At 40.2% G+C, this 72089-nt stretch overlaps 1 protein-coding gene and 1 long non-coding RNA gene across 4 annotated transcripts; one reads left to right on the top strand and one right to left on the bottom strand.

The window, feature by feature from the left end:
• Positions 1 to 27411: 27411 nt before the first annotated feature.
• On the bottom strand, positions 27412 to 58024 carry dag1 (dystroglycan 1). Of its 3 annotated transcripts, none has more exons than XM_083534437.1 (3): positions 57514 to 58024; positions 39317 to 39906; positions 27412 to 30995 (listed from the first exon to the last, which is right to left on the bottom strand). In XM_083534437.1, the coding sequence occupies exons 2-3, from the start codon at positions 39644 to 39646 to the stop codon at positions 28722 to 28724; spliced, it is 2604 nt and encodes an 867-aa protein (XP_083390563.1). In that variant the 5' UTR covers positions 39647 to 39906; positions 57514 to 58024; the 3' UTR covers positions 27412 to 28721. The 3 variants fall into 3 exon arrangements, with proteins under 3 accessions (XP_083390563.1, XP_083390564.1, XP_083390565.1); XM_083534438.1 differs by lacking the exon at positions 57514 to 58024 and adding an exon at positions 56270 to 56396; XM_083534439.1 differs by lacking the exon at positions 57514 to 58024 and adding an exon at positions 49282 to 49403.
• Positions 53136 to 54103, top strand: LOC310722241. Its single transcript, XR_014532326.1, has 2 exons — positions 53136 to 53446; positions 53483 to 54103. It is a non-coding gene; the product is annotated as an uncharacterized lncRNA (long non-coding RNA).
• Positions 58025 to 72089: the final 14065 nt, after the last annotated feature.

Here is a 72089-nt window from a genome sequence, read left to right as displayed (position 1 = left end):
GTTCAGTAGGGATGAGATCAGAGCTCTATAGCAGGCCACTCAAGATCTTCCTCTCCATGTAAATCATATCTTCAAAGAGCTCACTTTGTTCACAGGGGCATCATCATGCTGGAACAGGTTTTGGGTTTCCAAGTTCAAGTGAATACACAATTTTATTATAGCGCATCTAATGACGTCCTGTACGATTGAGCGGCTCCAGCTTTGTGGTGACAGTTTGGTAAAGAACCACATATGGCAGGAAAGGTCAGGTGACCCAATACTTTTAGCAATACAGTGTATCTAAAGTTGATTTCCAAATAAATTTTAGACTAGGCAGGACACAAATTTTCATGGGGATGGGGTGCATTTTCAAGACTTAGATATCTATGTAATTCCTGAACAGGGCTTTCCGCATTAAAAAAAATCTCAGTGGTGTTTTCTGAACAAACCTAGAAAGAAAAAACAGTGAAAAAAGAAAAAAAAGATATCCCATTCATCCTGTGGAAAACATATTGCCCACTTGAGGACTATAAACACCAAAGATGACAAGTGAAAGGGAATGAATCTGGATTGGACCGAATTCTATATGCCATCTGTTTCAATCAAACCAATTTGTGTGCTCGCCGGAGTGATTGTAAATGGCTCCAGGCAGATGGATACTCAGAAATCTGCGTGGAAAAGAGGTTGAGCGGGTTTAATGCAAACGTTCAGTGCAACCCAAAAGCTTAGCTTCATAGCCAGTATTCAAAACGGACTAAATAGTAATGATTGACAGGTTTCCTTATTAAAATAAACGTTTAGCCGTTAGTATTTAGAAGTATCATACCAGGTTTAACCACTTTACAGTATGATTTTCCAAAGTTTCCTTTTCGCTTACAGCCTTAAATAAAACTTATCTGCCATGTCAATTTGCATGTCATACCAGACCTAAAATGCACGTATTATGCCCTGCCTAAACCTTAAAAAATGGGACAAATGAAAGGACCAGGGTGCTACTGATGAGCATTAACACAGACACATGCCAGCTAGGGTTGACTAGACGCTACCATTTTTTTAACACAGCGACCGCTGACATTTCTCAGGGCAAAGGTAGAAGGAAGACCGAGGCAAACCCTGAAACATCCAGCAAGCTGGTACTGAGCAAATTATGGCTAATTAGTCTCTCCCACTGCCTGCACTCATTAAACAAGATGAAGGACATATCCTCCTGACAGTCAAATTACCTCAGGCATAGCTGACATTGCCTTTTAAAACCGAATAGTCAGGGACACTCGAGGCCACATTTTTAACACGGTATACACGTGCGCTTTCTTGATTAGCCTCACGAGTGATTACTAGCAGGAGGATGTTAGTGCAGAAAGCATGGCAATTACCTGTTCAGAAATGAGTCCTGAGGGACATGTTAAGCTGGGTAGTGCTATAAATAATTAGGCATCCAAATAAATTGATGTGTGTGGCAGTTGGAGAGGGGGATTTTTGCTTACTAGTGCATGACATTATGCTTTTAGCAAACACAAAATGTTTGCATGGGATCTGAAGTGAACATAACGGATCCCATGAAATGGTTGCTATGGTGGCTGTTGTTCTCAATTCTGGGCAGAACCTGAGTTTTTTTTTAAAGGCATTCTTGTATATTTCTAAATTATTATTAACCAGAGAATCTATAGAATTTTTTTTGTATGCAAAACCTGTAGTAAAGGATATGGGATTTGAATTTTTCCAACAGAGAGACTTTTAAATGATGCAAAGACTGGTAATAATATTACAAAGCTGGTTATTATTTTTTTATATGCTGCAGTCTGATTAAAATTCTAATGGTTTTCCACTACACGTTTTCCAAAATACAAACAAACAACAACAACAAAAAAAAGCATAAAAAAGGTTGATGTTTTTTTTCTTTTAAATATCTGCAATGAATGTTTGTGTTGTTAAGTTGGGGGTTTTGTCATCTTTACAAGGATTTCTCTGGTATATATTATGCTTATTGTTTTTTTAAGGTTAATGTTGGATATGATTTCCTCGCTTACTATGGCTGTAAACTAACTCTCTCTCTCTCTCTCTCTCTCTCTCTCTTTCTCTCTCTCACACACAGTCTGAACATTCTCCTCTGACCACCCTCATCAACAAGGCATTTCTGCTTGAAGACCTACCACCCACTGGATTTTTTCCCCCTGCAGAACATTCTTTAAAAATGCAACAAAAACTGTTGTGTAGAAAAATCCCAAGATATATTTTCCACTGGTTTTCAATAGTCAAAATCACTGAAATCACATTGCACCCACCCTCACTTTCACTCCATCCACCCATTCTAATATGAATATTTGATTTCGACATTAATTTAAACTCTTGGCCTGTATTTGTGTTCTTTAGCACACAATGTTCATACTTTTGGGGTTGTTTTGTACATAAGTTGATTTATTTTAGTAATTCAATACAAAAAGTGAACCTGGTATATCATAGAGATTCATCACACACAGACTGATATATTTCAAGTATTTATTTCTTTTAATTTTGATGATTATGGCTTACAGCTAATGAAAACTAAAAATTCACAGAAATCTCAGAAAATTGTAATATTGTGAAAATGTTCAATATTGGAGACTCGCGGTGTCGCACTCTAATCAGCTCATTAACTCAAAACACCTGCAAATGTTTTCTGAGCCTTTAAATGGTGTCTCAGTCTGGTTCAGGCTACACAATCATGGGGGAAAACTGCTGACTTGACAGTTGTCCAGAAGACGATTATTGACACCTTGCACATGGAGGGTAAGACACAAAAGATCATCGCTAAAGAAGCTGCTGTTCACAGAGTGCTGTATCCAAGCACATTAATGGAAAGTTGAATGGAAGGAAAAAATGTGGTAGAAAAAGAAAGTTTTAGAGCATTTCATGCTTCCCTTTGCTGAGCAGATTCATTGAGATGCTGATTTCATTTTCCAGCAGGATTTGGCACGTGCCCACACTGCCAAAAGCACCACAAATTGGTTAAATGACCATGGTGTTGGTGTGCTCGACTGGCCAGCAAACATACCAGACCTGAACTCCATAGAATCTATGGCGTATTGTCAAGAGGAAAATGAGAAACAAGAGACCAAAAAATGCAAATAAGCTGAAGGCCACTGTGAAAGAAACCTGGGCTTCCACACCACCTCAGCAGTGCCACAGACTGATCACCTCCATGCCACACTGAATTGAGGCAGTAATTAAAGCAAAAGGAGCCCCTACAAAGTATTAAGTACATATACAGTAAATTATTTTTTTTCTTTTAAATATCTGCAATGAATCTTTGTGTTGTTAAGTTGGGGGTTTTGTCATCTTTACAAGGATTTCTCTGGTATATATTATGCGTATTGTTTTTTTAAGGTTATTGTTTGATATGATTTCCTCGCTCACTATGGCTGTAAAGTCTGTCTGTCTGTCTGTCTGTCTGTCTCTCTCTCTCTCTCTCTCTCTCTCTCTCTCTCTCTCTCTCTGCACAACATTCTTTAAAAATGCAACAAAAACTGTTGTGTAGAAAAATCCCAAGATATATTTTCCACTGGTTTTTAATAGTCAAAATCACTGAAATCACATTGCACCCACTTTCACTTTATATACTATATATACCCTGATTAGGCATAACATAATGACATTATAACATTATATCCAGTAAAGTGAATCCCACTGATGACTCTTCATCATGGCACCTGTTAGTGGGTGGGATATATTAAGCAGCAAGTGAACATTTTGTCCAAAGTTGATGTGTTGGAAACAGGAAAAATTAGTGTAAGAATTTGCGGAAGGGTTATTGTTGGCCAAGGCTCATTGATGCACGTGGGGAGTGAAGGCTGGTTTGTTTATTCTAAAACAACACAATGCCTGATTGGTGGCCATAAAGTTGTGCCTGACTGGTGTGTGTATCTCAGTGGCGGGCGGTCAGGGCCAGCAATCCCTTCGCTGCTGGCCTAAACTCTATCAAAAGCACTGACCTACATTTACAACCTAAATTCTAATATTTGTTCCATGAAATTGTATTAATTTATTCCCAACAGTTTATTTATTTATCTCTTAGTGTTTCTCTTGGCTGCACTGCTTCGAGTACGTGTACGTGGATGTTAGATTTTTCGTCCAATCAGACTTCAGCTGCCATGCCAATCTAATCTGCCCAGGGCCTTCAAAGTCTGTCTTGCAGGCCCTTTTACCATAGGGAATATTATGAATGGGTCTGTTTCTTTTACCAATTAGATTTCATATTCCCCTCACAGGGCAGCTAGCTGGACCAGAATAATGTCAGCATTTTTCTGTCCTCAGAGTTTGACTGGCAAAACACATCTGTAGCTCTGCACACATTAATACGTCTGAGTTAGACTTTTTTATGCCTACGGAGGAGGAGAAATTGATTTGGTCTCGGACATACGTAAAATCCATTTTGAAGAAAAGCTAGACATCGTGAGTAGGTCGGCCAACCCTGAAGCTAGCTAGCTTGTCTCATCCTGGGTAAGGGTTTGTTCTCCACTTCCAGACCAGTGAACACGAGCGGTACCACTGGCTTACAGCCTCTGAGGAGCGGTGCAAAATATGAGTCTGCATCTCTGGTGAGTAGGTTGTATTTTATTAACATTTTTATGTTTTTGTCATGTTATTAGACAAATATTGATTCTGAACTGCTCCAGATGATGTAGGTGGCACAGTTGTGGTTGTAGCGGTTTGGAGTCTTAACTGGGTTTCTTGCTTTAGCAAAATGGTATTTACCCTCCATATGTGAAATGCCTCTGTCTCTGTAATGCCACGTGTTGTATATTGCATTTTTGTAATGTATCGATGGGCTGTCTACAATTCTATTCTCTGCTGATTGACTTGTCATTGCATTGGTCATATAAAAGTTATCAGTAAAAGTATGAAAGATTTAGTGATTTTATTCTATTACAATAATCCACCATCACATTTATCATTCATCACTTAAATGTATTTATAGCATTCCTGCTGGCACAAGAACATTCTGACAGTGATGCAGAAAAGGCTTTTATACTTCAATACAATCATCTTTTAAAAGCCAAAAATTTGCCCTCCATTACGTTTCCTTTAATGTTGCTTTTGCTCTCGTGCTTGCATTTGTGTTTGTGTTTGTTTTATTTGTTTTTGTATTTCAACAGGAATTGTGTTTAGATCCCTGCGTGCCCTTGAGACTAGTCTGGGTGAGGCTAGGAAGGAGTTATGCTACAAACTCTACCGCTCAGAAATGTGACCTCTGAAGCTGAAGCAGGGTACACCATTTAGTTGTAGCTAGAACTGCTGGATCTGAGAGAAACCCATCTGGCAAAGAAAATGAACTGTAGAAACATTTACAGATTAGATCAACTCATGAGTCTGAGCTTGTGTATAATACAGCCATACAGCTGCTGTCTCCGTTATCTTTAGAGTTCTCTTAGTAGTGTAGGTCACAGCTTATCAGTTTGGAACATTCTTAAGATTATTGGCTAATATATATATATATATATATATATATATATATATATATATATATATATATATATATATATTAACAGTAATGGGCAGAATAAATATTTAATAAATAAAAAAATAAATACATCTATTTCTCTGTAATTTGCTTTAGTTTTATTTTCAATGTCCTAGGAATCAAAGATTTTTCCAAATGCTATTTGCCCCCACCTTTTTTTTCTTTTCTCATATACAACATGGTCCATGTGAATCTCTTAACTATATGAATTAAATCTAGCATTGTGCTGTATGAATTAAATCTAGCATTGGGGCGTAAAAATGAAATTCAGCATTGGGCCGTATGAAAAGAATCCAGCACTGAGCTCCATCAATGACATTCACCATTGGCAGAATGAATGAAATTCATCACTTCGCTATATAAACAAAATCTATTGATCTGTCTCTATAAAACACATCCTTGGGCTATATGAACAAAATCCAGCACTGAGCTATATCAACGAAATTCAGCTTTTATGCTATAGGAACAAACTCCATCTTTGGGCTATTTAAACTAAATCCAGCATTAAGCTATAGAAATATAATCCATAAAATACATTGCGTTTTATGAATGAAACTCAGCATTAAACTGTTTGTATGAATTCAAGCATTCGGCTTTAGCAATGAAATCCAGAATTGTGCTGTATAAACAAAATCCAACATGGGGTTTTCATATAAAATCACACCCACTAATGCTTTTTGTTTAATTACACCTTCATAAGATAAAAAAAAAAAAAAAACATACATAATTAAAATAAAGTCAGTTTTATGCCAGCTTGTGTCTCTTAAAATACCATTAATTCTTTATATAGCCACAAAAAGTTAACAAGAAGGGATTGTATAGGTGCCATAAATAACTCATACAGAAGTGCTGCCTATATAAAAGTTTTTCAGGCAAAGACAAAAGAAAGACCCACAGAATTCACCTATCAATAGGGTTCCCTCTGCCTGTATGTCCCAAACATCAGTCCACTGGCAGACTGAAACAAATAGGATTCAGATAAATCGATGCCTTTCTGCTTCATGGTATGGCCTGCCAACACTTTTCTCCAACCAGTGACAGTGACCAATTGAATGTTAAAATGCCCAATCGTCCTTAAGCAAGATTGGATCTTTAAGCTATTGATAGACTTCCCTTCACTGTCTGGAGACATCTTCCACTAGCCTGGCATCACATAGTCCTTAATTGTGAATTTGTGCTCTTTAAATTGCTCTGGTCCTCTCTCTAAAAGACACTAATCAATTAAACTTCAGCCAAATAGCAAGAACAACAATGTCTGATGTCTTAATTAGTCGAATTCTTGCAAGGCATGTCTATGTAGAGGTTCATGTGATGCAGTAAATCAACTCGAGTTTATTTTAAGGTACATACAAGGCTCAGCATTAGATTGTTCACAACATTGATGTAGCTCTGATGCAAAACATCCTGTTTCTCTGGAAACTGTGTGTACGCCTAATATTCATCACATCCACTATTGTTACTAATACACACTACATTGGATGTATGTTTTCTTCACTGATTTTAGTAAATTCACAGGAGATCTGTGAGAAATCACAGTGTCATACATTTATATAGCTTTCAAGTCAAAGTCAAGTCAAGTTTATTTGTATAGCGCTTTTCACAACAGACATTGTCTCAAAGCAGCTTTACAGAATTTAACAGTGAAGGTGAACGATGTGTATTTATCCCTGATGAGTAGCCATGGCGACTGTGACCAGGAAAAACTCCCTTAGATGTAATGAGGATGAAATCTTGAGAGAAACCAGACTCAAAAGGGAAACCCAGCCTCATTTGGGTGACATCAAGAGTGTGAATATAGTCTTTAAGCAATACAGAACACTGGAAAGTAAAAACTAACATGAACACTGGAGTGTAAAATTATGAGTAATGTCCTTTCTACAGTCTTATACAGTCATAAATGTGTAAACATTTTGGTCCTAATGCTAGCCAATTCGCTAACATGTACAAATATGTACTAAACTTACTTTTATTTCTAACAAGATTCTAATCAATATTTATAATAGTAACCATACCCCTAACTGCTGACTCTAACCAACTATCACAATCTTCAGGGTTTTTAAGCAACAGTCAAAACATGTTTATAATCTACACTGATTAAGACAGTTTATACAGTAGATACAAACTTGACAGGATTTCGAATAGGATTCTAGTAACGTTCATAACAGTTTATATTCCATACCACTAAAAATAGCCCACAAGATATCGTGCCAACTTGACATGATTTTCACGTTTCACTGATGAAGTCAGCCTACCAGAAAACATGCATTAACCTGTCAGAGTCATATTTGTAATAATTTATAATCCTTACCTGCTAACTGTATGCAAAGACATTTTATTAACTATCCTGCCAGAAACAAAACCATCTTACTATCTTACATGAATAAGGATTAGGATTTTGAAGCAATATAAGTAATAGCAGTTAATCATCTTTACTAAACTACTATAGTAACAAAGATCTCATGTGCTAACCTGACAGGATTTGTGAGAAGATGATTGTAAGAATATTGTATATTATATATATATATATATATATATATATATATATATATATATATATATATATATATATATATATATATATATATATATATATATTTTTAGACAAGCTCACATTAACCTGACACACGAACCTGACAGGATTTTTAAAATATATTTATAACAGCTAATAATCTTTATGCTAGTTTATGCTAGCCTAGTTATGTAGATGACTAGGCATCATGTACTATCTGATCAAATCTTTTGTAAGAATTTGTAAATCAGATTCAAAAATCCGCACTGCTAAAGTCAGCCTACAGTTACCATGAACTAACATGACATGATTTCTGACAAGTCATATTCATAACAATCCTCATTGCTATTTAAAGTTGTAAAAATTAAAGTAAAAATTGTTTTTAAAGCTGGTTAACATGAGCTAATCTGAAATTATTTACAATTAATATTAATAATCCTTACCATTATCATTAGTCAATTGAACGTCATCCGCTAAACTGACAGAGGTTTTTTTAAGCCCCTGTGAAACATTTTAAAAATCTTCCCAGCTAAAGCTGGCCGATTAGCAAACATTAGCTAAAATGACAGGATTTCTGACAGGGATTTTATAATATTCATAACAATTCAGAATCCTCACTAGTAATAGTTTGCAATTTGCATTAAATTTTACTTGAGATTACTTGACATGAGATTACTTGGTTTGTTGAATGCATTTCTCACCTTGCTTGCTATAAAGTATTGTTATGTTCCCCTAAGTAATCCTGATACTTGTCCTCAATTGTCCTCAATAGCCGTTGACCACACTTTTGACAGATTTATTGGTTTTGGCATGGCTCAGAGACTTTTGTGATGGACAAATTGGGTCTGGGCATGGCATTGTTCTTCAAGCAGTAATTGCCTGTTCTGGAGCGATCAAGCGATAACACTCCTTTTTATGATATATTTGCTTGATTCAGTTCCCATTTCCCTTGAAGGTAAAAAGCCAGAATTTGCTGGCAGCAACATCACATCAGATGCAATGCAAAACTTTTTCTCTTCTCTTTTCAAAGCTCACAAGTTAATCACTTTGCCTTTGGACTATGTAATTCGATTGTTCATTATACCTCAGTCATCCTTATCCTTGCAGAATGGTATATCATCATTCACACATAATTGGCTTCCAAGATATTAAATCCACATTTTAACCTTGCAATCTGAAAAGGGTACAATTTTACACAGCAGATATCATTTTTTATTTTATTCCTTGATGCTAGCCTGTGAAACTCATCAGCGCTAATTAGTTTAGCACTGACAGTATAGTGACAAATAGCAATTATGCTGAAGTCCTTTACCCAGACTGACAATCAAGATGAAATGACTTTTTGAAAAAAAACGAATAAACTGTTCCTCCACATTCTAAAGGAAATGTGTAAATTTCTCTAAGCTACACGATCAACACGTGAAACTGACACGTGCATAGTTTGCTTTCTCCAGGTGTCAAACTGTCCCAGAATTATTTATGACAATGTAAACATAATCAATAACCACTCAATAACCACAATTAACCTTTTAATTCAATCAAATATCTGTAATCTTTTTATCAAGAAACATTGAACGTTGATTTTTTTCAGATCTCACAAATGTAATTGGACAAACTAACAGAATTGTTACAGTTATTTTTAATGCTCGGATGCAAATCCGGTAAATCTAGAACCTATGAATATCATCAAATACTGATTTTCTTCCCCGGAGATGTTTTGTCAGGCAATATTCAGTTGCTGCTTGTTTTTGTGTCTTTCTGCATTAGTTTTTGTGTTTTGTTTTAATTTTACAAAGTGAAAGGCATGTTAGCCTATGCTAGTTTTGGACACCGAAGATCCTGTTGCTGGTTCACCTGTTGTCCTTTCTTGAGCCACTTTGATATGTACAAACCGTTTCATATCAGGAACACCCTACAGGAGCCATCCTAAATTGCCCTTGTCAAAGTCACTCAGTTTCTCACGCTTGCCCATTTTTCCTTATTCCAACACGTCAACTTTGAGTACTAACTCTTCCCTTGCTTTTTTAATATACTCCACGCCCTGACCAAATGCCAATAACACTATTGTAGATAAAACACAAACGGAAGTCTCATACCAGGCTGTGTATTTAACTCCCATGTTAAGGTGTGAACAAACAAGCGCATCCCCAAGGCCAGCCGAAGCCAAGCACGTACAAGTTCAACGCAGATAAATTGTTCCCTGCCATTCGCAAAATGTCAAAAGGACAGCATTTACAAATACGGTCAGGTACCACGAGACAACATTTTATCAACACGCAATGAACAGCATGCGATATTATTGCACGCGTCGTGCAATATCAGCTCTGAATACTAATCAAGGCAGACATGTGCAGAGGACTTTTCATTCAATCAAGCTTTGATGCTGTGGCAGGGCCACGGATAGAGAGAAAGAAGGATCGAATCAGAAAGAAAAACAAGGATCAAAGCAAAATAGCAGTCGAGTCAAATGTAATCTGTAAGTACACCACTGTCTCAATCAAGAATAGACTCTGCTTTCTTTCAGAATAATTTAGGTTTGTTAGGACGTTCCTGATTGAAATCAGATGCTCAGCGTTTCGCATGGCTGCCTCTTGTAAAATTTGGGGATATTATAAATTTGAAAGGAAAATTAGTTCCTCATCAGTTTTTTTCTTTTTTAATAAAGTTGAACATATGAAGGCAAGACTGAACTGCTGCACATTCAACCATAGTTCATCTAAAATTCTTTATAATACGAGTTATTGAACAGTTTGACACAAAAACTCCCAGTTTTTTTTTTACATAAGTCTCATTTTCCACTTTAGTCACTGAAGATTATCAACTTTTAGGGTCACAGTCTAGCCAAAAGTAATTCTGAGGCAATTAATCACATTTACAGTATTTGTCAGGATTATTGCCCTGAACTACGTTGTCCTTCAGCTACTGCACCCTCATGTCATGTCACATGATACCCCAGTGGTTAAAGTTTTGTGTTGCTAATCAGAAGGTTTGACTTTCAAGCCCCAGTATGGCCAAGCTACCAGTCTTGGGACCCTTGAGCAAGACCCTTAACCCTCTGTGCTCCAGGGGCACTGTAACACGACGGACCCTGCTCTCTTATTTGCGAAGAAAAAAATTCCCTGTGGGATTAATGAAGTATAAAAAAAAGAAATAAATAAAAAGAATTGTTTCTGCAACTATTTTGCAATCTCTGCAGTGATTTTCTTCCAGTGATTGAGCTTCTGCAGTGTAAATCCTCACCTTTCATTACATTCGTCTCACGATTGTTGTTTGAATTCCAGGTCTTCATGCTCAGGTTTCTGTTTCTGGTGGAAAATACAAGGAATACAATAGAAATAAACTCATTAGCAAAATTTTTTAATTTGTGTATTATGTCATGTGAATGTCAGGATTCTTCTTATAGTCACTCCAATATTTCTCCCATCAGCCCCTGCATGTCACATGACCTGGTCCCATCGTATTTGCCTTACACTCATCATCGTTGTTGTCGCCTTCACCGTCGCTATCATTATCATCCACATTCCTTGTCCACACTACAGGTTATGGTTCTTATTTCCTTGTCAGGCTGATTTGTGTTTGTATTTGTCTACACTTTAAATAAAAGATTGTCCAGTCTTGCATCCACTCATTTATCATACATGACATTTCACCAGAAGAATGATTCTTTAAAACCGTTGATTCATATAAGGTGAGAAACTTCAGTGAACTTTCCAATAGCCACAAACAAACACCTGACCTCCTGAAGTAAAATATAATCCTGCACGGTTCACAAGCATCCTGATAACGTAATAAAATGTGTTCTATCCTTTATCACACCAATCACCTGTGCTCGTCCTTACAAGATAGAACTGACAAATTCCGTCTCAACCTTAATCGAACTCACTCCACATCATCAGTCTGCTTGATTAGCCGGATCAGCTTGGCAGGATACGTCGGCTAGAACTGAGATCTCCAGGAACCGGCTTTGGTGATCACTACTTTATCAGTTCTTACCATACGGCAGCATTAATTGCACTGAGCGTGGCGAATATTGAGAGGCTGCCTCGGTGGTATATGAATCTTTATGCGCCTTTAGATCTACCAACAACTTTTCGTTCCGTATGAAAAAGTGTTTGGTGAAAAAGAGCAATTTTCGACCTTGTTTTACCTTGAAAGTGCCTGTTTCAGAAAAAAAAAAACCCACACATAATTTCACTTTTAAATCACCGTGATATATGTACAAGACTTTTTGTGTATGAGTGTAAACGGAATTTCCCTTTAAACTGATCATCTCTGTGAGTGGGATGCCCAGGAGCAATATTATACTGCTGTGTCTTCTGATTACCACCCCAGATGTGCCTCATAAACAAAGCAAAATGCCTAATTGCGCCTTCCTAGGTGCACGCTAGCATAAAAATAAAGAGTGCTCACAAGAGTGCGAGGAGAAGCGTTTATTACACATAAACCAGCCAGCTGTGAGCTGCGAATAGTTTCAGGTGCTGCGGTATTCCAAGGTAGACATATATATCAGGGAAAATACTGTATTTCCAAGTCTAGACTGCTTAGACTGATTTAGTGTGCTGTACTGTGTGTACATCTGGTTATAAAAGTGGAAAATAAATCCAGAATTGTAATCATTATTTAATTATATACAATTACAATGGAAATTTGACTGCAAATAATTATTAGATGGTCAATATTAATGTTTTAATGGCATTTGGTATCTCTGGTGAGCAAGCTTCGGCAACACAATGTTTCTTTGTGGGTAGGAAAGCATCCCAGAAATAATATAAATACGTCCAAATCCCTGTACACCTCATTCACACATTTATCACATTGGTCAATCACATGGCAGCAGCACAATGCATAAGACCAAGCAGAAAAGTGGAGGTGGAAGTTTAGTGATTAGGATGTTGGGCTCCTAATCCGAAGGTCGTGAGTTCAACACCGAGCTGACACTGTTTGGCCCTTGAGAAATTCTCTTAAGCCTTAACTGGTCACTGGTATAAATGAGATAATTGGAAGTCTCTGGATAATGGCATTACCAAATGCTTTAAATGGAAATGTCAAGAGCTTCAGTTCTTCAATTCAAACCTTAGAGCAGAATGTTCGAGCTGCCCGGAGGATACAGTAACTCAAATAGGCTTCCTTGACAACTCTGTTGAGCAGAAAAGCATCTCAGTACACACAATATATCAAACCTTGAGGAAGACCACATTGCTTTCTGCTTCTGTCAGAATAGAGGGCTTAATCTGATAGGACGAGGACATTTGAAGACTGGAAAACCAGTTATGATAGTTGGACTTAAAATTTTTCGATCTTATGATGACGATAGCGAGAAGCCAAAATTGTACGAATATTAGAATTCTCATGCAGCAGGCGTATGCAGTACCTCATGCAGTATGCAAATTTTACCTTTTGTCTCTCTCCTTTCTATCGTTGAAACAGAGCATGTCCGGCTCCGCCCTCCACTTGCGAACCATCGCTGGTCCAAATGCCCACTGCCGCATATACACACACACATATATATACTCAACAAAATTATAAACTCAACGCTTGTTTTTGTCTACATTTTTCACGAGCTGAACTCAAAGATCTAAGACTTTTTCTATGTACACAAAAGGCCTATTTCTTTCAAATATTGTTTACAAATCTGTCTAAATCTGTGTTAGTGAGCACTTCTCCTTTGCTGAGAGAATCATCCACCTCACAGGTGTGGCAGATCAAGATGCTGATTAGATAGCATGATTATTGCACAGGTGTATCTCAGGCTGGCCACAATGAAAGGCTTTTGCTAAATTATGTACTGTAATTTATTAAATTATTAACAAATTATGGGGGAGTGGTGGCTCCAGCGGTTAAGGCGCTGGGTTACCAATCGGAAGGTCGGGGGTTCAAGCCCCGGTATCGCCAAACTGCCACTCTTGGGCCCTTGAGCAAGGCCCTTAACCCTCTATGCTCCAGGGGACCCTTACGAGAAAATCAAGGACCGTGACGTCGGAGCGACGTGGGGCTGCCTTCCCGTGGGCTCACCACCTGCAGGAGGGACCGTAAGGGACCGGTGCTGAGAGGATTGGGCAGCAGTCGAAGGCGGCTTGCTTGACAGCCCGATCCCTGGACACGGAGAAGTGTCTGGGGAATCTGCTTAGACTGCTGCCCCCGCGATCCGAATTACGGATAAGCGGGAGAAGATGAAAATGATGAAATTAACAAATTACACTATACTAACCCAGACTGGTCTCCACTTTTAAGACTCCTGGGTAGGTTAGGCCATGACTTGACTTACGATATTTTCAAGTCACAATGGGGTCATTATAATGCATCTCCATCATAAGTCAGGGTCTACCTGTATTCAGAAAAGAAATTATTACATCAAGCTCGTTTGGAAGAGCATGTCCTCTCTAGATCGTGACTACTGATAATGTACCCAGAGTGTCAAAATGTCCTCACTGGACAATCTGAAATGGAGAACACATGATCACACAGTCTGTTATCGAATCCAGCCAAAAGTTTATTAGAACCATCTCGTAGAGTATACCAATAATAAATATGATCCAGAATACGACACAGGTTTCTGTAACAAACTATATTTAAACGATCATGAGCACATATTTTATTGCGGTAATGCAGAGAAGTCATAATAATGAGTCACATAATAATCATAACAGTCTCACAACACAAATCTGTACCAGAGAGCCGAGGGAATGATATAAAAAAAAGAATTATAATAATCTTTTATTATTCATATATAAATCACGCAGTTGTGCTGGCAGGGCTGTAGAGTCAGTCATCTGGAGTGTAATACAACAGAATATGTCAATATATAACAGCTGAGTGTTGATGCAGATGGCAGCCACATGACAACACCAAGACACGGCAACACTGTCTTAAACCCGAGCTGAGTAAAATTCTTTCTTCCAGTCTTTTTCAGCCTTTCTAACCCCCCTGTTTCTCATCTGCTAAAAAAGAGAGAGAAGAGCTCATATTTCCCTCGCTAGATAGAGCAGTGGTGAACTCCTCCTTCCAAATGACCTGCTCGAAAGAGAGAAAAGCGACAGAATGATGACTGACTAAGGAGCCACATGCGTGTCCTTGGTGAATTCCAAGGTGAAGTACTGGCAGTAAGAGAGGTGTCAGACAGAGCGATAGAAAGTGGAAGGCATATATGACAGTGTTGAGGAAGCTCGCCAATTCTGAAGTGTTGTGCGCCACGTCAAGCTGAGACACATATGTGTCTCCTTAACATCAGCCATGAGGATAATGCATGATATTCCCAAGTGGTCATCTGTGACATTTGGCCACATTGTATAGTGGAAGACAATTCACAACTTCATTTCCTAGCACCAAGGCCAAGTGATAGCTTTATTGTGCTTTTAGAGAAGAAGCTACAAAGCATTATTTTAAAAAGACAAGCTAATTGTGCATTAATGCAGACTACACCAAATAAGTGAGTATTTATATGCCTGAGAGGAACGCTGGGTCTACGGTGTTTATCCAATCTGATTTTGACAATGGCTCTGCTGATAAAACATAATGTTTGTGCCCTTGGCAAAAAAGAAATGCTCGAATTTTTGGGCTTAGAGCTGCAGATGGTTTTGCATAACAAGCTTCTTTTAACAAGTTTTTCAAATACCTGTTTGTGCTAGCTTTACATACAAGGCATTCGAGTTATAATGTTTCAAAAATATAAAGTTTTTAATGTCCTTACAACAGAATTATTGGTCAGAACATCATCAAATGCACTTTTGAGACTCTTCTCTGGCACAATTTGCTCATTTCATGTTAAACTGTTTGTATGTGCTTTCTGAACATCCTATTCCACATTTAGACCCTATTTTATTTATAAAAGCCTCCACTCTTCTGGGCAGGTGTTCCACTAGATTGTGGAGTGTGCTTGTGGAAATTTCTGATCATTCAGCCACAAGGGCGTTTGTAAAATCAGGTACTGATGTAGCGTGAGGAGACCTCGTTGTCCTGCACAGTCCTGAGACCTCAACTCCATTGAACACCTTTGGGATGAACTGGAATGTTGACTGCTAATTTATGTCATTTGGCAGACACCCTTAATCAACTTACATCTGAGCAGTTAAGCGTTAAGGGCCTGCTCAAGGTCACAGCAGCAGCTTGGTGGTCCCTAAATGAACAGAAATCCTAACAACCCTGCTCTAAAATCTAAAGTCTTTCTATAGTAGTGAAGGATATTTGGGAAGCAAAGCAGGGACTTAATCTTGAATGGGTTCAACATGTAGAGGTGTCTACAAACTACTGGCTTTGTAGTGTATGAGGTGGTATAGCTCTCTTTAAAGCTCTGTTTACAAGAAAGTACTTTATTTATCTCTATTTTCACACTATCACCTTCAAAATAGTTCCCTTACACAGCGATACAGCGCTCCCAGCGTTCCTGCTACTTCTGGAATATGTCCCAGAAGTTCTTTGTTCAAAGCTTTTCAAGCACCTTCATCCTGAAGCTCCGCAATGGTGTCAAAATGGTGACCTTTCAGCCGCATCTTCGGAAAGAGAGCAAAATCCGCAGGAGCCAAACCTGGCGAGTAGGGTGTGTGTGCAGAAGTAAAATCACGTTGCTTGTTCTCTGACGATCATCATGCATGAACGGTTTCAACATTTTTAGGCGTTGAGCTCGTTGAAGGTCTTCCTGATCTCTCATCGTCTTCCAGTGATGTTCTTTCGCTCTTAAAACCTGCGTGCCAGTCAGAACACCTCAAACAACTCATTGCAGCATCGCTGTATGTCAAACGCATGTCATGTCGGACGTCTCTGCGGCAGATCTTCCCAGTTTCACGCACAATTTCACGTTTGCTTTGTCCTACCTCGCTGTTCATGATGAAATCGCAGACTTAGTAACGTAAGTGGTCAGAATAGCACCAGTTAGAACTGTTAGTCTCGAACTTTTTGATACCACCTCGGGTGTATTGGGATTCGAGCAGACTTGTGTAACCCTTTCAGTGACACGTCTATCCCTCACAGCTTCACTGCAGATCCTAAAATACGGTCCATTTCAACTCGAAGATTCCTCTGACGTTTTGAAAGATGACGAGAACAGGTACACAGAGCAGGGCTAGTAAGTTAGCATTAATAACGCATTGTTTAATGATTCGAATGACACTCTGCATTCAATAATTTGTTTAGATAATTAGAAACATTAGGCCCTGTGACGTAGCGAATCCGTTACTATGACTGATACACGCTCCATCCAGGCAGACCCTCGTATGATTTAGGAGGCTTTTCCATCGGTTTGCATTTTCCCTTCAATCAGCCCGATGCAGTTGGCACAAACCAAACAAACTGTCCAAGTATTTACATAAAAGGCTTCATTAGAAGAGAATAACATTTGGAGGACTTTTGTAGTGTCTGTCAAGAGGCGTGTGAGGATTTATGAGGCCGGGTAATGAAAAAGATAGCACGAGTGTCATCCAGCTCGCGATGAGCCAATAACGCAGTATGAGTTAAGCAGCCCTGCGAAAAGCTGCTTCTAATAGCCATGATCGTGCTGAAGGGCCATTACGGGGTTATCGACACTGCATTAATTCCCCACATGGCCCATGAGATTTACGCTCCTCCACAAGAGGAGCGTCTGCTTCTTCTCGCTAGTCGAAACATTCGGGTGAAGCGGAATTAGCCAGCTCTTCATGCTTTGGATCAGTCTGAAATGGACTTGACGTTTTGTGGCTGTTTTTCTAAGATGTTGATAGCAGCCTTTCTTATTCTCATCTGCTCATTTCCAAAGGGACGGATAAGAATCGTCCGTACTACTGGGAAAATGGCAGCAGGAAGCAAAGGGATGGTCACAGAAAAATCCCATATGCTTAACTAATGGGCTGGAAATAACAGCCTGCACTCAACAAGTGCAATAATAATGAGATCCAAAAGAGAACATGGACCAAACAAGAGAAGGAGAGAAAGAAAGATCAAGGCAGAGACAATGAAATGAAAGGCAACAATAGACGCAATGATATGGAAAAAGAAAGGCAGATAAAGACATAGGGAGAGGGGAAGAGACAGAGAGACAGGAAGAGACAGAGGATGGTGATAAACAAAGAGGAAGTGAATGAAAAGTAGTAAGACGTAAGCAAACAAAGAACAAGACTGATAAGTATAAAAAAGACAGAAAAAGTGAGAGAGAGAGCGAGAGAGAGCGAGAGAGAGAGAGAGAGAGAGAGAGAGAGAGATTGAGAAAGAGGTGGATATATAAATTAACAAAGCTAGAGACAAGAAGATTAAAACGCAAGAAGGCAGCGAGATAGTGAGGCAAAGAAATAAAAGAGAAAGTTAAAGATAAAGCTAGTACAGAGACGGCGAGACACGTCAAACAGCAGAGTGGAGGACAAAGCAAGAAAGCGGGGCCAAGAGAGACAAGAACCAGAGGGACCGATACAATAGCAAGAAAAAAAACTAAACAGGTAGAGCCAGAGAAAAAAGCAAGAAAATGGAGTGAGGCAGATAATGCAAATAAGAGAAGGAGGGAGGGTAGAGAGAGAGAGAGAGAGAGAGAGAGAGAGACAGACAGACAGACAGACAGACAGACAGACAGACAGACAGACAGACAGACAGACAGAGCAGTAAACACAGACAGACAGACAGACAGACAGACAGACAGACAGACAGACAGACAGACAGGCAAATACATAGAGACAGACAGTCAGACAGAGAGCACAATGGACAGATGGAGAGACAGAGCAATTAACAGAGACAGACAGACAGACAGACAGACAGAGCAATACATAGACAGACAGAGAGGCATACAGAGAGCGCAATGGATAAACAGACAGAGAGACAGAGAGAGCAATAAACAGAGAGACAGGCAGAGAGAGCAATACGTACACAGACAGACATTATGACAAAAAAGCAAAGAAAGAGAGCCAAAGTGAAAGCCTGTGCATGAGATAGAAAGATATTACAAAAAAAAAAAAAAACAGTGATAGACAGAAGCAGAAACACGGAGAGAAAGGGACAAAGTAGGAGAAACAGACAAAGCAAGAAACAAACAGAGAGATAGACAGATAAATCAAGACAGAGGAACAGACACAGCATGAAGCAGAAAGAGAGGCACAGCAAGCAGCAAAAGTACGGAAGAAGAGACAGACAAGCAAAGAAAAACAGTACCAGAGAAAAACTTAAGGGACAGAAAAGAATCAAAACAAAGAAAATTGGAATCTCCATAACAATATAGTGTTTTATTTTTTTATTATTTTATTTTTTGTCATTTGGCACGTGAAGTAGAACCTTTTACCTGTGTAGTCATCTGTCCATCAGTCCAAAGTTACACTGAGGGACAGTCACATGTTATGAACATGTGAGTGGAAGCTGCTAGCTCAGTGCTAACCTGCTAGCGCTAATCCAAATAAGCCAACATGAAGCAGTTCTCTTTTTTTTTATTTATCTTTTAACAACATGTTAATACACAAACCTCCTGGGAAAATGAAAAGAATATGGGCCAAGGCCAAAATAGTAGTAGCATGTGAAGAAATGTTCAAAACAAGAAATCATTGGTCAAATAATTAGCAAGAATGAAACAGTTGCACTTCTGAGACCTCATGTGCCGCCATGTGCTTGTTTTGGGGGGAAACGCTAGAAAGTAGAAAATTCACTTATAGTTGTCTTGTACGGGATTAAAATCATGATGAGTAGTCATTATTCTGCTACACCTGATATGACGCAGCCCATCAAACTCCATAAATAGAACCAGGATTGATGGAGCATTGAGAGATCTAGTATATCTAGTATATCTAGTATCATAGTATGTTCGGCTCTTGCTAATTTCCTGAACAATACAAAATAAAAATAGAAATATGGCCATTTTATTTAGCAAAAATTTAATCTCCTATGTTCAGTTTATAAACAAAAGTATTTGGACAACTGACTTTTCCAGCCATATGTGGTTCTTCCACAAATTGTTACCACAAAGTTGGAGACACACAATTGTAAAAGTTCTTGGATGCAGTAGCGTTAAATGTTCCGTGCAATTGAACTAGGAGACCCAAACCTGTTCCAGCATGACAATGCTTCTGCATACAATTCCAGCTCTACAGTATGAAGATATGATGTACATGGGTTGGAATCGAAGATCCTGAGTGGTCCAATATAGAGCTCTGACCTGAACCCTACTGAAAACCTTTGGGATGAAATGGAACACTGGCTGCATTCCAGACTTCCTCACCTTCCCTCCATCAATACCTGACTTTACTAATACCATTGTAGCTGAATGAGCAAAATCTCTACACTCCAAAATCTAGTGGAACATCAGAAGAATGACAGCAAATGGGGAACAAATGTGGAACAGGATGTTCAAAAAGATTACACGAATATACTCTATACTTACTTTATCTACAGCACCTTTCATACAAACCTTGTCTAATTCTGCCAGAATGGAAAGTGTTGCAAGCATTTACAGAACATCTGGAAAGTAGTCACTATTCCAAAATGGATTAAATCCATTTTTCTTTTTTAATTCTACAAGCAATACGCCATAATGACAACATGAAAGAAGTTTGTTTGAAATCTTTACAAAAGTATTAAAAAAATGAACAAAATCAAACTTTCGATTTGGGATTTGGTTGCTTGGATATAAACCTCTGACCTTCCAATCAGGAATCAAACATCTTAAGCACTAAGCTACCACTAAAATGCTATACATCTTCCCCAAATCCTTCATCCTAATGAAGCACCCTCAGTTTGAACTTTGAAAAAGAGACACGCTGAGAAACCTCGTCTTGCCCTCTTTAGAGTTCGTGTAGAAACCAAGCAGACTCTTCTGGTCCAGCATGACATGAGTTTTAAAGAAATGTCGCTGACATCAAATCCAGCAAAACTAGAAGAGTGGATTCCCTGTTCTTATGTCTTTCAACTCAGAACTGTAGGCTTAAAAAACATGCTTGTTGTCTCCGGACGTTGTTATCACAGACATAAGACGGACAGGCTCGGCTTTCTTCAAAATGTCAAACCCCGAATCGGGAAAAATGCAGGTCGTCTTTTTTTGTCTTGTGGAGAAAGAAAAATAAAAAGAACTCTTTCACAAGGAGCTGCAATTTGAAAAGGGGAGATGAAAGCAATTTATGGGCATTAAAAAAAAAAATATACAGCCATGCGCATTTTGAATCCGCATTATCAAAAAGAAAACGATGGGAAGCTGACAACAGGAGAGCAAGACTTCATTTGTTTTTAAATCAGCGCATTACTTTCGTCTTGACGCGCTAAGGGCCTTTAAAAGAGAGAGAGAGAAAGAGAAAGAGAGAGAGAGAGAGAGAGAGAGAGAGAGAAAGAGAGAAAGAGAGCGAGAGAGAGCGAGAGAGAGCGAGAGAAAGAGAGAGAGAGCGAGAGAGAGAGAGAGCGAGAGAGAGAGAGAGCGAGAGAAAGAGAGAGAGAGAGAGAGCATGCTCTTAAATCTAACAGCTTCGCCATAAACTTTTACGACACTCTACATTAGATTTATACGTAAGATTCTATACTATAACCTTGTTTTTATTTATTTATTTATTTATTTATTTATTTATTTTTATATATATATATAGATTTTTCTCTGATTTCAGCATACATTTATTAAGGGCCCACTGGACACAAATACATTATTTCAAAGCTTGTGTTATGATTTACAATAGATGTTAATTATATTTAAAACCTCCTAATATTGGAAGACTAACAAGAAAGAAAGAAAACAAAAAAACAAAAAAAACATGAAATCACTGAACATTTACGTTCTTTTTTTTCGAAAATCATAAAATGTTATATATGAATGTATAGATGCAACTATATATATTCATATTTTTATGATCAGATTCGAAGTTGTTTTATTAAGAATCATTTATACATTTTGTTTTCTATAGAATTTGCACAAAAACACAATTTGCCTTCATTTGAAATACACAGAAAAACCATAATGCACAGGGTTCCTCACATTTGCACAGAAAACCTGGACCATGGACTGTATTTTTTGTCATTTTATGAGGTTAATATTGATTTTTCTGCTCGAGATGATGTATGCGGGTGGTGCAGCTGTGGCTGCAGTGAAACGAGACGAGTTGAAAATGTGTTTATTGGGTTTCTTGCTTCAGTAATGGCATCCATTGTCACTGTATGTGATTCCTGTCTGTGATGCAGCGCTCTGTTTTACTGTATTCCTCTATAATATTGATGGTTTCTGTAGCCGTGGCATCATAACAATGGTATTAAGAGGTGGAGTGATTCAGGTAGGACACCAAAACCTGAACCTAAATTCCAAATTCAAATGGAAAAAAAAACAGTTGAGAGTAATTGTTCATTGAAAGAAAATCTTTTTTTAGCCAACTCTTATAAAAGATTAAGACCAGTTTAGGTGAATTATTGTGTGTTTTTTGCCTGGGTTCGATTCCCGGTCAGGAAACCAAACCCCAGCCATTAGGGTTGCACAAGCCAGCCACTCTTTGTGCTGGTCCCAAGCCTGGATAAAACATGCCAAATCGAACATGCGGATCACGAATACGGTTGATCCGCTGTGGCGACCCCTAATGGGAGAAGCCGAAAGAAAGTTTTTTGTGTGTTTTTTTGTGTGAATTCTAACCCTTTAAAACAGAAAGAAACATTACATAATGGTTCTCTCAAATTATATATAACAGATTAGACTGTAAAACCAATTTAGAGTTTACTTTCATCTCTAAATTGTCTTAATCTAAAGACAGACAATTGAGAGGAGGCGTGGTAGGGGAGTGGTTGCTCAGTAGTTAAGGCACTGGGTTACTGATAGGAAGGTCGAGGGTTCAAGCCCCTGGAATCGCCAAGCTGCCACTCTTGGGCCCTTAAGCAAGGCCCTTAACCCTCTGTGCTCCAGGGGGGCCGTATTATGCTTTCTGAGCAAGCTGGGATTTACGAAGAACGATTTTCTCTGTGCTGTAATGTATATGTGACAAATGAAGGCTAGAGTTCGTCCAAATAAGCATTTAATTGAATTTTAATATATATATATTTTAAAGGAATTTAAAAAATAGTTAAAAAATCATACATTGTGATTTCTGGATTTTTTTTTTTTTTAGATTATGTCTCTCACAGTGGACATGCACCTACGATGACAATTTCAGACCCCTCCATGATTTCTAAGTGGGAGAACTTGCAAACAAGCAGGGTGTTCAAATACTTATTTTCCTCACTGTATATATATATATATATACGATTTTTTTTTGTTTGTTTAGATTTTTTAATTGGCAAGATATTTTTTTGCGCTAAAGAAAGTTGTTTGGTTTTGAATCTGACTCTGTACACTTTACGCTGTTAGGCTTCATTTCAAACTTATTTTAATGAAACAAAACAACGACAACAACAACAAAGAAAAAAAAACATCGGGAAATAGACTTACTCAAATCTGTTAATGAGAAAAACATTGAAAAAAGTTCTAAAACTTATGAGAGTTGTTCACAGAAACTCAGCCGTCTGCGGAGAACGTTACATAAATAACCGCATCATTACAGAAAAATCGCTCTCCACCAGTGAAATACACACATTATGTGTTGATATATTTTAGAATCCAAAAGCTCGGTTGGGTTTGTTTGGAACCAGCCTGAGTATATATATATAAATATGTGTACACTTGACTATCACAGCCATATGTGAGTCTCCCTATACTGTTGCCACAAATATGGAAGCACAGAATTGCCTAGAATACCTCTCAAATTTCCCCTTACTATAACTAACCTGTTTCAGGCTCTGTGCACAAACTGGTCTCTGGATCCCAAGGTTGTGAGTTCAAATGAATGAGATAAGAACATGTGCCAAATAACATAAATGTAAATGCAGATTGAGCTCAATAAAGAAAAAGTTTGAGTCAAACTTGTCTTAACTCCCAATCCAACTGAACACCATCAGGATGAACTGGAATGCTGGCTGAACCACATAAGCTCTTGTGGCTGAAAGATGCATGTCTAACGGAAAGCCTTGACAGAAGGGTGTTGGATATGTATGTCAGTGATCAGGTGTCCACAAACTTTGTCAAATACTGTATAGAATGTTGAACATTCACACTGATCCGGCATAACATTATGACCACTGACAGGTGACGTGATTAACACTGGTTATGACTTCATCATGGCACCTGTTAATGGGTGGGATATTTAAGGCAGCAAATGAAAATTTTGTCCTCAAAATTGATGTGTTAGAAGCAGGAAAAATGGGTGAGCGTAAGGATTTGAGTGAGTTTGACAAATGCCAAATTGTGATGTCTAGACGACTGGGTCAGAACATCTCCAAAACTGCAGCTCATGTGGGATGTTTTTGGTCTGCATTGCTCAGTATCTATCAAAAGTGCTCCAAGGAAAAACAGCGGTGAACCGACGACAGGGTCATGGTTTGCCAAAGATCACTGATGAACATGGAGAGAGAAGACTGGCCCGTGTGGTCCGATCCAACAGACGAGCTCCTGTAGCTCAAACTGCTGAAGAACTTCATGCTGGTTCTGATACAAAGGTTACCTGCGTAACTTCGGACCAGTCAGGGTGCCTGTAATGTCATGGCTGGTTGGTGAATAGGCACAGAGCACATCTGGAAAGTGTAAGATCTGCTTATTCAAAAACATTATCACAGCCATTTGCAGCCACGTATTCATCATAAATTTCCATGGAAAGGAAGTCAGCACAGATGGTCTACAGATCCTTCAGTCGAAGCTGCGGCAGATGTGAAAACGTGTCTCGTCCGATATCGCATGCACGTCCTCAGCAAAATCAGATCAGGCTCAGACCACGACCCTGAGGAACCCCTGATGAAATCCTGTCTCATCACTGATGTCGATGTTGACGGCAGGGCACTCAACATCTGCACGCAGCACACGTTCAAAGCCGACATTCCTTCAGCCTTGATCTTTAAAGAAACAAAATGCTTGCCATCAATGCAGTTTCGGAAATAACTACCCATCAGGGAGGTACAACACATAAAAAAGTATTAAAAACAGAATGATAAACTTGAATGATGTAGGTGAGGTGGAGGGACTGTCAAACGTAGGAATTGCAGTCGAGTCAGCATAGTGTGTGAATTCTGTCCTTGGATAGAAAACATTGTTTTTGTTTAGTGTTCAAATTTAAATACAATAAAATGCCTAGTTTAGGCCACACCTACTTCAGGGTTACATCCAGATACAGATATAGACCACAGTGCATTAAATTACACCACCGATGGCATTATATTGCAAGGATCTAACCCTAGACTGTAAAGTTCTACTCAAAGCTCAGATTTAGTTTTTCTTCTCAAAAGACAGTACAATAGAATCTTGCCCAAACTGATACCACAACGCTGTAGGCACACAATTGTACAAGATGTCTTTGGATGCGGTATAATAAACTTAAGACTCGGAAACCCAAACCTGTTCCAGCATGGCAGTGCCCCGGTGCACAAAGTGAGCTCCATTAAGATCTGGTTCAGATGCTTTGGAGAGGAAAATCTTTAGCGGCCTGCTATAGAGCTCTGATCTCATCCCTACTGAATTGGAACACTGACTGCACATCAGGACGACCACACATTTCAAAAATCTAGTGGAACATCTTCCCAGAAGAGTGGAGGGAATTATAAGAGCAAATTGGGACTAAATGTGGACTGCAATGCTCAAAAATACATACCATACTCATACAGTATATTGCCAAAAGTTTGTGGACACCTTCTCAAATGCAATAGCACCAACAATAAAATCCAGTGGAAGATTTTGTCTTTCATGCCCTAACGTCCAAGCTTGGATTAAATTCCTTCACGTCTTGCTGATGATTAAATGCTGCAATTTTTAGATGAGAGCCAGTTTTAATACAAGACTGACATACAGTGTCCAGAACAATTAAATCATTGCTATTAAATACAAATAAAACAATCTCTGTGCTCAGGCATTTATTTGTCTTGATTATAAGATGTTGTAATCAAGCAGAAAGCTACACGTCTGAGACGTCTCCCTGTTTCCGACTCAAATCAATTATTGAACTGAGAATTAAGCCTTAATTCCAGATTCTCTCACACACCTCTCGCTCTCACGCTCTCTCTCAGGTGTTCCAATCAAACAGAGAGTTAAAATGGAGCAAAATGAAATCATACTCAGGACAAGCTAAAAATGAGTGTTACAGCAGAGAACTCCAGCTTATGCAACACACTTGGGGGAAGGGAAAAAAATATAAAAAGCAGCAGGAAAAAATAAATACACAGCTCGAATTTTCCCCCCCAGATACACTGCTATGCATACAGATTAAAAAGGCGATCGTGTTTTAGAAGGCTCGTCATCAGCGACGGCTCTGAAATCTCATTCGACAGAGGCTTGTTTCAAAATAAAACAATTACAATTAAAAAAGAAGAAACAAGACCATTTTGTGTACACTCAAAAGTTTTGATGGAAAAAACGCTGACAAAGACAAAAATGGCAGATTATTAGGATTGATGTTTGAACATTGTTTAAAAGCAAACAGCTTTATAGTCTTTAGAATTATAGTTAAGGAAAATTACAACCGGACATTTTTTTTTTTTCCGCCGTATGTGATTTTTTTCTTCCTGAAATTGTTGCCACAATGTGGGAGGTACACAATTGTATAGGATGTCTATGGATGCGCTGAAGTAGATCTTGAGTGACCTGCTATAGAGCTCTGATCTCAACCCTATTAAACACCTATGGGATGAATTGGAACAGTGACTGCAACCCAGGTCTTCTCACCTCACCTACATCAGTATCTGACTTTACTAACATCCCTTGTTGCTGAATAAGCATAAATCTCCATAAGCTCACTCCAACAATTTGTGAAACATCTTCCCAGGAGTATATTATAACATGCACATGGGGAATACATACAGAATGGAACGTTCCAAAAAATCTTATAAGCAGGTGTCCACCAACTTTGCATCACTGGTTTCTCATCTTTATGTTATTGTGGATGGTAGACATAGAAAACATACACAATAATGATGTGTTGTGACATCGCAAAAACCTCCCAGTCCGCTTTGCTATTTAGTGTTAGATTTTTTCCTCCTAGTAAATTATGTAGTTTTTTGGTTTGCTGTTTTTTTTTTTTTTTTTTTTTTAAATGTGCAAAAAAAACAAAAGAAAAATATTTACGCAGATGCAAAGTAAATCATATGTATGCTAACTTATAAAAGTAAGCAATAAAAATCTAAAATGGCACTGCAATCTAAACAACTAAAATCACATCGTTACAAAATTCGATAAATTCAACAGCTATAGTGTGTTAGTGTTAAAAAAGGAAACGTGTTTTCCCGGATTGTGAGCACCACTACAGAGTATTTTTGTAATTTCATGACATACTTACCTCTGCAGACATGTTTCTCGTGATGCACCCGTTATACACGAATCCGGACTCTAAACGCAGTTTTACCCACAGGCAGTGAATTGAGTAAAATAATAATATTAATAATAAAAATTGCTGCATTACTGCAAAGGCTGGTATTTAACATCAAATAAAGTGTAAATTATATTTAATAAATGATGCCATTGTTTAGAGAATGATTCTTTATTAAAATATTCAGTCTTTATTTTTAGTTATTGAGTCAAGGCATACACTCGATAATCATTATTGAAAAGTAAAAAAAAAAAAAAAAAAAAAAAAAAAGAAGTAACAAACCATAAAACAGGATCAAATCATTTGAAAAAATTTAAGCTAGACTGCGTCTTCCAAATCATTTCATCAAAACCATGTCAATGAGTACTAAAAAAAAAAAAAGGGGGAAATGAGTAGTGAATGCCTGCTGGGAAACGCAGGTATTTATCACCATTTGTTTCCTTGAAAGGGCAGCAGCTACATCATTCCATATATCCTTACTATAATTGGTGACGAACATAAAGAACCGAATAACGCCAGAGTTTCGAGCACACACACACAAAAAATAAATCTCAAAATCAGAATGGCACAATATCATCTCCATGTCTAGATCTGGCATGAATCTCTATAGGGACAGAAACACACATTCTCAAACACTTATCCAGAACATATCCACAGCATGATTAAACCATTTCTGTTAGGTAGGGATACAAAAAGATCTTCAGTGTTGCTTCGAAACCCAAAAAAATTATAATAATAAAGAAATCTAGCAACCCTCAAATATACAGTGGATTAAACAAAACAACAACAACAACAAAAAAAAAGACTATCCCTCTCAAGGTTTTTGGCTACCTCATTATGCTCAATTTTTACTAGACATGTGAATAAGGGTAAAAACAGTACAATTAATGTTAAAAGGCAAACCGTATTGAATCAAACAAGCCCATAATTGTCTGCACATTTGCCCCCCCTAGTCTTTTTTTTTCTCCTTATTTGTAGAATGTCACTATGAAACACTTGCGCCCGCAGTCACTTTACTTATTGTCTGTATGTATTATTCAAATAGTTCAGATAAAAAGAGTGCTGTTAGGCAAGTAGTTTGATTTTGAAATAAGTCAAAAAGAAATACAAAATGATGAAACAAACAAAAAAAGCCCATCCAGACACAAAAGCGCTAGGATTGGAGGGTGCATCTTCCAACGGATCAGCAGTAGCCAGACAGCCAGAGGCTGAGGTTGTTGTCGCTGTCTTTGAGGATTATATAATTACACCCCCCACCACTCCGAGAAAAAGTCCAGTAATACCAAAAAAAAAAAAAAAAAAAAAAAAGTAAGAAAAAGAAACAAATTAAAATTCATCCCGACCCTCCCAATCCATTGTCCCAAATTGTAATGCCCCTCCGATTTCTGAAAAAATGCAAAGAGACAACACTGGTGTTGGAACTGCACAAGTTCCCTGTCCTCCACAATGGAGGGCTCTATAAACATTAGGGTGGCACATATGGGGGTGGTGATCTGTATGGGGTCATGTTCTTGGGGCGGGAGCCTTTACCCTCTAAGGGAGCAGAGAAGGGGGGTGGAGGCTGGTAAGGAGGGGCATTGGGGTCCTCGTCTTGTAGGCCTGAATATTCTCCCAAAATGTCTTGGTTCAGAGGTGTGGTCTCTGGACTTGCCATGTTTGGATACTCAGGTGGTGGGAGAGGAGGTTTTTCCTCTTGTAGAATAAGAGGCATGCTAGATGATGGAGGCGGCTTAGAGTCGTCGAGTTCGTCAGCAAAAATGATGGGGACTCCTTTTTTAATAAAAGTCGCTTGGTCTTCAATGGTAAGCTTTCCCTTGCGCTTCTTGCGATAGCAAATCATAGCAATGATGCCTGCGATCAACAGGATGGCAGCAACCACCACGGCTGGTATGACTGTGTGAAGATATACATCGTCGTTGCTCTGTCGACCGGTTCCCATGACTGGCGTGACGGCGGGTGGACTAGGGTCTGGGATCTCGCCTGGTGGAACAAACATGTAGTTGCGGCAGCTACCCGTTCCTTTGATCGTGATGTTTATGGGTTTAAAGTCCGGTTCCATGGCGTTGTTGAATATTTGTGAAGGTTTGCCTTCAGCATCGGAGATCCTTCTACTCATGGCCTGAATTTGCTCCTTGGGACACGGGTGCTGTTGGAGGCTGCTGTTGGTCCATTCGATTACAATGGATCCCTTAGTGATATTTTTCAGTGTAATTGAACTAGAATTGCGGTCACCGAATGAATAAGCCAGTTTCTTCATAAGAAGGATTTTCTTGTGGATATCATTCGTAACTGAACGAGGCTCCCCTTGGAACCGAGCAGCAAACAGGACTGGAGGCTTGACGTTGTTACCAAAGCGACTGACACGGACCTCGAAGGCATCGGTTGTGTAAAGACCACCTTTGTCAGTCGCCTGCATAAAGTATTCATGCTTTCCCTCGTGATGCCAGTCTGGTAATCCATACAGCAACTGGCTTGTGCTGTTGAACTGAATCCAAGAGTCTTCTCCAACAACTTCGTTGGTCTTTCTCAAAGTAAGTCTTAACTTGTCGGTTGTGCCGTCTTCTCGATCGAAGAATGTGTCGGATGGGATTTTCACCTCAAAGTATGTCCCGATGAACGACTTAACTTGATCAATCGGGTTACGCAGCTCTGGTTTCGTATTGCCATCATGTAAGACAACTGAAGGAGTGGTACGTCTGGGAGGCTTGATCGTGGTGGTCTTGGGTTCCTTTGGTACTGGGGTCGTCTTGGGTTTCTTAGGCCTTTTTGTTGGTTTCTTGGTGGTTGGTGTTGGTGGTGTAACAGTAGGCCCAACATACCCAGTCCAGGTCATGGTGGGTTGTATTGTAATAGTGCTGGTAGTGTCAGCCATTTTTGTAGGCTGAGGTGGTCCAATTGCAGGAGTTGTATAAGTTGGACCCCTGGTGTGAATAGTGGGTTTCGGGGGCAGTGGTACTGGGTCTCGTACAGGTGGTGAAGAACTGTCTGACGATGGTCCGATCGACGGAGATGTAGGTGTGGGCACAATGCGGGTTGACGGCTCAGGATATGTTGTTGGCGGAGGCAAGGAGGACACAGGGGTAGACATAGTAACCTGCCGCCGTACCCGTTTAGGTACGTGTGGCTTTTTGTTAGCAATGTACCATCCCACGACTGGATATCCCAATTGCGCTGACATTGTCCCTTCCTTAGCCGGAACTTGAACACTACTGATATTTGGAATGTTGCTCTGATCCAGGGCACAGCCAAGTTTCCAGGATAATAAAGCACCGTTTTCAACCACCTTTTTAGCATTTCCTGGCCCGGCCATGAACGCAGACATATCAAACAAGCGATTGTTGACAACAGGCAATACCTTCATATGCCGAAGCCCCACTCCCGAGAATTTTTTCATGCTGGCCAAAAGCTCCACTCTCTGTTTGGAGCTCATTTTAGTGAGGTCTGCATCCAAAATGATTGTAAGCACAGTAACGGGCTCTTCGTTGCCACAGACAAAATGTTGAGGATCATTTTCGGTTAACTGGATCGCTAACTGAACAGGATCTGTGTCAGCATGTTCATCTGGATGAACCTCGATGGAAAATACTTCAGGACTCTGCGACACATGGCTTGCATTAGAAACAGAGACAGATATGTAGTGGACTCCCTTGTCTGCCTCCAGAGGAAGTCCTTGAAGGATGCTGCTCATTGGGTCCCAGTGCAACCATGACGGCAGCGTATCTTTAGAAGTCTCTGCAATCTGGATGGGGGGAAAAAATAAATAAAAAAAGATTACCAAATCTAGCCATTATTTATTGTGTTGCTGCTCCAGCTATCATACCTAAACACACAAACAAATAATGGAAATAATCAAAAAATGTGATAGTAGGGTAGAAATGTATCAGTGTAACAAAAAAAGTGGAACAAAACCACAAACAAAACAAAAGAAAGAATTCATCAGAAATATGGAAACATATATTGAACATATATTGAGTGGCACTTCCCATCAGTCAAGCAATGTGGGTTCTTTTGCGTTTTATGTCGAGCTTTAGGGTTTCTCCTAAAAGGAGAAAATCCTGGCAATTTCACATATCGAGGGAGTAAATGGATGAAGGATGGAAGGAATTTGTTAAAAGTATGTTAAAATAAGTAGAACATATCTTTTGAAAATTAAATAGTAAATGTAAAACATCTGTATTACACAAATGGGCTTTAACGAATTTTAACTACCTTTTATTTTCTATTTATGTAATTTCATTTAATTAATATAATTTCATTGATTATTCAATTTAATCAAAAGTATAAAAAAAAGTGTATTACATTAATTTGATTTATTCTATTATATATATATATATATATATATTTATAATTATTTATATAATTATAATTTTTTTTTTTTTTTTTTTTAATCAAACCAAGCAGGCGTTTTATTTTTTTTTAATGGTTTTAAAAATGTAAACAGTTGATGTTCACAAATGTAAAAAATAAGCTGCATTTAAAAAAAAAAAAAAAAAAAAAGGCAAGCAATTTTATGTTTCAAATTTCTTCCCCCTAACATACCCCAACTAAACCAAACTGTGACTTTCGTGATATGCATCTGCGGTGCCGTGTGGTGCAGATCGTAGACTAAACTTCACGCAACTAAAGTTGTTTAATGAGTCAGAAACATACGATAATAAACGTGGAAAATGGTGCCGTTTAAACAAACATAAAAAGTTTATCTCTGCTTCCTACAACGTAAACGGACGTATAAATCGAAGTTGATAAATAATGTAACGACGATGCTCCCGAGACACATCATTAGTGCTTTAACCAGTAGAATGTGGCTACTATGGGAGCAATGCCTGGAACAGCTGGGTTTTTTTTTTTTGTCCCTAAGCTTTTATAGCTGCAAATTGTCCTCGGCCACACCTTTTTTTTTTTTACTGCACTTTCTTTTTGTCGCACTTCTCAATGGTGCCGTTGCATCGATGCAGAAGAGCGAACACCTCTCGGTTTATATACATTGATGTCGGTGATTCAGGAAGAAGTCTAATAACAACTGATCTATAACTCGGCTGATGAATTGTGGGCTTAAACAGTCAAACTCGAAAAGGTCAAGGCCCTTTTACAGAACTGTGCCATTATTCATATCCACAGAGGAGAACACGCATAGCTAAATAATCATTACATTTTAATAAGGTTGCAAAATCTCAGGAATTTTCACGCCCGGAAACTTTCCATAGAAATTAACTGGAAAATAAAGAAATTAATTGGAAAACACCATCTCCCAAAAAATAGTACACCCCTCACATTTCTGCAACCATTTTAATAATTCTTCTCAGTGGAGGAGGATCCCAGCAACAACCTGTGCAGCTCATTTGAATTCCATGCCCAGGAGGACTGAGGCAGTGCTACATAAAAATGGTGTTTACACAAAATAACACTTTGGACACAGTTTTGCCAGCTTTTTTTTTTTTTGACAATAATGGCTGTATGTCGAGTTGTTTTCGGAGAACAGAATCTATGCTAAAATATGCAAAAATTTGAGGGGTGTATTCACTTTTGCGAAATTGCACCTTTAATAATCACATGCACACTTTCTGCGGGGCTACTGAGGCCACACCCCCTTCATTACACAAATATTAAAAACTACACAAATATTACACGCATTTGCGTTTAAAACGTGTGCTGTGTGGAAGAGATCGTGCCACAAAACTATGCTAACAATTAAATCAAAGTCAAATCAAAGTTCAAACTGGATTCCCCAAATTCATTCATTCCAACAAATTCCCGGTAAGCTTCCCACTTGGAATATTTCCCCGAAATTCCCTGTAGAAAGCTTCCGGAAGTTTACCGATATTTTTCCGCCCCTTTGCATCCCTGCATTTTACACCGCTGTGACGTTGAATTTTTAAGTGAACAGGTCACAGGTTAATACTAAAAGGACTCGGCTACATCAAATCAGCCTAAAAATAAGCACTGAAACAAATGTGATGAATACAAATATAATAAGGTAATATAAAACCTGGAGACTTTTTATAGTTTTGCAAGTCTCTAGTGTCAACAGTTACAAGTGTAGCTTTCAGGATGGAGAGCGATTAACACTCATCTCTTCCTTGTTTTTTTTTCCCCTCTCTCGTTGGAATTCATGGAAAAAGACTATAGTCTTAAAGGGAATAAAAAACACACCAGGACATGTAGTTACTGGAAAATAATCAGTGGTTATAGTAACCGTTGTTGTACATAGGACTATCTTCCCCGGGTCATGCTTCATTCCTAATATAATAAATAAGATAAGATAAGATAAGGTAAGATATACCTTTATTCGTCCCACAGTGGGGAAATTTCTTTGTGGAAAAGAATTAATGTTAAAAAAAAGGTACATGTTTTTGTTTATGGTCTATTAATAAAGAGGATGTTTAATTGTCGGAGATATTTGGTGAGTATTGATGTATGATCTGTTTCTGTAGTATGAAACTTTACAAGCTGCGTATGTTTTCTGCTACTGTGCTGCTTAATTCTAAAATATCGGGCAACAAAACCAGCGCCAAAACCACAAACTTACTAACATTTTGGCTACCGCAGTTTCCAAACTGATGATTCATGCAAGCCGCTCGAGCGAGCGAGCGAGCGAGCGAGCGAGCGAGAGAGAGAGAGAGAGAGAGAGAGAGAGAGAGAGAGAGAGAGAGAGAGAGAGAGAGAGAGAGAGAGAGAGAGAGAGAGAGAGTCCCTGCCAAAAGCAAGTATTGAATTAAAAGAAATAAAAGAGCGGGAAGAAGAAATTAAAAGCTAAAATAAGCAAGTAACATCTGGCTCCCCTTATGCTGCTCTTTTCTCTCTCTCTTTCCTATTTTCGCGTCGGTAGGGGATTTTTAAAGTGCGATCCCGGAATATGGGCCCAAGTATTTTATACATAAAAATAAAGAAAGAAATAAAAGACCCTGTTTGTTACATACTTTAACAAACCCAACCAGAAGACGAGCCTGTGATCTCCTGAGACGCCTCGTTATCTTAATCAAGTGAAGACGGAGCAAGAGAATACTCCGGTTGCCCTGACGTCAAGGAATTAAGAAGAAAGAAATGAAAACTCAGCCGTCAGAGATGAAGAAAGGGGTCTATTGTTAGCGTGCACGTGTGGGGGGAGCAAGCCCACGGGGGGAAAAAAATAAATACAGGGCTTCATTGTTATGGTGTGAAGACAGCTGAAATGATAAGCTTCATAGTTTTGAAGGAGTAGGCTATGGCATGTCTTCCAGATATGAGGGTGAAATGGAGAGTGTACAGACACTGGGGGAATTGGCAGAGGATTTTCACTGGAAAATTTCAGGAGGCAGAAGCCTTTAGATTGGCTGGAGCCAGTCTTACGGGGAGCCAGTCTTACGGGGAGCCAGTCTAACATGGGGCGGCCATGGGGCGGCCAGTCTGACATGGGGCGGCCAGTCTAACATGGGGCGGCCATGGGGCGGCCAGTCTGACACGGGGCGGCCAGTCTGACACGGGGCGGCCAGTCTGTGAGGGTTGCAAAAAAGTTTCCGTGGAAACTTAAGTTGGGGAATTTTGGAAATATACCAAGTTGGAAACTTTATGCAAATTGATGCGAACTGACTCGATTTGGGGAAACGTATATAAACTGTATCATACACAAACAAACATTTTGTTTGGTTATTCGCGGACGCATGCAAACTAAGAATTTTTAATTTTTTTATTTAAATGATGTACAGTATTCCTTTTTGATTTGCAAACTTGAATCCATTTTGCACAACCATCTGTACTGTGTTACTGTTTTTCTTCTTCTCATGTTGTCTCGTCTTCGTCCCCCCTCCCCTTTTGCATAAGTGCATTTTGTGTGGTTAGTTTAGAGTTATGTGGTGTTCTGTGGTCCTTTTGTTAATTTATGGTTTCGCTGAAGTACTCTGGTCCGGGGGAAACGTTTTGTTTCACTGTGTACTGCACTGTATATGGTTGCAATGACAATAAAGGCAACTTGACTTTACGTTTGTCTTGTGTTAGTGTCATTTTTCAGCAGATTTGTTTACACACTGCACAAAGAAGTTTTGAACATAAATGCATGGAATTTTTGTGTAATTCACATGAATACTCGCCAAGACGGACATTTTATGACATTATTTTGCAAGACACAAGAAAGAATGCACAGTGCATGTGTGCAGGGTAGAAATTCAACTAAAATTGCATTAAATATGGGTGTTTTAGCAAAGATTAGCCTGCAAGAATTTTTTTTAACTACATTTAAGTTCCCAGTTATTGGCAAACCTGCAATTTTGACAACTCCAATTTTATTTCTATTATTTCCTATGGAAGGTTTCCAGTCTTGGAAATTCCTGAAATTCTGCAACTCTCAATGCTGGTAAAAAAATAATAAAATACCGTAATTTCCGGACTATAAAGCGCACCCATATATAAGCCGCACCCACTGAACTTTACAGTTTTTTATTTTTAACATAAATACGGCGCACCTGTCTATAAGCCGCACTATAGACAGGTGTCTACACTAATGTACTTTACACAGACTTTAACGAAAGACACGTTACACACAGTGTAACATGTTGCGCTTCCTTTAGGAGCATAGCGGTATTTTGGGAATAGCATGCCAGAAGCGAGCTATTCCTTCACCCAGACTCAACGCGTTACAACGGCTTGTATCTAAACAGTAGCCGACCAAGAAAGTCATTGTTCACTGTCTTCCTCCTTCCTTTCACAACTATTTCTCTCGGGAGTTTATGGCTTGAAGTTTGTGAAACCGGGAAAAATCCAGGAAAAATGCATAAATTAGCCACTTCGTTGTTTAAGCCGCGGGGTTCAAAACGTGGGCTTATAGTCTGAAAAATACGGTACAAAAAAAAAAAAAAAAAAGCATTGTTTTTAATAAAACATTTGCATGTTCCTGATGCATAAGCTGCACATCAATTGTAGTGGGTCGAAAATATACTTCGATATAAAGTCTGTCGTGCCGTTCGTTCGCGAAGGCGATAAAAGCGCTGAGAAACGACTTTTCTATCCAGTTAAAATATTAAACTATTAATATTCTCCCTGCTAAATTTAGAATTTCGAATACGATATTAAAATATGGAATTATACTTATGTTCCATTATTAAATTCCTCAGGGAAAGAATGTCAGCCTTTCTTTCAAGTTGTGAAGTGGCCCGGAAAGAGGAAAGGAAAGAGCAAGCGGTCATACCCCGATCAGAGCGGGATGGAAAGCTGAACATTTATCTCGTCGCGTACTGCAAAATTAACATGTCTTACATAAAACATGATGAAGACTGGAAGATTAGATGCTGCTAAATTCTTACATCGTCTCACGCATCTCGGACTGATAAAGGGCAGGGGAAGAGAGGGAGATGTGGAGCCGGGGTTGTATCCGCAGAACTACTGAATGACACATTGATTAATCTGTATGCTCTCAGCAGTGCGCTCTTGTGGATGCAAAGAATAACGGAGAAAAACGTGCTGGCAGCCTCACGTACACACGAGGACTTATTTTCCTCTCCTCTCGCCGTGTCTGTCCGAAAAAAAAATAGTGAATAAAATCGTCTAGAAGGACGGCTGTTCGGTGTTACGGAAATATCCTTCAGAGGTCGCTGGAGCTGTAACGCTACGCTCGCCCTACGACGCGGCACCGCAAAAGCTGGTTGCTATGCAAAGGGAAAATCACAACCCAAAACATGAGGCACAGCCCCGTATTACTGCTGGATGAACTTGGCAGGATTTGTATTTAACCATAAACATGGAATGAAGCTTTTTTTTTTTGTGGGCTGCTGGAATACAAAGCTTTCTGCTACTGCACAGCCAAGGCTAATTAGATTTCAGTGCCAGACTTTGTGTGGAATAAAGAAGGGGCTGGGGAGCGCCGAAGGAACTTTCGGTGTCGCAGGCGAATCGGAAAGAGATGGAGGGAGTGGAGTGGAGACGTAGAAAACGGGGTGGAGAGAAGACGAAAGCATCGGTCAGTCTGTTGATCTGTTTATCGTAAGCCGGGGGGGGGACGATGGCACTTGTCTATTTACTTCACCGGTGTGTTCAGGGGTCTGTTTCACGCGGTGGAGGTATTTATACCGGTCCAGTCCGCTGCAGCTCAACATACTCGAGTCAGGAAATCTATCAAGAGCATTAGAGAGTAGTACATCATTTGTTAAAGCGTGTTTTGAACATTTTGTGCTGTGGGACGAGAGAAAGGGGCGGAAAAACACCATTTGCGATTTCATTCCGTTTGGTTAAGGCCTTGAGCCTTGGATAGGAAGGCCGTCGAACTACAACTGCTGGGTCCTTGAGCGAGGCCCTTGACTGTACAATTCTAAGTCGCGCTGGAGAAGGGCATCTGCTAAATGCCAGATATGTAAAAGTAAAAGAAGTAAAATGGTTACTACATTTTGGTTACTTCCAGATCTACGCTTTAAAGCCGCCGCCTCGATCTAATGCTTTACGACGAGCGAGTAATCAAGCCAAGGCATGCACTAATACAGATTGAGGGGGAAACAAAAACAGCCATAAGTGTTTTCCTCATATAAAACGTACAAGAGGCTATTTAGACTGGCGAGCGTCTTGGTGCCTCTCGGTTTATCTTGATATGTGAAACCGCGAAGGGGGAAAAATATTCGCGTTCACTCGCACACAAAACTTTGTATTGCTCGCTGCTGCATCTTTGAACGATTTGAATGGATTTCCACTAGACAGAATGTCCGAGTCAAACCATTCATGCCCATACGTTCAAACTGTAATGTTCATTGATTTCACGCACAGCTGTGTTATTGTGAAGCTCCACTTCTTATCAGATTGTTCTGTGGTCAGACTAAAAAAAATAAAAAATTTGTCCTGGTACTAAATAATGGTCTGAATATGTGGAACATGGTGCTAACTGCAGCATGCAGATTTGTACACACCGGATGGACGGATATTTAGGATCAAGTTAAGATTAAGATTAAGTATAAACGTGCCCCGAGGGGACTTTTGGATTTTTTGATTTGAACTGCATGTTGTTACCTGGCGTTCATTCACCTTTAAATCATTGTTCTACCTGCGGCCGAATCGCACGTGTGGAGACACCTGATGATGTAACACCTGTGCTCGTCACTCATTAAAGGTGTGTCGCTCCACTGTAGAGCGCATTATACCTGAATATACGTTGATACAGGACTGAAAGTGCGTTTTTTTTTTTTCTTTCTCTGGTTACTGAACCTAGATTTCTTCCAGGCAACTACATGTAAAAAGATTTAAAAAAAAAAAAAAAAAAAAAAAAACACAGCCTGGACACAGTGGCATACAGAAAACAACTGCTGCCCCCCAATTCCCCCCCACGTGAAGCGCCGGGTCGTTGAATTCTTTGGTGCAGCTGTCGGAGAGGATTTTTTTAAAAAGTGCATGAGGGGGCTCGGGGTCTAAAACTTAAAAAAATAAATGCTTATGACAGGCACATATTATCCTATGAATATGGGATTACACGCCGGCCGTGGGAGAAGTCTCCAAACGCTTCTATGAGACGGGAAAACCCAAAGACGAATTGTGAGCTCTGGGGTCACGCTTTTACTACAACTGACATGGACCCTGAATAAATTTACGGTGGGAGGAAAAAAAAAAAAAAAAAACACGCACGTCACCCATTTGGGTGGCATCTAAAAAAAAGACAAAACTTCTGGACGCATTTAATGTGGGAGTGTGATGACTGATGAGGGGAAAACATACTGCACAGCCGTATCTAGCGGGACTGTAGACAGACGTCGAGTTCCACTGATTGCATTTATTCTAAAGGGAAAAAAGAACGGCATGTCCTCTCACCAGCCTGAACAGCATCTAAACTGGTACCTGAGCTATTTAAGGGTGATGGTATTACCAGCACTGATCAGCATGCAGGGTGTGCGCTGGGCCTTAATGTGTGCTGCACTCACGGGGTTTATAAGTTGTGCACTCTTATTAGAGCGACTGCTGCCTTTTATGGGCCGCTACTCGAAAGGGAAGCGTGGAATAAGTTTCGAGAAGCAACGCTAGAGGCAATGTCACTTTTCCCACTGACTAAAGTTCGCTGGCTGAACGACGAATACAGATGCGTCACGCAGGAAAGGCTGAGGGATAACGCCTCGGGCTCACCTTAACCGTGCTTCCCGTATCCTTGGCTTTGGTAGGGATCTGCATCTGGAACATCCTTCCCACTACGGCAGAGGAATCCGGGAAGCCCCTCGGTTGCACCGCGGCAGACGCTACCGCTTGCGCCTCCCGGAGGTCGGAGAGCACTGCCGAGTGCAAGGAGGCCTCCAGCTGTGCCATGTCCCCCAGCACCTCCAAGGTTCCCGGTGGTGATGAACCCTGAGCTTCTGCAGGCAGCATGAGCGTCAGCAGGAGCAGCGCTATAGTCCTGCTCCCCAGCCTCAGCATGCGCCAGCAGCCTGCATCCCGGAACTTGCTCAGTTTATTGCGCATACTTGCTTTTGTTGTCTCCTCGCTCTGGCACAAAGAAGAATGTCCAGTTTAGGGGGCAGCAAGCACACCCCCCCCCCTGCCGAGCCCCGAAGAACTGATCCTTTTCTTCACTTTTTCCTTTTCGTTTCTTTCGCAGAAGCGACCTCGGCTCCGCGGCAAGCCTCTCCTTTTGTTCTCGCTGCTTCCCCCTCTTTCCTTGCCTTTTGTCACAATCTCTTCAGTACTCCTGAAATCCCATTGTTAGGGGTTGCCTCTGAGACCTGGTGAAAGAGAAGAGAATTCATTAGCACGCATTTCAAAAGCGAAGGAGACACGGTGATGTCGAGTTAAAGAATCTGAAGCGCGAACAAAAATAAAATGCACTCCCCCCCAAAAAAAAAAAAAAACCACCCCACATTCGGTCAACAGCATGGCCAAAACTTTAGTCTCTCCACTCCACTTTCCGTTGACCCCCCCCCCCCCCCACACACACACACACACACAGTGTTCACACAGGTGGAGAAGTCTAATCTTATTAACATTCACAGCTTTCTCTATCCTGGTGCGGCAAGCTCGCTCAGCCATTACCAAACATGTCCCTGAAAAGCACTCTGCACCAAGCAGACTGTGAAGAAAAATGCGTTAAGACAGGAGGTCAGTCCACTGACCGACTGGGAGAAGCGTTTCTGTGGAGGAGGCAGGAATAAACGCATGGCTTTTTCCCCTATTGTTTCATGGGGAGGGAGCGACAGAACACTAAACTCTTGGGGTTTATTATTCATACCGGTCCTTTCAACTAAAGCTCACAGCAAGAGAAGGAGTGCTCTAAAGGAAGGCAGTGGGTAGCAGGGTTTACGCATTTGAAGAGGGAGATGCAGTTCCAAACAATACAGATGATTTCCCCAGAGGCCCTCCTCTCAGTGCCACTCTGGCTGGGATTCAGGCTATGAGAGGGAGAGGCGGTGGAAGAGCCGAGTCTCACGCTCCGGGCACCAGTGAGAACAACCCGAAGCTTCTTCAGTGTGCTCGTGTAAAAAAAAACAAAAAAAAAACAACAATATTGCTTTGTACAGTAAAAGTTCCTCTTGATAATCTTTGTTTTCTTCTCAAGCCCTGTCCGTTCTAATTAAGGAAAAATAATAATAAATCGTTTTTGAAGACTGGTCCGTCTCAACCAGCAAGCAGAGCCCAGTGGAATCAAAGACATATAAACAGAAGAGAGAGGAGGAAGGGGAAAAGAATTAAAAAATATATATTACTGGGAATTCGTGCTGAATAACATAACAGTGTTTTTCAGGTTAGGAACCCCTTTGTGAATCCAGATTAAGAGCTGATGGGACATGATTGGAGCTGTGTAACAGCCATCAAAGCCAAGAACCGTCAGTGGCCAGTCATCATCCACTACCCCTGCAGTGTGTTCCTGTTAGGACTTTTAATACACTCGCTGCTTGCCAAGCTATTTGTTTCCATGTCAGCCAACACGGAGTCGGTCTTCGCTGCTGAATAACCAAAGAAATAAGTCCACCACTCTTTCGATTCATTGTCTAGGATCAGATAATAAACCTTACTGAAAGCCTGTTTGCATGCAAATAAAGAACGTCGGCCAGTAGTACAGCGGAAAACCTGCCATTGTTTAACGGATACAGCTTTCCAAAACTGCCGTTCGCCACAGTAGTAGGATTTACAGCTGACTTTCATTCTTTTCTCAAAGATGCTGCAGTAGAACATGGGCTGAAGCGTTAAGTCTGACTGGTCCTATGTTCCCTATTAAACGGAAAAACGAGCCGCAGCACCGAAGAAAACAAGGCGGTTCAGTCGCTTTCTCCCAGTTACTGATTAACAAAATGCATGTCCAACTCAGACACGTGTGCTTCCATTCAGAAATCTGCCAGATGCAAATTCTTCATTCTTATAAAGCATAATGATGGACAAGGTTGAGACAGGGGTTTTTTTTCCTGTCTATAAGCCGGTAAAAAAAGGCAGATGGAATTATAGGCGGATGAATAAATACGTTTAAACCCATCTCCGGTTGCAGATAAAGATATCTGTTCAGCATTTAACACGCGAGTGCCTAAAAGAACAAGAGGCTATGGTTAGTCAGCAGATTAGAGTCGACAATGCTGCCTAACTTTCAGCGGTGAAACCAAACGTTCCTGGAGTGCAACATTAAGATTAAGGCCCAAATTAGTTTGCATTACCACAGAGGGTGGGGCCTCCGGTGGTCAAAAGGTTTTTTTTACAGAGCAAGGGCCACTGGAAACAGACGCTCTGGAAGCCGGCGAGTGCTTTTCCCCCCCGAGCTCGGTCGCAACACCCTTTTGTGCGCAATGCTTAGGGGGCTCGCGGTATTGGATGCGATTATAAAGGCGGTGAGTCACTCGGTCTGAAAATGCATTCCACTCAGATAGAGTCACCGAACCAGTGAAGCTCAGAGCTTTCGTTTCTGGAAAATGGAGGGCAAACGACTAAAAAAAATTTAAATAAACAACGAATGCCTTGTTGAACAAATGTGAACAAACTTTACCCGCATTGTGGTGATAGAAATGAGAAAGGAAAAAAAAAGAAAATGAATAAACCTCTTAATTTGTCATTATTTCTATATCTTCTCAGGCCCTCAGAAGCCCAAGCACTGGTAATTAGAGAGGAACAATGCTTTTTCTTGTTACTGCACGAAGGCCGATTGCAAGGCGCTTAATTCAGTCCTAAGCAATAAAGAAAGAAAAAAAAAAGGACATGCCCATTCTGAGCACTTGTTGACAGATACATGACCTTTAAAATGTTGGCGAAATGAAAAGCACATAGACCTTGAAGTTGCAATACTAAGATGCAGAACAGTTATTTAATCAGAACACACAAAAAAAAATAAAAAATCTAAAAATGTTTCCCCCCCCATGCTGCTTAAAAAAAAAAAAAATTCAAAAAAATTCCTAAATGAACACCAAAACTGACTTTTCCCCTCTCGTGTTTTTTTTTTCCTCTAACAAAATGAAATTGCTTTAAATCGCTGAACGTGTGAAGATGATTGCAGGCGTGGGCCCACTTAACACTTAATGACATTATGTTGACCCTGAAACAGTCGTTTGAAGGAATCTCATTTGCTCGGTTCTGCGCCGTCATGACGAAATTAAATAAATAAACTGCTGGCTGGAGCAACAAAAACAATCAAACGACTTGGAAGAAATGGCAAATGAAGATAGTTGGGGGGGGGGGGGGATACTTCTGACATTTGGCAAAAAGGTCTGCAGATACGCGATATGTCTGGACTTCATGCAAGCGTAGATTTCAAGGTCACTGGCATTAGTTGCTTCCGGGTTGGTTCCCGAGGTACAAAGTCCCTTTGCTCGAGGGCGAAGTGCCAGGAGCCGTCGTGTGGTTTTGAAGGCGTAATATCTTGAGGGAGAGCCAACTGTTAATGCTCTAGCCGAATCCAGGAGGAGAAAAAAAAAAAAACAAAAAACAATCCAACAGATTAATGAGGTCTTTCTTCAGATTCAAAATGGTGCCGTTTAGAGACAAATGCAGCCTGATTTCTTCGTGAGAGGAGCTCACGAGAGACCGAGACGCATCAAAACACATCAGTACACAGCTTACAAAGCCGACTTAAGCAACTGCCAAGCTGTCAGCAAGCTGCTCCTTCTTTTCATATAGTTTAATAGATTTTGGTGCAGGAAAATATTAACTCGACTAGAACACACTTTCACGCATAGTACAAAGTGGCCTCAGTGCATTGATTTTGCAAGGACATATATTGCGCGCGCGCACGCACACACACACACACACACACACCCCCACACCCACACAAAATACAGCACTCCCAGCTTCTCCGCCACTTCTAGCACGTGTCCTGGAGGCTTCTTTTTAAAACGTAAAGCAAAGCAACCTTCCGTGAGTCACATTGGACCTCCGTGATCGGGTCAAAACGGAGACCTTTGAGCTGGATCTTCATCTTCGGGAAGAGGGCAAAGTCTGCAGGAGCCAAATCTGGCAAGTAGGGTGGGTGTGGAATGAGACACGTGGTCAGAACAGCAGATGTAACGCACATGGTAAGAACTGAGACTGCGCGTGCAGCCTTGTGTAGTTTTGTAACATGTATCGAAAACTTTTTGATACAACCTCGAGAAAAAAATTAAATAATAATAAGATAGATAGATAGATAGATAGATAGATAGATAGATAGATAGATAGATAGATAGATAGATAGATAGATAGATAGATAGATAGATAGATAGATAGATAGATAGATAGATAGATAGATACGATCGATCTGCCAAACAAACTGAAGGATCAGGTTTGTTGTAGAAAATGGTGCCTCCTCTAACTGACCTCCTCTTACCCACTGTGTGGTCTACAGCCCTCTTCGGGATCAGAGGTCATCACAGCACTCTCAACTTGGAATGTGTGAATTTGAACAGCTCTTTAAATGAAGCTGAACAGTGAACAGCCATTTAATATCCTTTTTTTTTTTTTTTTTTTTTTTTTTTTTTGATTAAAGAAGATCTGCTATAAAATTATTTTCCTCGCATGTGGATCTTAAACACCGAAACGGAATCGCCTCCTACACACGAATGTTCTGAACGCGCATCGTTTTCGGAGTGCAAATAATAATTTGATGGAATCGCAAAGTGTCTTCGAATTCTCCTGAACCGTGATCATGATATGCGAGATGCCGTGACTGGAAGACATATGGCGCTCGCAAGAACCCAAAGGCAGATTGTGTAGGGCGAGAAATTCTTTCAAATGTCACGCTCCGTATCTTGTTTCCGCGGGGACCGCGCGCCATGTCACGAACGGATCCTGGGCGCGGTTGCGTCCTGGAATTTTCGGGCTGTAGCGGGAAAGATGGACTGTGCGCAAATTCCCACCACCTACGACAGAAGAACTGGGAGAAACAAATATGAAACGGGTCTATGGAGAGACGGCGGTACGGGGCGGAAAAGTCACACCCAGTCTGTTTTTAAATTGAATGTGCCCTTGCAAACATGCGGGTCCCCACATGCCTGAAGAGCAAACATGAACCAAGTGACCTGGCAGTAATGGTGATACTTGAGTAAGGGGTGCGGCAGCCATCTTGACTCTAAACACATTCTTGCAACAATGGGAAGCTTTTACTCTCCCAATACAAAGACTCCTAAGATCTTAGGTTACATGGGCCACCTGTGGGCTGAAGGGAAAAATGTATAAAATCTACACACAGTTTGCGCTGCACTTTCGCCAAATTCTCTCACTGCACTAACAGAGGCGAAGACCGTCCTGAACGAAATAAGCGATAATCAGGAATCAACTAGATTTGCTGCCCATTCCCTGCGTTTGGGAAATCACCTGATGCCGTCAAACACGTTTTGTAAAAAGGTTAGAGGAGCTCATCAAAGCCCACACATGCTTTTTTTAATCCTAGGCATGGCTAAATGAACCATGGGAAACAAGAAATGTTTAAGCACAGCAGAGAGAAGACGAAAGAAAGGAAAAAAAAAAGGGCATGCTTTGATTAGTCGAGTGAAGCTCTGCACGGGAATAGTTGCAGCTCGTATGAGGTTTACCATATTCTTCTGTCAAGCCTCCTTAGATCTCTGCAATTACATCAAGGCAGCGCCGTAGCCTGGGCAGAGGAGCGAATTAAACCGGAGATGAGGTAGACCTCGTTATTATTGTAAACCCTTTCAGAAATCTCATTTGCGTAATTACATTGCGTTTCGGTCCTGACTCGTCTCTGGGGGGGGGCTGAGCTGCTAAAGATGAGACCCGGGGCCTTGGATTGGGTTTTGTGGAATCGTTTCACAGGCCTCGAGAACGAGACTTCGAACCCGGAGACCTGGAGACAGGAACGGCTACTTCCAGGCAAAGGCTTAGGAAACGTGATCGCTAAAAAGCTTCGGCGATCAGCCGAATGCTTCCTGAAATAGCTGAACTGTTGCTGTGGGGAATATGAAGATCAAATCATGGCTTAAATTGTTTCTAAAAATTGGGGCTTATTGACCTTCCGAGGGAACGGGATGGTCAGGAGACCAAAATACCCCGACTGCTCTCCTTAAGTTCCTCTTCTCGACAACTTGTCAAAATAAATTATATTTGCCTCCGAGCGTATCTCCGGCAACAACGAACAAGATGCGCTCGGTGACCTTTCGAGTTATATTGGAGCTGCGTTCGACGCGCGTTTAGCCAGAAATAGCCTGTAATCAAAGCGGTAATGGGCGATCTGTCTGCGCGCCTCTTTTTTTCCCCTGATGAGCGCACTGGGATGTACACTGAAGCTGCTCGGTTGATCGCAGAGCTCGGAGAAGACCACCATCAGCTTTGCGGTGCAGGAAGACAGGCGGCGGTAGCAACAGCTGGCACGCTGAGACGGCTCACCAATCACAGCCTCGGACCCACCCCAAAGTCTGTGTAACGTAAAATGCGACAACGTCCGAGCCTGGTGTGTCTCTTGGAGCTTCTTTCCAAGGTCGAGAAGGAAACAGTTTGGGCGAGAGAACAACCTGTTAGCCTCCGACGGTGGTCGCTTAGAAGCGGGTTATTAACTAGAGCTGCGGGTTATTTCTGGAAACGGTCCGTCTTCGAAAATAGGTGGAGACACATGGTTGGTGTAGATACGGCCATCTATCTCAAAACCTCCCCGAGTGCTGGTGCCAAAGCTTCATCTCGCGTTTTTTATCACTGTTGAATCTATAAATAACCCGGACAGCCCCTTACACCCTCCCCTCAAACTACATGTCTTTCTCTTCCACGTAATGGGACGAAAATAGTCTCGGCAAGGTCAAAAAAAAAAAAAAAAAAAAAAAAAAAAAAAAGGGTCTAGACAGAAGGCGACACCTTATCTACACAATGTATAACAGTTTTGATATGCATTATGTATCTGTTAAGCGAATAACCCCAAAAGCAACAAATTGCATCAAGGACAGAGAAGAGGAGAATCTTATCGTCGACATGCATGTCCTCAAATCACACACTCAAATCAGCAGCCGTGAAAATCTCAGACTACAGGCTTCCTTGCTTTAATCTCAAGATGGACTCTTGCTCGCTCTCTTTCTCACTCACTCACTCACTCACACACACACACACAGGACCTGCACCAAGTCGCTGCAGACAGAGCGAATCACTAAGCCTGTGAATGAGCAGTTCGGCTCACACTGAGGCGAAGCCAGCATGTTAAAGCTGGATTGGTTAAATGCTGCTGCTTCCTTACGTTCACTGATCCAGGATGACACTTGCTCGGGATGCCTGGGGGGGGGGGGGGGGGGGGGGAGAGAGAGAGAGAGAGAGAGAGAGAGAGAGAGAGAGAGAGAGAGAGAAATTGGACTAGGTCTCGGGCAGAGATGTCGACAGGTGGGGTAAGAGGGAGGAATGGTGGAGGTAAAGAAAGTGGCGCATCACGGTTCCTTAGCCAGGGGGATGACGACGGCATCCGGAGCGTGTTCGACAACCAGTCCTCTTGCACAACAGACTTTAACAAAAAAAAAATAAAAAAAGATACACTACTGCACTCTTTTATCCTTAGAGTCTTCACTCTCTCTCTCCCTCCCTCCCTCCCTCCCTCCCTCCCTCTCCCTTCCTCCTTCTCTCCGTGTGGGTATTTGGGAGGGCGTCAGGAGGACAAGACGCCACAGTGCGCCCTGAAAGACGGTACTTCAAAGATGATCGGTGTTTGCTTGGGACAAACCGCGGCACTGTGCTGCGGAAGGAAGCGAATCCATTTCCACCCCTTGTCGTTTTTGACACGCGTGTATCAAAGCCGCGGGGCTCGGGGGTTTCGGACGCCACTGCGCTTTTGAAGGCGGATTCGCCCGCGCGCTCCACAAACTCCTCGTGGGAGCGGCAGATGGCTCGGTGGAGGTACGCAACTTGTGCGCGTAACCCGCTCGAAAAAGAAAAAAAAAAAAAAAAAACGAAACATCTGTGGAGCCCATCTTGGATTAAAGTCTTGGGCCAATAAATAGTTTAAACACGCGCGGTAGGCGTTAACACGGCCCAGGTTAGTGTAAACGTCGAGGTTTTAAGATGTTTGAACAAGAACGCCACCTGTTTGGAGAGAGTAAACCTGTTGTTGATCACAAAACGGAGGAAAGAGAAGAGAAAAAAAAACGCTAGCGGTGGCATGTGGTGAGAGAGAAAACCAGTACCGTATGGTTTTACACTCAATAGGAAAGACAGTTGACATGTTTGTGAAAGCGCTACCATGTTGGCTGAGCACATGAGTGGGTCCTGCGTCTGGACAGAATCAAAAGAACTAAGGAAGAAAAAAAAGCCTGTGATTTTGTTGACCCGCTTCACACGGACCTCGACGTTATAGGAAAATTCATTGTAATCTACGCAAACGTAAAGACACACAAAAAACCGCTGACTATACATAAAAACTGTTTCCTTTGTGGAAAACGATCAGAGCGAATAGTAGTAAACATACGGTAACTACGGGTCTCCTCGGTTCCGCCGAAGGTCTTAAAAGCTTCGGCAAAATACATAATCGCGACGTAGCAAACGCCAGACAAATTGTAGCTTGCGCAGGGATGTGTTTCCACATCAGAACCCATAAGTGCACGCTAGTTAAGGTGGCACGCGTCACGCGTCGCCGTCGGACAAGTATGTGGAAAAATACGGCATGCTCTAGAAGTCGGTTGTTGCTATAGCAACAGCAAGCTCAAGGGCATGATCGGCTTAGGATATTGTTACGCAGACTTAAAAGTTGCACGATTTTTTATAAAAGGAGTCTCCAGTGTAGAAGTTAAAGCGTAAGAAAGTGGGATTTTGGTAATAATAATATTAATAATACTGTGTATCCAATTCGCCTGAACAGCAGCTATTGTACAGCGTCAGGTCACTGTGAGCTGCTGGTAAACAACTTGGAGCGAACCATCTCCAGAAGCAAGAACAAAGTCGGCCATTCAGAGGGAGAGCTGGTGGTCGGTGTGAAAAGTGCCCGTTAGTGTTTAACTGCGAGAAGTAACGCGGGTTTGCTTGGTGTTGTCGACGTCTCTGGCCGTGTTTACAGGGTCGGCTCCCCCAGGGTCGAAGGCAGAGTGGAAGATTTTGTGGTTTGGTCAAACCTATGATCTCGTTTGTTGTTTCGACAACCAATCTGCTGGAATACCGTCACCGTTGGGGAGCCTGATGCCTCTGAGCTGTCCATCTGGAAACACCTGGTTGTTAAACATTTTTAAGAGTTGCCATGGTGGATGAGCCTTCTCTAATGATCAGTCGTGTAGACAACAGCTGGCTGCACGGACGTTAAAAGAACGCAAGTAAAAAAAAAAAAAAAAGGATTAGAATAGAATCAAAAAGAATTGAATCAAACAAGGTCAGGCATGATGCAGCGCCCCCTGGAGCACAGAGGGTTAAGGGCATCGCTCAAGGTCCCAGTAGTGGCAGCTTGGCGATACCAGAGCCCGAATCCTTGACATTCGGACCAGTATCCCAGCACCTTAACTACTGCCCTACCATACTTTAGGAAAGCCTACTGAGAAAGACAAATCTTCCTGGGCGAAACACAAGCTAAAGTGCAGATAAAACAATCAAGAAAAAGCCTAGAAGTGTTCGCCTACAGAACCTTTTCCTGCAGGTGATCGCGGTAAACGCAGCACACACTGCTTGGTTTTAAAAGCTTCCATTAGTCTGCTTGATAATGTTTTAAGTAATATTCCATTATGTACGAGTTTCTCAAGTCTCACCTGAACGTCACCACCGAGTTGGGATTTCACCAGGACTCGAGTGTCTCGATCGCCAGTCCTGCGTTTAAGTGGCAATAAAGCGGCAAGAAAAGACGCGAGTTTCGTGCCGGCGCTTCAAAAGCGGAATCTCGGCGTTAGGGTGTTCATTAATCTTTCCGGGTAAGGCGTTTTTAAACGAGGCGGTTTTCCAAACAGATACGCGTCAAGGACACGGCGCTGAAAGGATATCAGGGTGCAATCGGGTCGAGCGGTTTGCACAGGAACAAACTACCTAACCTTGGTTTTGTTTTTTTATCTGCGAAGATAAGACCGCGCATTCTTTTTTTTTGCGCAGTCGGACGATTTCCAAATAAGAAAAAAAAAGAAAAAAAAAAAAAAAGAGGGGAGTAGTGCTACATTCGGAATAAACATACTTCACTCAATATCCGAGTTGTGTTAAGCTTTGGTATTCGGAGAGGAAAAATGCGACGCCTAATCTTAGGGTTAATGTGTTATCAATTAACCTAAGCACATGGCAAATCCCTCGCTCGAAGGTAAATGATTTCGAAAGAGTCGGCGTGAAAGCAGGCGCCATTCATATGACTGAGTCTTTTGTTCGAGAACAGGTGGGGATGAACAAGCAGCTCCGAATCTGAATGACACCCCCCTCTCTCCTCGAATGAGCGTACTCACTTTCCCTGCTGTTCTCTAGACTAATCTGCTAAGAAATTGCAGGTGGTCCTTTTCTTTTTTTTCGGTCTGTCGGTTTGGAGGACTGGGACTGCGCTGGCTTCGGGGGTTTGTCGGTTAACCGAGCTCGGTGCAGGCGACTCAACAATTACCCTCTTACGTACTTACTCTGGCTAGATCACAGAAAACACCCCTCTCACTTCAGGAAAAGCTGGGTAATTTGCAGCGAGGTCGAAGAGCACCTCGAACTCAACAGGCTGGGAAGCTAAAGGAAAGATAAGGAGGGGGAGGAACAACCCACTTCCTTCTGCTCTATTCAAGGAGCTGCTGAATAAAAAAAAAAAAAACTGGTGGGAAACATTAATTGGCGATGCTTACACTCTGGTGATGTCCAATTTCAGCAGCTTAACTAATTATGGAGCTAATCACTCAGCTGTGGAAATTACATTTTTTCTTTTAAGTCTCTCTAATATCGTACAGGGACACCGGACTTTTCCAGTCATGCGTGGTTCTTCCCCGAACTGTTACCGCAAAGTTAGAGGCACAATTTTACAGGACATCTCGGGATGTTGTAGCATTACTTAAGCTAGGAGACACCAAAGCTGTTCCAGCAAGACAATGCATCTGTACACAAATCCAGTCCAGGTTTCTGCAGGTTTCACCAAGTCAAATTTAAGACTTAATGCCTTTTTAAGACCATTAAACTTTCTTTCGGCTTCTCCCATTAGGGGGCGCCACAGCGGATCCTCTGCATGTTTTGATTTGGCACATGTTTTTACGCTGGATGCCCTTCCTAACGCAACCCTCCCCATTTATCCGGGCTTGGGACCGGCACTAAGGCTTGTGCAACTCTAATGGCTGGGGTTGGTTCCCTTTTTAAGACCATTAAGAATGAAATTTCCATAAAAAAACCAAACAAACAAACACATACGATGTTAGCAACTGGAATTTAACCGAACCCAAAGTTCATTTTCTTTCAAGCGAAGTATCACTAAACTTGCACTTAGCTGAAATAAAAAAAAATAATCTGTTTTACGTCTGTGGTCCAATCCAGGAGAGATTTGTGCCAGAAAGCGTTTGATTTCACCGTAGTCGTAATACAGCGAATTTGGACTAGTGAAAGGAGGAACTACAAAAAAATTATTTTCATACTAATTGATTTTATTAAGACCTGTTTACGATTGAAGACCTACAACACAGAATTGAAGACCTTTTTTTTCAAAAGCATAAAATGTGGATTTTTTTCATGTTAGACGTTTTAAGACTCTGCAGAAACCCCAGCCAGCCCCATGAAGATATACATTTACATGCTTTGGAGTGGAAGATTTTGAGTGGCCTGCTATAGCGCTCTGATCTCAACCCCTTCTGAACACCACTGGAATGAATGTGAACGTTGACTGCACCCCAGGCCTCCTCACCTACATCAGTACCTGCCTTTACTAACACTCTTGTTTGATCAGAATGAGTGACGATCACCACAAGCATACTCTAAAATCTACTGAACCATCTTCCCAGAAGAGTGGCGGTTACTACGACAGAAAAAGGGGAACGAGTTGCCCGGAAACCTTTTCACACATAGTGTAGCTTTGGGGTGATCCTCCCAATATGTTGACGTATCCGCAACGATTATCCAACAAATCTAATTACAGCTCTTTTAATCAGTTTTCCGAGTCGCCAAACTCTGCCAAGTGCACTCCGAGTCAATGAATTAGACGGTGTCTGAAAAGTAGCTCCAGACCTTCCAAAATTCTATTAAACTCTGAAAAGAGAGAGAGAGAGAAAAAAAAAAAAAGGAGTCTAACATTTTGGCTATTGAAAAGCAGGTTTTATCGCGGAGCTGCGAGGATACGCTGCAAAGGCGAAGCCGCAAGGTCGTTATGTCTACTTGCAGCTGTTTTTCTTTTTAAAAAAATGTCAAAGCCGAGGTTTGGACCAAAAAAAAAAAAAAAGGGGGGGGGATTCTGACGCAGCGTAAAGTCTTCAGACGCGCTCGAACGGAGTGCTGCTAGAACTTGTTACCAGGTCATCATTTAACTCGGAACATGTCAATCCTGTGGAGAGGAGTTTTGACTAGCGCTAGATTTAAAAAGCCGTTCTCCAATGGCTCCAATTCTCCATGTGCTGATATTAAAGCTTCACCCAGAATAATTGAAACATCCGAGTGTCGTTTATATGACTGTAGTAAATGCTGTTGCAGGCTTTGACCCGTTTCTAGCACCGGCTCGAGTTTGTTTCCTTCTGCATTCTTCCTTTCTGCTCAGATGCACACACTGAAAAGACACCTTCGCCAGACTGTAGGGTGCGTTCGGGATTTTGTGCGTCCGTGTGATTCGGTGTGTATGAGGACTCTTTTGCGAGTCGCAGGGGGGAGAAAAACAAAACCAGACAGACATACGGAGTCGGACTTGTAACCGGGTCGACGCGAGTTTGTTCGTACATTAACGTTTTTTATTGGAACCGTGTGACACTATCCCCCGCAATCAGGACACAGACTGTATCCTCACGCACAGTTTATCATTAGAGGTCGTCGATTTAAGGAGCAATTTGCTCGATTTCAATTAGGCAACAGCTTCAGACGTTAGTATATCCGGTGTACTTCGGCTCAACGATTCTCCCGTGGTGGAAGATTTCTCGCGTGGAATCTGCAGAGGGTGCAGTGTTACATGATGAAACTGTATACAGCCCGAGACGCCTCCTCGCTCGGAAACTGAACCCCTGGTTATTTACGAGCGCCACTACAGAAATCTGGGTTAGTCTGCGGATTGAACCCCTCGAAAGGAAGGAGCGGCTCGCGGGAAAACAAACAGGAACTGTGTGTGCTCGAAGAAAGAGCTCCTTATGCTGCGCTTAGCCACGCCGGCTTTCGGTTCGGGATCTGATCGCGACTCCGCCTTGCCTTGCGTTAGGAAACGTGACTCCGTGTAAACTTTTCCGCCTCGAAAGGTGCCTGTGTAGGACAGACGGGATCTGGAGATCTGTCTCGGAAAGGTGGCGCGCATGTGTGCCAGGCGTACAAAATGGCGGCTGGTGGCTACCAGGCTCCCCATCACACCCTAGCACCCTGGCTTTCTATTTTTAAATCCAAATGGGGCAAAGTTGCACGGTTATCTTGCACGGTTATCTTTAGCACTCTGCGGGAGAGAAAGAAGAAAGGAAAAAAGAAAAAGAAAAAAAAGGAGGTCACCGTTTGCACTCTTGTATCGTCTCGTGTGATATTCCACTGAATACACTGCATGTTTGAGATGATAACAGAAAATGCAACAATTAGATTTTATTCGCGTTTCGATAACGTCACTCGCGTTTCAGCTCCGGAAAATCTACATCCTCCAAATCAAGAGAAACAAAAAAAGGCCTGCATTTGTTATGCGTCAAAGAAAAGAAAAAAAGACATTTGAGCACGATTTTACTAAGGAGATGTTTATTCAACAGTAGGAAGGAGTCTCCAGTGCTGAGGGGAATCCTTTAGTACACATGCTTTATCACAAAAACAATTCAGGTAAACGTGTTCCAAATGCAATATAACCAGCTACAGAGGCCACGACACCTTTCCCTTTTTTTTTTTTTTTATAATCCTTCAGAAAACACAAGGCCGTTCCCTACCCTCTCTCATAAGTGGGAAAATTTAAACCTGGGGTATGTTCATCGTCAGTAGGAATGCACCTGATAGCTGAGCCACAGCGAGCAGGCTAGTAAGCTGCACAATATCACAGTGATGGATGACTAAATAATACTTTCGGTAACAAATAGAAAAAAAAACACACAAACACAAAAAAGAACAATAATAAAAAATAGAAAAAAAACCTGGTTAAAAACAAGAATGCTTTCCAGGATACAAAGTACAGAAAAAAAAAAGCCTGTAAAGGTCTGACACTTATAGACAGATGAGAGAAAGATTCACCTGTACCAGAGTGACAGAATGATGAAAGTCTGGAAGAAAAAAAAACGATCTGAGGCACCACCCCATTGGTGGAACTCTTTGTTTTTATTGATGAAGAGACTGTCAGCACGAGCAGTGGGAGGAATCTGGGGATGTCTTAATTTCTCTAAACCAAGCAGACTCCCAGAAACACCATGTTTAACTTTGCTTCTTAGTTATGCTGATCAGCCCGTCTGAACGCCGAGCTGCAGATCACGTCCTGAAGTCAAAGCCGAAGATGATAAATAAATTTTTAAAAAAATTAAAATTAAAATTTGAGAAAAGACGACAGGAAAAACCAGCAGGAAATAAATAACCAGGCAAAGCGTTACCAGAGAAGATGTGAAGCATCTGCTGATGCCTACAGGTCACAGTCTTCAGACAGCCACTGGATTTGCATCAGAGTATTAACATGACAATATTATTTATTATTAATGTCTAATTAATTGGAAAATGAGAACCAGGATTAAAAAATTATCCCTATATATATATATATATCTCACCTAACACACAAATTTGCTTTATTATATATTTCATTTTTTTTTAAATGTGATTAAAAAAAAAAGGATTGAAAAACCTCAATCATTATCGAAGCAATGTGTTTTTTTTCACGCATTAATGCTGACTCTCTTTTTTTTTTTGGATGATCTATCTATAGCCATATTCAGTACCAACAAGAAAACCACAAACGAGTCCAATTACACAGCCAAAAGAGTTGTTTTCAGGACAAACCCAATCAATACGGCTGGCTATCAGCTTCACTACAATACACAGAAGGTGATCGAGGCTCCTCGGGGACCGCCGGAATACCTGCTATCGCAATTATACTCATGGGGGGGGGGGTCCTCTGGTGAAAAATTAGACTCGTTTACTACCACCAAAACAGCTGGCTGCGCCGCGTAGGGAAAAACGCGAGCGCGAACTTTGACGAGCACTGTATGCCACGGAGAAACGCATACCCAGTGCAAGATGTGTGCTGGGAAAGAAGGGAGGGGGGGGGGGGGGGGATACAAATAAAAAAATAAAAAATGTCTAAAAATGTATGCGTCTTCTAATTTTATCCCACCTCCTCTAGTTCTTCCCCAGAGGCCGAAAAGGGAGTTGGCAGAACATGGCTCAGCCTACATGCCAAGGCAAGAGATACGGCTCCAACCCAAGAATGCATACGCGTTTATATATAAATAAATGCGTGCAAATACTAGGCCGTGCTCATCTATATGCAGAAACGTAAAGCACGAATATCAACCCACGCTTCGGTCAGTGCTGCTCGAGGGCTCTTGAGAAATCTAAAGGAGCCTGGGTCCAAAATAATAGGCAGATTACATCGAGTGTGTGTATTAAATTTGCCCACGACGTCCCACAAACGTCTAAAATAAATCCAGACACCGTTATATAGACAGACACGGACAGCTGAGGGACGATTACCATTTCAGTCCTATAACATATGCAAGAAATACAAAGACGAAGTCATTGAGATTATCCCCATTACCATCACCATCGATGTTGTACGGCTTTCAAAAGACACACATAATAGTACATATATCTCACTGCAAACTATTTACAGTATGAGGAAACGACGAGCAAAAACACCACCGAGCCACACGTCCGTGGACACACGTCCACACTCAAAACAAAGCGGTGTACAATCACCGACACGTGCATATCGTTTAAAACTGAGGCTTTGTGATTGTTCTTGAGTCGAAACGTGCGACCAAAAAAAAACGTGCACCGACCCTTCAAAACGTCTCACGATCACACTAATGGATCAGTGCCTCGTTATAGGTCATAAGTAAGCGATCAGGAAACATTTTCGGGCTATTAACCAAACCCCAGCACCGCAAATGACTCGCATGCATTACTTCCTCTATTAGTTTAAAGGCTGGTTATCCGGGATATACACACGTGTGTGTGTGTGTGTGTGTGTGTGTGTGTGTGTGTGTGTGTGTGTGTGTGTGTGTGTGCGTACATTATAGCTGATCATAAATATACACCACACACACATCATTCACTGGTCTCAAAACGTGACCACACGTGAGTAATCACGTTTATCTTGATCACTTGTGGTGGAAAAGGGTTTCACCAAACTAACCAACCAGGTCTCATCCCCAAAGCGTTCAGGAGCCGTTCACACACACACACACACACACACACACACACACTGCAGGAGCTCGCAAGACAAATAACGCCTCCTGGAGCCGACAAAAAAGGTCGCCAACATCTCAACACACACGCTTGAAACGTGATTCACGTGATTTCAAGGAAAAGAAAAAAATATGAAACGCGCCTGTTGGTACTGCGGACACTTTGATCTCGTGTCTTTCTCCACACACACACCCATTGATCTTTACCCACACACACACACACACACACACACACACCTTGCAGAACACGAATCAACAGTACCTGAGCAGAAACACACCCACAGCGCGGTGTTTCACCTCGATCTCCATCTCAACCTCCCACGGATCTGACCGCAATGCCTCGACATGCCAGAGCCCAAAACGGGCAAGGGCGCTGCTGCACCCTCTCCAAAACATCTACCCCTCACCGGGGGGGGGGGGCAGAAAAAGGGGGCTGCACTGGTGGGGGTATTTCCTTCTCGTAATAAAATAGCATTACTGACTGCCAAACACACACACACACACACACACACACACACACAGACCTTCCACTGTGGTATCGGAACCAGACATGAACACATCTCTCCTCTTTGCTAACTCTTCCACCTCGTCCGAACAACCCCGGAAAACATTCAACTTGCACAATTTCCTCATTTGTATCTCATTTCGAGTCGTTCCGTCATATTTTATTCGAATTTCACCTCTAAAACAAGCCTTTCCTTCCATTACCATAGTTCAATTTCAAGCCAGGGTTAGCAAGCTAGTTTCTTCCAAGCGCTACCCTCCCTCCCTCTCTCTCTCCCTCTCTCTCACACACACAAAAACAACAAAAAAAAAAGCACCACGACACAACAATAAACACAAACTACCGAGCACAACTATCACTTTAAATAATAAACAATTTGGTATTAAAAAAAATTGCGAAAACACAATGGAAAATATGGACTATGCTAACAAGCTAACACCTGTTCGCGAGAGAGCGACGTGCAGCCGGGGGGAAGTCGAACCTAGCCTCGCGAAGGATGGCTAGCTAGCTTTCTGAGCACCGGAGCTAACCGTGTGTACGGGTATCCAAACAAATATATAGATAAATAAATACATAAGTTATATGATATGGTATATAATAAAGCGGTTTAGCAATCGCTCGCCTGGTCGTGTTTGTTGCCCGAGATTATAAGCTACAGCATCAATTTCTAGTGATTTTCTGAAAGCCGTGTCGGGGTTCTTTTTACAAACTGCTATTCCCAATATTGTTGTCATGTATTCGCGCTGGTGGATTGATTTTTTCCGCAATTTTTTTTTTTTAATGTAAATAAAAATACAGCTTCTCTCGCCGGGTTGTTTTTTTTTTTTTTTTTTTTTTCCTCCGCAGAGCGAGTCGCATACTTGCACCGCCACACGCCGGTCCCTCGAAGCCTTGACTCGGCTGCTCGATCCAAGAGACCAGCGTCCACGCTTCAAATTCCCCCAAGCATTCAGATAGAAAATAAAATGGGGAAAAAAGCAATAAAAACAGGAAAGACTAACCGTTTCGAAGCTCCAGACAAATGCCTTCGGTGTCCTGACTGCCAAAGCTGAACAACACACACTAACACACACACACTCTCTCTCTCTCTCTCTCTCTCTCTCTCTCTCTCTCTCACACACACACACACACACACACTGTCCCGGTAACGTCGTGATGGGTCTTCAGGTTACACTTCAGGTGCCAGCTTTTCCCCCAAACCCTTCCTTCAGTTCTCCAGAAACAAACTCCCCGCAAATCCACACTTTTTCTGTTGTACACCAAAAAATGTATACAAAAAAAAAGAAACTAAGAATCGCAGAAAAGGAGGATCACATGGTGTCGAGGAGAAGCGTCTCTCTGTCTCCAAGCACTGCGGGTTGTTCTCAGCCTAAGCACCAAGCAGGGTGTATTAGTATTCCTCAGCTCCTCCACAGCTCCTCCACAGCTCCTCTCCTCCACACACGGGCTGTGTAATGGGAAGGCAAAGCACCCAGGTTTGGATATACAAGTACTCTTTAAGTCCCCACCTCTGAGAGAGAGAGAGAGAGAGAGAGAGAGAGAGAGAGAGAGAGAGAGAGAGAGAGAGAGAGAAAAGGAGGAGGAGGATAGCTCGCATTCACTCCTCCCCGTCAAACACTAGAGCTTCTGTGTGTTTTCCAACATACACACTCATACAGTCAAGTCCTCTCAAAACAGGGTTGGGCAAAGATACAAATGTATTTTAAAATAAAATATACCAAATCTCCTCAACTTCAAATGGATCCAAATAAACTAAAAACTACAGCAGTCACACCATCAAAATAAACTACTACTACTAAATACTTTTACAAGAAGGTTTGGCCAGCCCCAGTCACGTCCCACCTCATGAAGATTATGGACCTTTGAAGAAGTAGATGCCGAACTCGCAAACCATAACCCTAACCCTAACCCGAACGGAGGTGGTATCTCAAAGGTTAAGGCATTGGACTTTGGATCAGAAGGTCACAGGTTTAAATCCCACCACCATCAAGCTGCCACTGCTGGGCCCTTGAGCAGGACCCTAAACCCTCCCCTGCTTAGTTGTAAGTCGCTCTGGATAACGGCGTCTGCCAAATGCCATTAATGTAATCAGAGGCCAAATGTTGATGATGTCATCATGTAGACTTTATTTACACTTTATTTACTTTATTTTACACTATGTTAAAACAACAAAACACTTTGATACAAAATATGAAGCCATTTTCATCAACACTATCAAATACAAATCTCAGTCAAATATCTATCTATCTATCTATCTATCTATCTATCTATCTATCTATCTATCTATCTATCTATCTATCTATCTGTCTGTCTGTCTGTCTGTCTGTCTGTCTGTCTGTCTGTCTGTCTGTCTGTCTGTCTGTCTGTCTGCCTGCCTGCCTACTTAAAGGTCTTAATAAATTGCTAGCAAAGTAAGATATATTTCCATGTTTTACATCTTCAACTTCCTTAAACCACACAGATATCTATCTATCTATCTATCTATCTATCTATCTATCTATCTATCTATCTATCTATCTATCTATCTATCTATCTATCTATCTATCTATCTATCTATCTATCTATCTATCTATCTATCTATCTTATTAACTATAGACATTCCATTACTTCGTCTGAATCAGTCGCTAGCTAGTTAAACAAAACAACCTGCAATCTAGCTGAAAGTAGACCTTGAACTAATCTAGCTTTTACCTATTAACAAGATGTTTCCACACACACACAACTGTTTTTTGTTTTTCACACCAATCTGTGTAAAGTCTAGGAACTGTTGTGTGTGAAAATCCCTGAAGACCAGCATTTCCTTAAATACTCAATGCAGCCCATCTGGTATAAACAACCATCCCACAGTTAAAGTCACTCAGATCTTACTTCACCCCCACCCCTTCTGATGTTTGTTGTGAAGGTTGCCAGCAGCTCTTGACACGTATCTACCTGGTTTTATGCACTGTTTTGGTGTTGCTAAATGAATAACTGCATCAATGTGCAGGTGTAAATGTGATTTCTTATAAAGTGGACTGTAAGTGTGTACATAATCACGGTATAAACTCAGTAATGGAATTGGGAAGCAGCGTGAGAAATACATTCTTATAATCAAAGAAATTGTATAAGAAGGAAAAGTATCGACAAACCGCTGTCTGATATGATTTATGTTTAGTATGATTTATGTTCATGATACACTACAAGTTAGAAACATTAGTCTTTTGTGTTTGAGTATATATATATATATATATTGGTGACAGCCACAGCCTTATTTCGCCGATGTGTTCTTTTTTAAAGTACATTGATAATTCTGAATGTCGGAAATCATATTTAAAAAAACGTAGCGATTTTTATGAGCACTCCTAATATTTATAGTTAAATACACTTTGACTTAATTAATTGTAGACAGGAAATAATGTAATAACTGCAATTCCTGTGCAAAGCGCTTACCATATGATTTATAGAATGAAATTAAGTGGGTACTTGTGTACTTGTGAATACAGGAGTGCTGAAGGCTACAAAGAAACCACTGATTTAATACGTGTTTTGTGTCTTAAATTTGTTAAAAAATGTAAATCCTGAGGAAAATGCATGTGGTGTTGAAGTTGCAGTCATCTAACTATATGTGTAAATGTTTCAACTTCTTCTTCTTTTGGCTGCTTCCATTAGGGGTCACCACAGCGGATCATCCGTCTCCACACACCCCTGTCCTCTACTTCTGCCTCTTTTAACCCAACTACCTGCATGTCTTCCCTCACCACATCCATAAACCTCCTCCTTGGTCTTCCTCTTTTCCTCCTTCCTGGTGGCTCCATCCTCAGCATTCTCCTACTGATATACCCCATGTCCCTCCTCTGCACATGTCCAAACCATCTCAATCTCGCCTCCCTCACCTTGTCTCCAAAACGTCCTACATGCGTTGTCCCTCTAATAAACTCGTTTCTAATACTTTAAATCGTCATCACTCCCAACGAAAACCTCAACATCTTCAGCTCTGCTACCTCCAGCTCCACCTCCTGTCTTTCACTCAATGCCACTGTCTCTAATCCATACAACATCTCAGGTCTCACCACAGTCCTATAAACTTTCCCTTTCACTCTCACAGATACTCTTCTATCACAAATCACTCCTGCTATCACTCTTCTCCACCCACTCCACCCTGGCTGCACTCTTTTCTTCACTTCTCTAACACACTCTCCATTACTTTGCACTGTTGACCCCAGGTACCTGAACCCCTCCACCTTCTCCACCTCTTATCCCTGCAACCGCACCACTCCACTGCCCTCCCTCTCATTTACACACATGTACTCTGTCTTACTCCTACTGACTTTCATTCCCCTTCTCTCAAGCACATACCTCCACCTCTCCAGGTTCTTCTTCACCTGCTTCCTACTCTCACCACAAATCACAATATCATCCACAAACATCATAGTCCATGGAGACTCCTGTCTAACCTCGTCCATCAACCTGTCCATCACAACAGGGGCCATTTTCTGGAATTCCGATGAAAATTCCAGAATGAGACGTATCCACTTCCCTAAACCCATAAGGAGGAGAATATGCCATATGAGCATGTTGAGATGATTGATGGCTAAGCTGTGGCACCCGTGTTTTATGTCCTATTAATTTTCTGTTGGGGAAATTTCAGGGTTTTTTTGGTCATGTGATCGAAAACTGTACGTTGAAACTCTGAAACGTAAATGGAATTATAAAATGTAAATAATTTCAGAATTACATTTAAAAAGTGCCCAAAAGTGTCCTTTAATGCTTTAAGACAAAATCGTCTGTGGAACTACGTTTGAGTAATTTAATGCTATAGGAATTGTGTGAGATGATTGACGGCTGAACTGTTACACCCCTTGTGTAATTTCCCACTTCTTTTCTGTAAAGGAAAATTTCCAATATTTGTTGGTCATGTGATCGAAAATCGCATGTCAGGACCTTTTGAAAAGTAAATTATCAAATAATATTTAAATAATTGAAGAATTTTATTAAAAAAAAAATGCCTAAAAAAGTCCTAAATGCCCCAGTGTCCTAATGCTTTAAGACAAAAACATCTGAGAATCTACATTTGAGTGATCTTTAGTTTAATAGTTATGATTACTAAAGAGAAAAAATATGGCCATCTACAGAGAAATAAATGACAGAGTAGCAGATTAGCACAGAGCCAAAAAAGTGGCAAACTTGGTTAGTGTAGAAGTGCCATACAACACGAACACGTCAATCAACTCAAGTATCTGAAGCCCTGTTTCTGCAGATAAAACACTCCCTCTCGCTCTCCAACATGCAGGTCGATTCCCAAGACTATCGTAGCGATCGATATTGCTGGGTATGAAACTGGCCATCTTAAAGAAAGCCATGGTGATGATACATCAATAAGGATAAACTTTGATAAGGTCAACTTTCTTTAACTGTGCCTAAGATCCTAGTTACAGGACTGAATCTCAAAATGTAGACAGGGGATTGATGCGGTTCCTCCAATGCCACAGAAAAACAACACAACTAAAAACAACAACCTAACACTGTATTCTGTATTTACTTTAATTTGGAACTGTCACTAAAGTTGAACATGCTTGCTCCCTGTATGCTAGCTGATGTTATGTAATGGGCAGCAGCGATCAATAATTCAGTGATCTTCCACTCAGCAACTTTATATATACTTTTATACTCATTTGACAGGCGCTTCCAATGCAATTCCAATGCAGTCCAATGCAATTTGAAAACAGGTAACTGGTTCTCAGACACATAAGTGCTGCAGAAGTAATATTCACCAACCGACCAGGGTTATGTGCAAAAAATAAAAAATAAATAAATAATAAAAAAAGGAGCGTCAAATAAATCTGATTGGTGGATTAAGTAAAAAATTATAAATTCAAATCCGTTGGATTATTATTTTAATATTTCAATGGACAAGAGTCATTTATTAAATTTTTTTTTACCACACTTACTACCACATAATACAATGTTTTGGTCATTTATTTCTTTATTTTACTTAAAATGCGTTTGTGTGAAGAAGGAATTGCTAAAGCATCCCATCTCAAGTAGTTTTTTAGAACTAGTAACAGAGCTTGATACAGTAAAACCCCGTTGTACGAGCAACCTATAGTACGAGCAAACGGAGATACGAGCGACCTCGCTCGCAAAATTTTACACTGTTTTACGAGCAAATTTCGAAGGCACGAGCAAACCCACGCTTCCGGTTCCCCGTTTTTGGCCGAGGGCAGCATCAGTCGCTTAGTTGATGACGTATCACTCGGTCGCTCTCGTTGTTCAGTGCAGCAAAAAATAACCTTTTTTTAGTTTGATATTTTTATTTCACTAGAAATCGTAAAAAATGTCTCCCAAGAAAATCAGTGATGGTGCTGTGAAAACGAAAGTAAATAGAATTACCATGGAAACCGAGGAGGTTACGAGCGTGGTGCGCATCTCACACTCGCAATCAACCACTACCACATGGGTAAGTGTACAATTATGTTTACATTACGGTAATTTGCGGTGTATTCGTTTGTTAAAATAGGATACAAATACTTTTTAAGTGCAGAAATAAGCGATCGAATGAGATCTCGGAACGGATTAAATCGCTTTTATATTCATTCTTATGGGGAAAATCAGTTCGAACATATGAGCAAATGGACCTATGAGCGATTTTCAAGAATGAATTATGCTCGTACAACGGGGTTTTCCTGTATTCTATTATTGGAAAAAAATACGAAAGAGAAAGAGATCGAGAGCATGCGTGATTAAAGTAATGAGACGGAAAACCTATGAACCTGATATCGATATTTATTTGGTTGTTGCATTTTTTTCCGTACTAATATTGCACACTTTAGAATTCCTCTCACACGATCAGAATCAAGAATTAAACAGTGATTTTGAAGTAATATATACATTTAATATGCTATGAAGTTTCTTAACAATATTAAGTAGGGGGGTAACTTAGTGGCAAAGGCAGTAAACTTTGGATCTGAAGGTCGTGAGTTCAAATCCAAGCCACACCAAGCTGATCTTCAGGGCCTCTGAGCAAAGCTCTTAACCCCATAGTTATTTAGTTGTATGAATGAGATAAATGTAAGTCGCTCTGGCTAAGTGTGTCTGCCGAATGCCAATCCAGAATGGTATGGTGGGATACGGCACAACATGCAGCAGAGTCTCTTTACCACCCAAAAGTTCTTTATTTTTATTTATCTGTATGACCTGGAGTGTGTTAGTCTAGAATGAATGACGTCATTCATTTTAAGGTTGAAATTGAAGTTTATCCCTAATGTATTAGCTCTGATAAACACTCGATCCTTTATTAACATCTCTCTTTCTCTCCCAGCTTGTCATTTGAACTGAAAAAACTGAAGGTTACAGAGGTTTCTAAGTGCTAAAACCTGAGACTCCTTCCATAAATATTTCATCAAATCTTTAATAAAAAAAAGTAAATAAATCAAATCCAAGCTGTACAACTTGTAACTATAGAAACAAGATGTACATCTTAAAATTAAATTTTTGCTCATGTTACAGAAGAACTACTGTCCAATAATCTCTACTACTGTATTACAAAATAAAACACACTTTCTAACCAATCAGAATTGAATTCTGATGTAGTATAAGTGCATGTACTCTGGAGTGGAGCATGAATGGTCAGAGGTACACTAGCTTATACTGTATGGTTTATATAGAGACACACTGTATACACAGTGCATTAATACACAAAGAGCTGAAGCTGTTTATGTATTGTTTTTTTTTAAAAGCTTCTTTCCTCTTTAGGTTTTTCGAAAGTTCCTACAAAATCTGCAGAGCAAGAATTTGCATTTTCATTTATCAAGTACTAGATTACACTAATTTAAAAATCAATGATATTTAATTGACAGTTTCCATAACAACTCGCAACCGATGCAGTATACAATCCGAACATGCCTGAGATTTAAAGCGACTACAGTCACTAGTATAGAGCTACAAAGCTAACACTGACCTGGCTGATTGGAATGACTAAACATTGATTCACGAGACGAGAGCTATATGGTGTGCAGCTCAGTACTTTTACACGTCAGAGGAAATCCATGGAAGTGTGGTTTAATTTAAAAGGACAAAGCAATGTCCCTGAGAGCCTTAATGTTCACGGGGCTTCAAATCCTATTCGGTTTTGCACTTAAGGTATTAAAAATGATGGAATTGGGCAAAAGAAAAAAAACCAAAAAACAATGGCAAACTTCTTCGGGATTCCGCTCAAGAGACTGCATAGTTTAGTGTCCAGTTTGGGAATAAAGAATTTCAGTTATCAGGACATTAAATCACACAAAAAAAGGAAGTTGCCTTGGAGAAAAGTCAGGGTAAAATACTTTCTATACACAGGCAAAGTGTTTCTTTTTTTTTTTAGACATCCTACTTTGTATGCATGTATAATGATAATTTATATAACATATAAATAAAAATCACCCACAGCACACAAGAGCAACCATAATGCTTTATTAAATGGCATTATATTTGCACAAAGTTGCGAATCCAATAAACAGCTTGCACTTTAGTCATCCTGTTCCGTGTCCATTAAAACTGTGCTATAAAAAATACTGCTAGCTCAGTAGAGACATTGGTAGCACAGTGTTTAAGATGTTAGACTGTGGATCACAAGGTCCAAGCAGCAACTACTGGGACCTCGAGCAAGGCCCTAAACCCTCAACTGCTCAGTATATATATATATATATACACACACACACTGTATACTGTATATCCAAATTTGGTCTACCAACTGTAAATGCTAGTTTTAATGTTTCACTATTCACAAAATGTTTTCTCCTGAATTAAAGGATCCCTACGAAATATCTGGAATGTTCCCCAAGTTCAACAGGAAGTCGTAACATCTGAATTTGCTGAAGTTCAAGGACGGAAGATAAAGTAAAAATTAGATTTTTGTTATTCATTTACAACAATATCGACGCGAGAGGTGATTATTAAAGTGTAATCCTGTTAAAAAATATATAGATTGATCGATAAACAAACTAAGACAAAGAATCAAATAAACAATTTGAATAAATCTTTATGCCAATAGAGTAAATTCAGGTTAATTTTTATTTGATATTTGGCAATTTGATCATTTATTTGATTGATTTATGCAAAAAAAACGAAAAGAAATGTAAAAAAGAAATGTGGCAAAAAAGAAATGTAAAAAGAAATAAATACAACCTTTTTTCCTTTTGATATAATAGTAAGAAACAGTAAAAACAAAACAAAAAACAGAGCTCATTCCTAACTGTGTCCATCATGAGAAGTGTCAAAACTATGTGGGGAACATTTCCAATTACAGCAGCTAAGGGCCTTGCTCAGGGGCCCAGGAGTGGCAGCTTGGTGTGGCTGGAATGTAAACTCGTGACTTTTGGATTCAAATGCTAATGCCTTAACCACTAAGCTACCACCTCCCCATCATGTTTTCCTAACACTAAGGAATACCCTTTCTATTTAAGCTGCAACATTTGTATATTCATATATCACAGCAGTAATTGTGTTATATTGTGAGTGATGTGTGTGTTGCAGATGTGGCCAAACACTTAGAAAAAGTTCCTAATAGAGGTAAATGTCCGTGATTCGGATTCCGATCATGTCATATAGAGTTATTGTCATTTCTGCACAAACATATGCAGTTAACTGTAATTAAATTACATTGTAGCTGCATTCTTTACTTTAAAACTGAAACAGACAGAATAACCAGATTACTCTCTATGAGACCATAATCATCTGCTCAGCTGTTCTATCTTCAGCAGTCCATATGGAATTAAGTGTAGATATTATTTCTGCACCGTGGGAGGATGCACACACACAAACACACACAAACACACACACAATGTTCTATAAGGATACAAATAGAAGAATCACACAACACAGTAGGAACTTGCTTCCAGCTGTCCAACTTTTATTAGCTTTAGGACACAGAGGTCACTCATATCATTGTAAACAAAATAAGCAGGAACTGTGTTATATATTTTTTTAGACTATTGCACTATATTGATAAGTGATAATAATGTTTCTTAAGGTATTTTTTTTTCTTTTTTCCAATCTGTTCCCTGTAAGTGAGCTCCCAAAAAAAAAAAAAAAAAAAAAAAAGCGATCAATGAAACATAAGTTTGAGCAATCTATAGCAGTACACTATACATTCAGTTTGACCTTCTGGACTGCTCAAGTTGTTCAATAATCTCACAGGCGCTTCAGAATTAGCACTGATTATTAACGATCTTATCAACGCGCGTTACTTCACCGATTTGTGCAACTTTATTCCGCAAGAGCTTATTCATTAAATCGTTCCGTTTCCAAACGATCCCCGAGTTTCCTGAAATGAAGCAGGATTTATGCATTTTTTGCCGCTTTTTTTTATTATTTTATTAGATTTTCTTTAGATAAAACCCCTCAAGGTCAAAGATTATTGGAGTTTAAAAAACAAAATGATGCAAACTTTTGCTCCTTTCGTTTAACATAAAGCAGAAACCTCCAAGTCAGAGAGCACAGCTTGAGTGAGAAGTGGAATGAATTTTTAATGCTTTGGGTATTGAGTTTCTAATTAAGGTTGTAGTCAAAGTCTACTTTTTTAATGTACAAAACATCTTTGTTTGTTTTGCATCAAATTGCAGGCTACTTGCAAGAAAGGGCATGGGCATGTGTGTAGGTATATGTCTTCGCATATAAAGTCTTATTTCCAAAGGGAAGGTTTTTTATTTTTTATTGAATCTATTATTTTGTATTTATTTGTCCATTATTTTGTATTAATTGCATGATAATGATGATGATAATAATTAGTAGTATTATTCATGCAAGGCTACATTATAAAAACAGGTAACTTTTTGTTTATTGATACATTTACCGATATACAAATTAATACATTCATTCGATTAAATTTATTGTAATTTGTATAGCGCTTTTTCACAATGTCTGAAAGCAGCTTTACAAAGGTTATACGATTGCATAAAAGAATGTGTATGTAATTGTTTATCCTCGATGAGCATGCCTGTGGCAACAGTGGCACGGAAAATCTCCTTGAAAAAAAATATAGGGAAACGTATTAGTTAAAAGTTGTAGGGAAAAAAATAAAAAACCTTTAACAAAAATAGATAGAGGGATTTTTTTTAATTCATAGAAGAATGAAAAAGAAAATGTTCAATAAAAAGTAGATAAAGTTAAAGTAGGTTTGCAAAGTTCCTATAGAAGTGCTTGAATTAAAATGCCTTTTCTGTTTTATGAAATGCTGCCAAGTATAATATCATAATGAGAATTTATCAATATTTCCAATATTTCCACTGTACATTTATGCCTATATATATATATATATATATATATATATATATATATATATATATATATATATATATATATATATATATATATATATAGTATGTTCAGAATCTAATCCATGATTTCTCTAATAGAATTAATTAATTTATATTCTTTTACCCAGTGCATATATGTTCAATTAAATGTGTGCACAACCATAATACAGTTCAGAGATCTATGTATTCGGGTCTATTTGGGAAGTGTGTTTTATGTGACGACTAACAATGTGATGACTCACTTCTCCTTTGCACCAAGTTTGGATTGTGTCATTGTTTAAAAGATAGTTTCGTTTCTGCCTGTTGATCTGGTTTGTGAACTTTCTCCTCTGTGGAATTACGAATTTGAAACTATCATTTCAATGTAACCCGATGTATTTACTCTAATCCAGCAAATTCAATCAGTTTTTTTCTATATATCATGCAGATTTTAAAACTGGTTATAAAGTTGTGTGATGTGAAATGAGAGTAAGTAAAAATCAATGTATTTAAACAGCATGAGACTGTTGAAGTTAAATGTCCTGCAAAAAAAAACAAGAGTTTTGACATTCTGGCGTGCTCATCCAATGACACGTTTCTCTTTCGCTGAAATTGAGTTCCTTCTTATCACATTAACATAGTTTGTCTTTTGTGCATCCCAAGATGATTCAATCATGCACATTATATGGATAAAAGTATTTGAACACCTGACAATTCCAGCCAGATGTGCTTCTTCCCCAAACTGTTACCACATGTGTATTGGGTGTCTTTGGATATGGAAGTTCTCTTGATCTGGGAGACCCAAACCTGTTCCAGCATGACAATGTCCCTGTGCACTAAGCAAACTCCATGAAAAAATGGTTTAAATGGGATGTAGAGGAAGATCTTTGGTGGCCTGCTTCAGAGTTCTAATGTCAACCCTACTGAACACCATGTGGAGGAAATAAAACTCAGATTCAGTACCTGATCACCACTGTGGCTGAATGAGCACAAATCTTCATAAACACACTAAAAATCTAGTGGAAATCTTCCAGGTGCCCACAAACTTTTCTCCATAGAGTGCATTTTTATAGCACTGAATAAAATGAAACCCTGAGCTCTCAACCAAACTGAGAATGCATTGGTGACACACTTATTTTGTAACCTATATACAATGTGTTCACTTAATTCTGACATGTTCCATTTTTTCCAATGCGTCTATACAATGTATTTTTACAGTATATCATACTTTTTGTTTGTTTGGTCTATGATCCCATTTTAAAACAAGATTATTTAAATGCACTAAAAAAACAAAATTAATATTTTGAACCAAATATGTAAAGTGTGTAGAGATTTCTTTAATGAACAAACATACTTGGAAGAAAATAACAAATCAACAATTTTTTCTTTTAAAAAGAGCACAAATATTCTAAACTCACATAAGGGTGTTTCTTAAGGTTTATATATATATTCTTCTTTGGGATGCTTCTGTTAGCGGTCGCCACAGCGGATCATCCGTCTCCATACCCCCCTGTCTTCTTCATCTGCCTCTTTCAAAAAAACTACCTGCATGTCTTCTCTCACCACATCCATAAGCCTCCTCCTTGGCCTTCCTCTTTTCCTCCTTCCTGGTGTGTCCATCCTCAGCATTCTTCTATAGATATACCCCATGTCCCTCCTCTGCACATGTCCAAACCATCTCAATCACACCTCCCTCAACTTGTCTCCAAAACATCCTACATGCGCTGTCACTCTAATAAACTCATTTCTAATCCTGTCCATCGTCGTCACTTCCAACGAAAACCTTAACATCTTCAGCTCTGCTACCTCCAGCTCCACCTCCTGTCTTCACTCAATGCCACTGTCTCTAATCCATACAACATCTCAGGTCTCACCACAGTCCTATAAATTTTCCCTAATTCTTGCAGAGACTTCTGCTATCACTCTTCTCCACCCACTCCACCCTGCCTGCACTCTTTTCTTCACTTCTCTAACACACTCTCCATTACTTTGCACTGTTGATCCTAGCTAATTAAACTCATCCACCTCCCTTTTCTCCCTGCAACTGCACCAGTCCACTGCCCTCCCTCTCATTTACACACATGTACTCTGTCTTACTCCTACTGACTTTCTTTCCCCTTCTCTCCAGCACGTACCTCCACCTCTCCAGGCTCTTCTAAACCTGCTCCCTACTCTCGCCACAAATTACAATATCATCCGCAAACATCATAGTCCATGGAGACTCTTGTCTGACCTCATCCGTCAACCTGTCCATCATCAATGCAAACAGAAAAGGGCTCAGAGCCGATTCTTGATGCAATCCAACCTCCACCTTAAACTCTAGTTTGTCGTTCCTACTGCACACTTCACTGCTGTCACCACTGCACCACCCTCACATAATTCTCTGACACATCTGACTTCAAACAATACCACAAATACTCTCTTGGCACCCTGTCGTATGCTTTCTTTAAATCCACAAACACATAATGCAACTCCTTCTGACCTTCTCAATACTTCTCCATCAACATTCTTATAGCATCTGTGGTGCTTTTTTTTGGCATGAAACCATACTGTTGCATACAGATGGTCACTTCTACTCTCAGCCTGGCTTCCACAACTCTTTCCCATAACTTTATGGTGTGACTAATCAACTTTATTCCTCTATAGTTCTGCAGGTCTGCACATCTCCCATATTCTCAAAAACTGGTAGCTGTCATAGTACCAACAATTAAAGTGCCCACCCAAACCTCCACTCTTCTACACTTCTCCTTTTCCTGCTGTCTCTGTAGACATCTTTCCCCTCTCCTTCTACTCCTTCAGCCAACAGTAGCCCAATTTACTACGAGTAAGTAGCACTACGAGTGCACTGACTTGGGCAACCATAATGGCTCGGTTTTATAATATGTATATATATATATATTACCATAACATATTAATCACAGTATGTTGAGGTAGGTGGTTTTCTTTTTCCTTGCTGTAGTGTTGTTGCAACAGTAAGTCATACACACCACGGTTATTAACATATTTCTCATATCTCTGTGGGTAGCCGATCAAATGCAGCAATTTGAAGCAGTTCGAGACCTACAGCATTTAAAATTATAACAAATCAAGAGTAATCTATAGGTAATGGGATACATTAAACAGTAGGAGGCAAAGTTAATTATGCATATTTATCATCATGTATTATATATGAGTGAGTGGCATAATTTGATCTAAATTGGACCTCAAAACTTCAGTTTTTTAAAACATATGCAAACTTATACTATATGAAATACACAGACAAGGATCTGAGAATACATTTGGGAAAACATTAATTAATTAACTCACTCACTCATTCATATGTGCATTCAATCATTTATTTATTCATTAACCACTTTATCCTGGTCATCATTACGGTGTATCCAAAGCCAATCCCCAGCACGCTGGGTGTGAAGCAGTAATGCACACTGGATCAGATGCTAGTCCACCACAGCCCACTGGCATCTCTAGAGACTTAGCCAATACATCATTTATAATGCTTTTAAAAGACAGGAGGAAACCAGAGAACCCAGAATAAACCCTCAAGAAAACTCACATTTACATCGAATTCAATTCAGTGTAATTGAATTGAATTAAAATTCAAGTTGATCCATGGCCCCTTGAGCTTAGCAGCAGCCTTAAGAATTAAAAGTTCTACCATGTAAAGATGAAAAACCCTGCTGTGATATAAAAACAATCGACCCTGGGTGGTGTGTTAATAAAAACCTAGCATACAGCCGGTACTACTGTCCAATGCAAGTATAATATATATATATATATATATATATATATATATATATATATATATATATATATATATATATATATATATATATATATATATGAGCGCTGTGGTCTAACAGTCCAACCTTTCATTCTATTTCCTATAAACAAATTTCTTTTCTAAAATTAACCAACATTTAAAAAACATGTAAAAAAAAAAAAATATATATATATATATATATATATATATATATATATATATATATATATATATATATATATATATATATATATATATATATAAAATACTTTTTAATATACACAGCAAATTATTTTTAAAGAATCCAACATCAAAATTGGAAAAACCCATCAACAAATCCAACCCCCAAAAATGCAATATGTTTGCTTTTAGATGATTAGTTTACTTAGTAGAAAATGCATTTGAACATATAATATAAAAAAATTTGCCAAGCCAATATTTAAAGCAAAATGCAGAAACGGAAAAATAATAATCTTGAGGTAAAATCTTCTCAACTACCCCTGGTGACTCATCAAGTGGGTCAACATGTACAACCATCTTATCAAAGCAATATAACTTTATGGCC

This window comes from Silurus aristotelis (genome assembly GCF_946808225.1).
Source record: "Silurus aristotelis genome assembly, chromosome: 28".
NCBI lineage: Eukaryota > Metazoa > Chordata > Actinopteri > Siluriformes > Siluridae > Silurus > Silurus aristotelis.
This window is presented reverse-complemented; position numbering and strand designations above follow the sequence as displayed.

Bases quoted from the DNA above. Each gene is read 5' to 3' on its own strand.
- dag1 (XM_083534437.1), bottom strand. From the start codon at position 39,646: ATGCGCAATAAACTGAGCAAGTTCCGGGATGCAGGCTGCTGGCGCATG. The intron at 30,996-39,316 runs GTGAGCCCGAGG...CCCCCCATCCAG, and splicing joins ATACGGGAAGCACGGTTAAG to ATTGCAGAGACTTCTAAAGA.